The sequence below is a fragment of the Rhodamnia argentea genome, chromosome 3 (genome assembly GCF_020921035.1).
Source record: "Rhodamnia argentea isolate NSW1041297 chromosome 3, ASM2092103v1, whole genome shotgun sequence".
NCBI lineage: Eukaryota > Viridiplantae > Streptophyta > Magnoliopsida > Myrtales > Myrtaceae > Rhodamnia > Rhodamnia argentea.
Genome location: NC_063152.1, coordinates 17,519,771 through 17,591,859, shown reverse-complemented (window position 1 = coordinate 17,591,859; position 72,089 = coordinate 17,519,771). Strand labels below are relative to the sequence as shown.

Genomic DNA, 72,089 nt, shown 5'->3' with positions numbered 1-72,089 from the left:
GAGCGAGTCCGGGAAGGGTTTAGCAAAGAAGTGGAAGAAGGCTTTGAGAGAGGTTGCCAGAATTAGAGGAAGGAACCTAAAAGATCACGGGTATTGTCTACTTCTCCATTGACTTTATTTTCTTATTGACGGTTTCGATTGCTTGTTACTTTAAAGAATGAAAATTTCAAACCCAACTGCGTGCAGCCGTAATTAGGTGAAAATATGCAGGAGCGACTTCTAGTCGAAGGCCAATTAGACCCTCTGTCATGATAACAGTAGTTTTCAATCGTGAAAATAAAAAAATGATTTTCTGCTATTTGGGTTTTCAAACAGCTCACAGCTTGATGATCACTTTTTTTATGTTGGTTGCTTTCAAAGCAAATTACTTTGAATATGTTGATAACCTTCTAGTGCCACGTAATGCGTGTGCGATTTCCATATATGTGGTTTTTCAATGTTAGGTGATTGTATCTTATGTATTTGGCAGCCTGCATAAACTTACGAAGCTCATGGTGGAAGAGGTTTTTAGTTTGTTACGGACAAGACCCCCGGACGTGCCTAATCATTTGGTGGGAATCAAGGATCGGATGGATGAGATTATGAAGCGGTTAGATCTAGGAGCTGTTGATGTACGGTATATCGTGATTCATGGTATGGGTGGCATCGGAAAGACGACACTGGCCGAGGCTATCTTCAGGAAAATCTCCCCTGAATTTCAGGATGGTTGCTGCTTTCTTAAAGATGTTCGGACTCAAAATATAATAGATTTGCAAATGAAATTGTTGTCCGATGTTCTCAACCACAGTTGCCCAAACATCTCCTTCGTTGATGACGGGGCTAATATGATCAAGATGAAGTTACATAGGGGGAAAGTTTTGATTGTTCTTGATGACGTCGACAACCGGTACCAAATCATGAGACTTGCTGGCGAGCCTGACTGGTTTGGTGGGGGTAGTAGAATCATCGTGACAACAAGGAATGTTGAATCCTTGGTAAAGAAAGGCGAAGATGACAATGACCCAGCCTCAGATGATGGACATTTTTCATTCTACCCTATGCCGGAGATGAATCGGGTTGATGCTCTTCAACTTTTTTGTGAACGTGCCTTGGGACGTGCCAAGCCTCCACCTGATTACTTGGACATTACCGATAAGCTAATCGATGCACTTGGAGGACTTCCGTTGGCTCTTGATGTGGTAGGTTCCGGACTCCGTGGAGACAACCCAAGTACATGGGAAAAAGTTTTACACAAGTTAAAGAAGGTGATGAATCTAGAAGTCAAGAACAAGTTGATGATAAGTTACGAAGCATTGGAGCCCAATCAACAACAAATTTATCTTGATATAGCATGTCTCTTCATTAATCAAGAGAAAACAACAGCAATTAAATATTGGGACGCGGTTTATGAGTATGCTTCCGAAATCGATGTCAAGATGCTCACATATAAGTCTCTGATAAAGATCGACCATAATAAATTATGCATGCACGACCAACTTAGAGATCTTGGAAGGGATATCGTCCAACTAGAAAGCCGCAAAACCCATCTAATGGATAGCAGATTGTGGCGTCCCAGGGATGCCTTCCGTGCAGTGCGAAGAAAAAGGGTAATCTTTTTCTCTTTTAATTTTTTCCAGTCCATCCATTAGTGTCACTACCTTTTAAATCTAATTTCAAGTCAAATTGACACGGGCACTCATTGGTTGTTGCTTTTATCTTCCAGGGAAATGAAAACGTAGTAGCACTCAATCTTGGCACACCTGAACCTCATGCGGCGCACATATTTAAACACGAGGAATTTGAGACGATGGTCAACCTTACGTTCCTTCAATTGGACCATGGAAACTTCGAAGGAGACTTTAAAAATATTTTCTCAGAGTTAAGATGGCTCTCTTGGAGCAATTGCCCTTTCGAATTTCAAGCTACAAACTTTGGGTTGGAGAACCTAGCGGTTCTCAAGCTTTCAAGGAGTAACATTACTGAAGACTGGGGAGGATGGCGTCAAATCATGGTATGATCTCACGACGCACTTTTGCTTTACTTTTTTACTCTTTCTTTTTTCTGAGTTTCAACTCAATTGCTATATAGGTATCAGAACAGTTGAAAGTCCTACAACTCATGGATTGTCCATCCCTTACAAAGACACCCGAGTTCTCCGCAATCTTGGGACTGGAGAGATTGATTCTTAGATGCTCTCAGCTAAGAGAGATTGATGAGTCCATCGGCAATCTACAACATCTTGATTACCTAGAAATAGAGTGTGAAGCTATTGAGTCAATACCAGAGTCCATCGGCGGTCTAAAATCTTTGACGGAGCTGAGAATAGATTCTCGGAGACTCTCAGTGTTGCCTTACTCGATTGGTAATTTGGTGAAGCTGAAGCATCTAATCTTGCAATGCAAACAACTTGGAGAGCTTCCCGACTCTATTGGACAATTGAAGTCACTACTTAAACTGGATGTCTTTAATACGAGAATTAGAGAATTACCCAATTCCATTGGAAACCTAGAAAGGTTGAGAATTTTTGTGCTTCCATGTGACAGTTTAGAAAAGCTACCAGACTCGATTGGGAGGCTCCAATCATTGGTCGAGTTGGATTTGAGGCATTCAATAATCAGGAAATTACCCGATTGTATTGGAAATCTGAAAAAGTTGAAGTTACTATGTCTGACTTTTAGCCGCATAAGAGAACTTCCGAAAACCATAGGAATGTTGGAAAATCTGGTAGAGTTGCGGGCTCCGTTTGCTCTGGAGAGGGAAATTCCAAGTGAGATTGGGGCACTATCCTCGTTGAAAATTCTAGACTTATCGGGTGGCAAATTTAGTGGATTGCCGGGAACCATCAATCAACTTACAAATCTAGACACACTTTCTTTATGGGAGTGTCGTTCAATTCAACAGCTGCCAGAACTTCCTAAGAGTCTTACGTCGTTGTCCATTTCATCAAACTCGCTGACCACAATCCCCGACTTCTCAAACCTAACCAATTTGGTTCATCTCCATATAGATGGAACACCAGTTCAAGAACCCAACAACATAGATTGGCTTGTGAGACTACAAGCTCTGAGGTCTTTGACCCTGCGCGTTGGAAATATCACCTTGCCTCCAACCGATTTCAGTTCCCTCTCTCAGATACAATTCCTCCACGTACGTTATGCTTACTTTCGACCTCTTACTAGGCTTCCATCCAGCCTTCGAACTTTGACGTTAGAAGATGTCCAGTCAGCGATAGATTGGTCACTCTTTTCCAACTTGAAGAATTTGTCATCGCTGTCTATTGGTGGATATTGGCTCAGAGAGGTGTCGCTTGGAAAGCAACGGCAATTCAACGAATTGAGGATGCTCGATCGTCCATTGCTCAAGACGCTGACCGTTCTGCCTTGTCTGAAGGAGATCCAGCGTTTGACCATGCAACGATTGCCTCAGCTGGCTGAGATTCAGGATTTGGGAGAACTGAAATCATTGCAGGTGTTGCGTATCAAGGACTGCAATTCCATCAAAAGCTTAGATCTGTCTAATTTAAGAAATCTGAAACGATTGAAACTCTTCAGTTGTGAATCACTGGAGCGCGTGTTGGGTGTGCCAGAATCTTGTAAACTCGTGGTATTGCACTGCCCGAGGTTCAACAAAGATGGATAAGGTATGTATCATCTAATTGGCAAAGATAGTCAAAGATGTGAGTTGTGTCTTGTTCCTAAAATTAGGAGATTTAGGTGACTGACTTGTGTCTTGTTCCTAGAATTGTCAAAACCGAAACTTGTTATGGGTTGTCATGGAGAGAAAATGACTGAATATACCTTTTCCCTTTGATCCGGAAAATATTTTGGGCTGATAAGAGCTATTTTCAGCAATCAATTCGCCTCTACATCAATTCTTCTTAAGATTGACAATCGTTGGTGCTGCAGCAAGCTGTAAGACCCTTCTTTTCAACTAAACTGATGTTGATTGAATTCCATTGTGCAATCTTGTACTAAACTTTGACTCACTAATGGTATGTTATTCATTGGTGCAGTTTTTTAACCGTTGTGTTTGTGTTTGCGGAAACAAGGTGATAATTTCGTCTTTCATGGTAACAGAAAGTTCTCTCTCTTCCAATAGGATACTAACTGTAAACTGCTATTAAAAATTGAATGGCCGTTATGAATGCTTCGACAAACATATTCTACCAAGCATTTAGTATGAAAACTATATAATGACCTTTAAGGTAGACTATATGTGACATTCCGAATTTCGACTCTCTTCAAGGCTAATGATGGAATGAGATCTCGAAATCGGATATCCGACAATGAAGAATGCCAACAATTGAAATGAATTGGACGTCACCTCATCGAGGGTAATTTCTATTGGAAAGGCAAAAAATTTGGACTGTCAATGCGAAATTACCATTTTGCCCCACGGAAGTATAATTTGATATTAAGGAAGGATGAAGGGCAATTTGGTCATTTACAATTTCAGCACGTGGTGGCGAAATTATGGGGGGTGTTATGGTCGTTTTGCATGGATAATCATGGAGAAATGCCAAGTGTCATCATAAGAAATATTCTTTGGCACCAATTATTAGTGTATTCACCTTTTGACCAATTGACCATTGACCAAGAGGGATTAAGGAAGACCACTCTCTCTCTCTCCTCTCTTCATTTCTTCAGCCATCTTCTCCTTCTACCTCCCATTTTCATTGTTTTTCCCTTCAAACCCTTTCTTCTCTCTTGCCCAGCTTGCTGCCCTGTTCCGACAGCCTTACTGTTTCGGCCATATCTTCTTCGTCCAACTTCAGATTGAGGTAAGACCACATCCATTTGAAAGCTTATCGTCTTATCTTTCCAGGGACATATTATAAGATCGATTTGGCCCAGTAGTTTTTCCTGTAGGTCTGTTTGAATGGACAAAGGTCCGGACGAGGCAGAATCTGACTCGGTTTGAGAGAGAGCCTTCTTGCATCGGTTTTCAGAGCTCATTTGGCTTCCAAATTGCGGTGAGACCTTCTAGACATGTTGTACTTGAGTTGGCTGAGTTAGGATTGGAAGTTTAGTTGAGATTTAAAGAACTTTCATGGCTGATTCGTCTTGGTTTTTGGAAGACAGTTTCTGATCCTCTGCTGACCGTGTGAAAACAGAACTGATAGAGGTTTTTTGGACAATTGTTTGGCTTCAAAATTTTTGTTAAGACCTCTAATTTCATAGATTGATATGTTGGCAAGGAGATTATGTGGTAAATTAAAGTTTAGAGGAGGTTTAATTGGCTGTTTGATATGGTTATGCTAGGATCGGTTCTGCCCTGTTACCACCTTGTTGAACAGAAGCTGTTGGAGGCTAAATAAGGTGTCATTTGGCTTTGAAATTCTTGGTAAGACACCTTAGGACATAAAGTGAGGTGTTAACAAGGAGAACATGATTTGGATTGGAGTTTAGAAGTGGTTTCATGGCTGATTTATGCAATTGAACTCAAATTATATGCTGCCCTGTTTTTGGACAGAATTGAAGTTGGACCTTGAGGCTTCATTGGTGGATTGAGCTAGTCCAATTTACTTTGTAAGTGACCCCCAACCCTTTATTAGGACATTAGGATACTAAGGGATGAATTTGTGACTTAATTGATGAGTTCATGAGGTGAATTGTGCTTGAATTGATAGAGGCCGAATATGGCCTAATATAGCCGAATCTTGTGTGATTCCTTAGGGTGAACTTGTGATCTTTTCATGGTTGAATTGGCAATATGTGTACTTGGTGCTCATGTGTTTGCATGGCCGTATGGCATTTGGCCTTGAATAGCATTTGTGTGAGGAAGTATGCTTGAAATGGCAAGAAAATGAGTTGTGTGATTGATTTCCTATATATATGAGATTGTGCCATGCAATGAAAGTATACGGCCATGATTAATCCTCTTGGTAAAAGAAGAATCGGTTTCTCATATCTAAAGCATTGTTATTTGGTTGATTGAAATATACTTGACCCATGAGGTCTATTGAAAGACAAGATTGGCTTGTGAGCCTTATGCAATGAGAAACATAACATGAAATGGCAAGTTGAGGTAAATAAGATATTAGCCTAAGGGCCTATCTACCCTAGGTCTTGATCATGTGGGGATATGTGATACCCCGGGTCTTGATCATGCGGGGATAAGTGAATTGAAATTGTGATACCCTGGGTCTTGATCATGTGAGGATATGTGATACCCCGGGTCTTGATCATGCGGGGATATGTGATACCCTGAGTTTTGATCATGCGGGGATAAGTGAATTGAAATGGTAATACCCTAGGTCTTGATCATGCGGGGATATGTGATACCCTGGGTCTTGATCATGCGGGAATAAGTGAATTGAAATTGTGATACCCTGGGTCTTGATCATGTGGGGATATGTGATACTTCGGGTCTTGATCATGCGGGGATAAGCGAATTGAAATTATGATACCCCGAGTCTTGTGCCATGCGAGGATATGTGATTCCCTAGGTCTTGCGCCATGCGGGATTAAGAATTGTAATATCCCGAGTCTTGTGTCATGCGGGGATATGTGATTCCTTGGGTCTTGTGCCTTGCGGAGTTGTAATTAAAATTATCTTGAAATGTCAGAATGAGGGCCAAATTATTGAGTTGAGAAATGAGAAATGAAGGTGAAATGTGAATTGATTCCTAGAATACGGATTTGATATTTTGCTAGTAGGTTAAGCTTGGCCATTGGTATCAAAAGCATGAAGAGCCTGATGCATATTGACATGGGCATAGCCGCTGAAAAGAGAATTGTGATGAAATTGAGAAGAAATCCTTGCATATGAACTTGTTATGGTGCTGGCACGAGGAACATGATTTTTATAAAATGGATGCCTTGGAATTGTATTTGTTATATGCCATTCATGATGACTTGTTGTGATGCATTGACTGCCATACGTTAAATTGCTTGATGAACTATTATCTACTATTTTAAAAGATGTCTGGAGGTACTAATGGCCTAGTTTAGGTTTAGGGCTAGCTTACTGAGATTTATAGCTCATTCCGTCGTGGGATTAACATTTTTAGGTTACAGATGATGGAAACCGAGCTTGACAAGGGTGAATATTCGAGGAAATAATTGTAGAAAATGGATTTACCTTGGTGACCCTAAGGATTTCATTTTGTCTGGAAGTTAGAATTGAAACCTTTAGACCTGTAATTGGTGTTGTGAACAAACGTACCTTATTGTCTTGAGTCATCTTGTATTAAACTTGCTTGAAGATGTTTTATTGCTTCCGTATGCTTATATCCTTTGGAAGTTTTTAAGTTGTGGGCCGAAGAATCCTGGGAGATCATTCATTGAAGAACAACCTAGTGGTATGTTCACGTGCTCGTCGGGTTTGGGGCGTGACACTATAAAATGCTGGATATGACTTTTTCTTGATTTAGAACTGTTTGACTTCTAATACACAGTATTGGATAAACTACGTGTGTATCGAAGGAGGTAACAAAACTTGGGATTTGTATGAATTACTTTTTAGTTGCTGAAGTAGCTTACAAGAAGTGTATTAAGCTGGTCCTGAGCCTCTACAACAGCATCAATGGATGCTGATCATTTCAGTCTTTCGAAATCAAGCGTAGTGCGAATATCATGACATCTTTGCTGCATGAGGTGGTCTTTTGTTTTCCTCAGGGGGCATTGGTTCATCTATCTCCAAATAACTCTAATTCGCTTTTCTTTCTTGGGATCCTTTTTCCGTATTTTATGTTTGCCTAGTCATTTGCTTTCAGTTCTAATGAAGTTGCGTTTGATGTGAAGCAGTATTCTGGACTTACTTGATGCAGCACTTCCGAGACCTGATATTCTTGAAGACTTCTGTTGTGTTGTGTTTCTTCTAACTGGAGAGGCTGGATATCGTTAAAGTTGATACAAGAAAGGTAGAAACTTACCTTCCATCCATTTACCAGTGCTTGCTTTAAGCATTCAATTTCTAACATGGTCCGTAACAGGTTGTACAGATCAAAATATATGAGATTACTCGTTAAAGAACTATATATCCGTCATCTTACTTTTCGATAAGATGCCTAAAAAGATTTCATATGAACATAATTGTTAAGAGAGAGAAAGAGAGTTACAAATAGAGTCAATATGAGCAGCTGAAGATCCTGTTTATAACTTACGGCATCTGATACAGTACATTTAATATTGAGGCATTGTGGTTTGGATCTACAACCTGCTCAGTGGAGGCTCAGGTAAGTTTAGATGTCCAATTGTCAATGACTTTCGACCTCGGACCTTGAGACTGGTAGATTTAACACCTACTAATGTTGCCTATAAGGAAATGAAGAAGCCTACAGCTGATTCCATGAAACTAGACTAAGACTTACCTTTGTGTATCATTTAGCATAATTGTCAGCCCTCTCCTTTTCTTTTCTTGGGACTAATTAGGAAGATATTGGGTGAATTCATTAAATTATCAAGCTGTTCTAATTCAGTATAATCAGGCTGTTCAAATGGCAACAACTAGGCGTCGCAGGCACTTTGCTGAGTTTCTGCTTCAATGCCCTTATGTAGTTTCCATTGGCCTGTGATGGGGACTTGGACGCTATAGCTCACAATCTAATCTATCTAATCACAATCACAGGTTCTTCAAGCTCTGCTATCAGAAGTATGGCTGCAAGCGGAGAGAGTGATCAGAATGGAAAGAGCCAGTTATAACACTCTTTTCTCAAGTTCGTTGCTTCAAAGGCGAGCACATCAATCTCAGATGCCGAGAAAATTCAACTGGGGATTCTGATAGTTGTTTACTAAATGTTATGCATCTTTGTACATCGGTAGATCATTGATTAGCATACCTCCTCTGAATAGTCTACCTGGCCTCATAGTTTATACGACGTGTATAGGATGTTCATCTTGGCGAGCAACTCAATAAGATGGCATGCTCAGTTTGGTTTTTCAATTTCTAGTCACGGATTTGGAGCAGTTGCTGGGGCGATAGTGTCTGATTATAATTAACTTCTGCCCCTACCCACCAAATGTACGTGGAACAATCTCTCCAGCAAGTCAACAGTACGATTCACCATCTATTTTCCAGAAACTCCATATTAATGAAATTCTCATGAAATCGCTGACATTATTTGTTATCATTGGATGAAATCGTTCAATGAACTGTCCTCAGAAGCGCAACTCATCAGTTATTGTGATAGTGAGTCTTTCTCGAGTCTTTTCTTTTCTTTTGTTCACTTTCTGTTCTTAGCTTGCGAGAGTCGTTCTGTAAGGCTTGTCTAATCGGAGTAACTCAAATAATCATGAGTATGTTGAGGCATAAGAATACAGTTTATAAATTACATAATAACATTGCACAGGCTTGTCTAATCGGAGTAATACTGGATCCGAAACTTGGTGTCCACCTTGAAAATTACATAATAACAAATTCATGGTGCTATTTAGACCCGACCCAATGGAGCTAGAGATGTGTCAACTTCTAGAGGAAGAAAATTTAAGATGTGTATTTACCTCCCTAAATGTAGTGAATCTCAATTCCTTATCATTTTCCACTATAGTCTATCTCATTTTATTCGGTCTAATATTTTGGGCAACCAACCACAGTTATAGTACAATGGTATCAAAGGCTCAAAACCATCGATCCATTAGAGCCGTTATCGCTAGGATTAAATTCCTTTTATTGGCGAAAAATGGTCGATTTTCCCATAATTAAGTTAAGGATTGGGCTTGGCATTAATAAGAAAGAAAATTATGCTAACGAAAATTAGAAAATATACGAAAGAAGAAATTGAGAACTCTTTGTTCGTTACACGGATGCTTCTACAATCTTACCAAAAAGCATTCTAATAGGGGCCCAGTAACTATCAAATCACAAAATAATGGATCTCAATCACAACTTCAAAACTTTTCGACTTTTTCGTATAACTGTAGTTGGCGTTATAAAATATGATAACTTGCGCATACTTACAAGGTGCCATGACAAAGATTGACCGATCGAGGAATCATAGATGGGAAATAGTTGCATGGATCATGGTCTATGGACAACATGCATGGATCATGGTCTATGGACAACATGCAATCACATCCATTGATTTTTATGAGATCTACGTGAAATATACACGATTAACAGTTTTGATAGATGCAAATTATGTGGACCTGCTTACAGGCAAGTCCAACCCAGACGACCCCGTTTGAGTTTGGAGAGAGAATGAACTTCTTTGAGAAACGAAGATGGGATTGCCTTAGTCTCTTATATTATTATATTATACACGAGTCTTTGTCTGACCCTTTTGTGAAGGCAAAGGAGAAAGCACGGAAGCATGTTTCCATTCGTGTCTTCACACACACAGCGTGTTTTGAAATTTCGGCTCTTGGAAACTCAGGTTGATATTATCAAAAGAATCATAAAATTCTCACCTTCGAGAATAAAATGTTTGAAAAATCTCAACTTTGTTGGAATCGCAGTTTCCATATTAAGTAATGGCATGCTGTCTTTAAGAACTTGAATTAGTGTTGTCGACATCATGACAAAGTAATGGCATGCTGTCTCAAGATGTGCAATTATACAGTGCTTGTTGCTCTATGCATGACTAGTCCGGTCTGCTCGGTGAACAACCCCTTTTACTTTCCATTTGCTATTGAAGGTATTGGGCAGCATGCATTTTCCTTTGAAGAGCTCGTGGAGAATTGATGGACAAAGCTGGATTAAGTTAGAAGTCTGATGTTCTAAGGCAGTTAATGTGGTGTCGCGGAGCTCGATTTGCATTATGTCATTTGGCTTTTTCAACGGTACCTCATTTCATAGCAAGGGGAATATTGGCGATATTTGCGGGATATTTTGAGATTTGCGTTTTTCCTATTCAAAGGAAAGGAGATATTGTAGGCAAATCTATTGCAAATCTGTATATTTGGTAGTTTTCCTATTTTTTCGGGTTTGCTTGTTTCCTTTGTTGTAGCAACCCTTGTGTACAAATTGCAGAACAATAGTGGCTGATCTCTCATGAAAAAATAAGAGAGTTTTTTCGCCCGAGGACGTAGGCACATCGCCGAACCTCGTAATTCTTGTGTTCTTCTTTGTGATTGCTTTACCAAAATTCAACATGGTATCGGAGCGGTTTTCAGATCGGCGATTCCCGTGAGTATTGTACCGATTTTCCTTGGCTCGTCTTTTGTCGTCTCTACAATTTCTCTTTTTGTCTACTTTGCGTTATGGGTGATAAAGAGAAGGCTGTTGCGGGGACGGGGTCATCGAAGACCGTTGTGCGGGAGGCACACGATCGGCGACTCACATCCTTGTTGCTGAATGGGAGGAACTTTTTGCCGTGGTCCCGAGCCGTCACAATTGCTCTTGGTGGGCGATCTCGGTTGGGCCACATCACTGGTCGAACAAAAATTCCTCAAGAGTCTGATCCCTCTTTTGAGGAATGGCAAGCCAATGACCACAGTGTGATGTCTTGGATATTCAATTCCATGGAACCGGAGATCTACGAGATATTTACATATTCGAGTCAAGCAAAGGCATTGTGGGATTCGATATACGAGATGTACGGTCAAGCCAGAAATGCATCTCAGATCTTTGAGCTACAACAAGGACTTGCTTGTTCTAAGCAAGGCGCAACACAATCTTTCATTGAACACCTGGGAAAAATGAAGAAGCAATGGGATGAGCTTCGTCAATATAGACCTGCGACTCAAAATGCGATGGATTATGTCAATCGAGAAGAGCAAGATAAAATCTTTCAATTGTTAGCAAGCATCGGACCCGAATTTGAGGACACCAAACGTCAAATTCTTATGAGTCCTCAATTACCTACTTTTAATGAAGTTTGTGCCATAATCCAAAGTGAGGAAACAAGGAGACGTGTCATGCCTTCAGCCCCAATTGCATCGGGAGAGCTCGGTGAACAATCGGCCCACAGTGCTATCAACATGAAGCAAGGAGACCCCACTGCTCGGTTTGCTAAAGGAAAATTCAAGAAACCAGCACGGTTTCATTGTGGCCATTGCAATCGTGATGGCCATTCCAAAGAGAGGTGTTGGGTCCTTCATCCGCATATGCGTCTTTCCAAAGACAAGGGTGCGGAAGCTAAGGTGGTAGTCCAAGACAATCCGAATAATTTTCAATCCAAGTTGGAGGCTTTGTCTCAACAAGTTCAGCAATTACTTCGGATACATGGCAATGGAACAAACGCTTGAGGCACCGAAACTGGAAATTTGGCTATGACATCCGGCAATGTTCATGCTTACTTAGCTTTATCCAAAACTCAATTTATTGTTGACTTGGGGCTACAGACCACATGTGTAGTTCTCCAAACTTGCTATCCAATATTACTTCAGGTGTGTCATATCCACCTATTACTATTGATAATGGTGGGCGGGTTCCAACTAGAGGTGTTGGACAAATTGAATTCTTCTCTCATAACTCTGAAGCTTTATTGGTACCCGAATTATCCTCAAATTTATTGTCAATTAGCAAATGCACTAATCGGTGGAATTGCAATGCTATTTTTACTCCTCAGAAGGTTTTCTTCCAAGATCGAACCACCGGGAGGATGATTGGTGAAGGGCGGTTGCAGAATGGGCTGTATATGGTGAATTTCAACAGCAAAGTGTTGATGGCGCAAAGGAAGACTGTTGACACATCCCGATTGTGGCATTGGCGTTTAGGTCATCCCTCTGACCGGGTGTTACATGCTCTTGATATGACTTTAAGTTATGATTCCAATTGCTGTGATCCTTGTCATTATGCTAAGCAGCATAGGTTACCATTTCCACATAGCACACATAAATCGAAACGGTTATTTTATTTAGTTCACTCGGATGTTTGGAGGGCTTCTCCTATTGATTCTAAGGAGGGGTTCAAGTATTTTGTTACATTTATTGATGATAAATCCCGACCCACGTGGCTTTATTTGCTTAAATCCAAAAGTGAAGTTTTGATCGTATTTCAAGATTTTTGCAATATGGTGAAAAATCAATTTAACACTACAAGAAAGGTTCTTCGTACAGACAATGGAACCGAATATACCAATCGGGCTTTTCAAGTGTTCTTGCGTGACCAGGGAATCATTCATCGGACCTCTTGCGTGGGAACTTCACAGCAGAATAGAGTCGCAGAAAGGAAAAATAGGCATCTACTTGAAGTTACCCGAGCGTTATTATTCTCGGGAAATTTACCCAAGATATATTGGGCGGATGCGGTTCTTACTAGCTGCTACTTAATCAACCGTTTGCCTAGTAAGGTGTTGGAATATAAGGTTCCAATTGAAAGTCCGTATGGCCGAAAATTTGGTATCTCCCACCTAAGAATTTTCGGATGCGTGTGTTATGTGCATTCTCAATCTAGTGACAAGCTAGATCCGCGAGCTCGAAAGTGTGTGTTTTTGGGATACTCGAATGTCAAGAAGGGATATAAATGCTATGAACCAAGTACTAGGCGCGTTTATATTTCTCGTGATGTTGTTTTTGATGAGACTAACATGTTTTTTGCCAAGAATCAAATTCAGGGGGAGCAAGATAACTATTCTGAATTTTTGCTTCCTATCCTACCTATCGAACCTTCAATGTTCGATCAAGAGGAAATTCCAACAGCGGCTATTCAAGGGAATCAATCTATGAATATAGAAAATGTCGGCACTGCTCCTGTTCAAGTTGCGGCCGATTTGGAAGTTGGCGCCGACGATGCAGCAGAGGGAGTTCCAACGGATGCGGTACCTATTATCTCGGCCCCAATCCGCGGATCATCGCGCATTCCAAGGCCTTCAACGCGGCTCCGTGATTTTTCCACATATTATACTGCTCAGCATCCTATTCAAGATTTTATTGGGTATGATAGAATTTCCCATAAGTATTTAAGTTTCTTGTCCGCCGTTGAAAATCAACAGGAGCCCAATACCTTCTTGGAAGCATGTAAAAACAGTGTGTGGGTGAATGCCATGAAAGATGAGCTTCAGCCATTGGACCGTAATCGTACTTGGGAACTTGTTAAATTGCCAAGTGGGAAAAAGACAGTTGGATGTCGGTGGATTTATAAGATCAAATATAATAGTGATGGGTCGGTTGAGAGGTACAAAGCTCGACTTGTCGCAAAAGGGTATACTCAAACCTATGGGATAGACTACAAGGAAACATTTGCTCTTGTAGTGAAAATGAATACTGTTCGTGTCCTTCTATCCGTGGCGATTAACGGTGGCTGGCCGTTGTTTCAGATGGATGTGAAGAATGCCTTCCTCCAAGGAGACTTGGAGGAAGAGGTCTATATGGATGTACCTCCAGGACATTTCTTAGAGAATGATAAGGGAATGGTTTGCAAATTAAAGAAGGCAATATATGGTCTCAAACAGTCACCTAGAGCATGGTATGGCAAACCGAGTTCTGCACTCATTAGATTTGGTTTCAAAAGGAGCATAGCTGGTTCTTCAATGTTTACTAAAGCGATCGGTGAAGGTATTGTTGTCATTCTCATTTATGTTGATGATCATTACTGCAGTAACTTAACGGGTATTGCGGAACTTAAGCAATTGTTGAGCATGGAATTTGACATTAAAGACCTTGGAAAATTGAGGTACTTTTTGGGCATAGAGGTAGCAAGTTCTGACAAAGGTCTATTCTTGACTCAAAGAAAATATGTCCTAGATCTATTGAAAGAGACTGGTAAGTTGGGAGTTAAACCCGCTAGCACTCTTATGGATTATAATAGTAAGATTGTGTCTAATGAAACACCATTTGAGGATATTGGGCAATTTCAACGTATGGTAGGGAGATTGATTTACCTAACCATTACTAGGCCCGACATTGCTTATTCAGTCGCCTATGTAAGCCGGTTTATGCGAAAACCTACACAAGGGCACATGGAATTGACAAACCAGCTCCTTCGATATCTGAAAGCTTCCCCCGGAAGAGGAATATTGTTGAAGAATAATGGGAATACAAAGATTGTAGGTTTCACCGATGCTTGATTAGGTGGCAACCTTGTGGATAGAAAGTCTACCACGGGTTTTTGTACTTTTGTTGGTGGAAATATTGTTACTTGGAAAAGTAAGAAGCAAATAGTTGTGGGAAGATCTAGTGTAGAAGCTACTCACCGAGCCATGGCTGCTGCCACTAGTGAGATCGTATGGCTCCGTCTATTGCTTCAAGAATTGGGCTGTGATGCCATGTCTAAACCTACGAAGTTATTACGTGATAATCGGGCGGCAACACATATTGCTTCAAATCCAGTCTTCCATGAGAGGACCAAACACATAGAGGTCGATTGTCACTTTGTAAGGGAAAAGGTTCAAGACAAGACAATAGAGACGCCATATATTCGTAGTAAGGATCAACTTGCTGATGTCTTCACCAAAGCTTTATCCAAGGGAGTATTTCAGGATATGGTGAACAAGTTGACCTCCGACGATGTCTTCGCTCCAACTTGAGGGGGAGTATTGGCGATATTTGCGGGATATTGTGAGATTTGCGTTTTTCCTATTCAAAGGAAAGGAGATATTGTAGGCAAATCTGTTGCAAATCTGTATATTTGGTAGTTTTCCTATTTTTTCGGGTTTGCTTGTTTCCTTTGTTGTAGCAACCCTTGTGTACAAATTGCAGAACAATAGCGGCTGATCTCTCATGAAAAAATAAGAGAGTTTTTTCACCCGAGTACGTAGGCACATCGTCGAACCTCGTAATTCTTGTGTTCTTCTTTGTGATTGCTTTACCAAAATTCAACAGGGAACAAAGGCAAGAATCAATTGATCATGCCAATTAGCCCGAATCTAGAATGGAAACAAGAAGATCTGCTTTGTTTGGCTTAGCAAAAGCAGAATAGATGTTCGTAATCAAGAAAAAGTAAGCAATTACAATCAATAACACTACAAAAAAAAAACAAGATTTTAGCAACGGCATTTGCCACAAAAACTTCCACAAAATTCGTCGCTAAATCAAGTTGTGACGAAAATTGCAACGAAAAAATTTTCTTTTAAGGCAGACCATAATTTTCTAATAGCACACTAACTGTAAACTTCTGTTGAAAAGTGCATAGCCATTATTAATGCTTTGACAAAAATTTTCTACCAAGCATTTAGTATGGAGGATAACCTTTAAGGCAGACCATAAATTGCTAGACATGACTTTTCCTTGATTTAGAACTTCGGATGCACAGTATTGGAGAAACTACGTATATATTAAAGAAGGTAACAAAACTTGGGATTGCATGAATTACTTTTTAGTTGCTGAAGTAGCTTAGAAGAAGTGTATTAAGCTGGTCTTTAGCTTCTACAACCGCGTTAATGGATACTGATGATTTCAGTCCTGTGTCATCGAGCATAGTCGGATTTCTCATTTATATCATGACATCTTTGCTGCATGAGGAGGTCTTTTGTTTTCTTCCGGGGTCATGGGTTCATATTTGTCCAGTTATGTGCTTTTAGTTCTAATCGAGTTACATTTGATGTGAAGCAGTAGCCCAAACTTACTTGATGTTCCACTACGGAGAACTAGCAGGCCTGAAGACTTCGATTCTGCAATTTTTATCAATACAGGAGAGGTTGGATATCCTTGAAGTTTTATCAAGGTAGAAACTTAGCTTCCATCCATCTGCCTATGCTTGCTTTCAGCATTTCATCTCTGACATGGTTCGAAACAGGTTGTACTGATCGATATTCATGAGATTACTCATTAAAGAGCTATATATCGATAATCTTATTTTTTGAGAAGATGTATCAGAAAGATTTCATATGAACACAGAATTTTTTAAAGCAAAAAAGAGTTAGAAACAGAGTCAATTTGAGCAGCTGGAGGTCCTATTTAAAAATTACGGCATCTAACACAGTACATTTAGAAGAGAACATTGTAAAAGGGCCTCTATACCTCAGGAATAATCATTTAGTATGACCTTTCTAAAACATTGCCAGGAAGATATTGGGCGAATTCATGTGATTTAGTATAATAAGATAGTTAAAATGGCAACATTTGGCCGTCACTGAAGTTTTGCCATGTGTATGCCTCAATGCCCTGATGCAGCTTCTGTTTGCTAATGATGTGGACTTTGGACGCCACAACTCATGATCTGATCTGTCTAATCATAATCAGCGATTCTTCAAGCTCTGCTTTCAGATGCACAGCTGCAGGCGGAGAGAGTGATCAGCATGGGAAAAAGCCAGGTATAACAGACTCTCTTCTGAAGTTCGCCACATCATAGGCGATGCCAGTCAGTCTCAGATGCTATGTGTATGCCTCAATTGTACTTTTCCCTCAAAACTACAATTGGGCATCTCCAATTAGAAAATTCTGCTGGGGATTCTGGTAGTTGCTTATTATGCATCTTTGTACATCAATAGATCATTGATTAGCATGCCTCCTCTAAATAGTCTACCCTGCCTCAATAGTTTATTTGACTATTATTTTTTGTGATCCAATAGTGTCAGACAGCTTAATCCTTATAGTAACATTTTAGCAAGGGGCATGCGATATGTATATGATGTTCATCTTAGGGCGCAAGTTAATAGAATGGCATGCTCAGGTTGCTGTGCTGGGGCAATTTTACCCCTATGCAAAGATCGACCAAAGTTGTGGAAAGTTGGAACTCATCTTTAAAACGTTTCATCTCTGATTATAATTAACTTTTTCCCCTACCAAAATGTGGGACCAGATTTCAAATTTGGTGCCCACCTTGAAAAATTTCGTAATAACTTGTTTAGGACATGACAACATCATAAATTTATAGATGTGCGCGCGCATGCGAACAATCTAAACAAATGAGAAATATATTTAGACCCAACCCAATGGAGCTAGAGATGTGTCAACTTCTAGAGGACGAAAATTCAAGATGTAAATTTACCTCCCTAATTGTAGTGAATCTCAATCTCTTAAGATCTACCGTTATATTCCATCAAATATTTTGGACAACCAATCGAAGATATAGTACTATGGTACCAAAGGCTCAAACCCATCGATCCATTAGAGGCGTTGTGGATTAAATTCCTTACATTGGCAAAAATAGTCGATTCCACCCTAATTAGTTAAGGTTTGGGCTTGGCATCAATGAATAAGTATATTTGCTAACGAAATGAAGAAAAAAAATTGAGGGAGAGAAATTGAGAAGTTTTTGGTCCTTATACAGATCTTTCTACAATCTTTTAAAAAAGCATTTTTAAGAGGGCCAAGAATCGTCGAATCACAAAATAATAGATTTTAACAGGGACTTCAAAAGTTTTCAACTTTTACATATAACTACAGTTGGCATTAGAAAATATGATACTTTGCACATACTTACAAAGTATTACAATAGGAATTGATCTGTCAAATAATCATAAAGGAGAAATAGCCGTATTGATCACGATATATGATTATATGCATATGCAATCACATTCATTGATTTTTTTGCGATATTCGCATGTTATGTGAACCGGAGTGTTGGCAAGTCTAACCCAATTGAGTCAATCTGAGTTAGGAGGAGAGAAAATGAACTGCCTTTAGAAACAACGATGGACATCCTTTTTCTCTTTGCTTATAACATATACAAGTCCATCCTCAAGTCCTTGTCCGACCCTGAAGGCAAAGGAGAAAGCACGGAAGTATGTTTTGTCTTCCCGCAACAGGGTTTTGCAAAGGAGGAACTACATATTCTCCGCAACTTTCGTAAAGAATCAGCTGAGTTCTCTGTGAGGACTCTTTAGCTCTATGAGAGCGACCCATCTGGAATTTGTGTCGCCCCGAAAAATTTTCAAATTTGGAGAAAAGTCGATTTTCGATGGAATTTTATAAAATTGATAATGTCAAAGTGAAATTAAACATAAAAATGAGTTGATTGGGAGTTTTTATTTCTCTGGAGAAGGTTGATTAGGAGTTGACTTCATTCGTCTGACCAAAAAGTCAACTCTAAAGACTTCCTTGGATTTTTGGCTAAATTGATATCTTGGTATACCTGAAACGCTACGAAACTTGAAATTCTTCAAGAAATACTAAAAAAGGAACATTTTGGCCAGGAAAAGTGCCCTGTTGCCATCAGAAACTCCAATGAAGTTTTTACGTTAATGACTTGTCGGATAATATCCAGTGTCAAATGAGGAAAGCATTCTATCATGTTTGGTAATATTGCACCGACCTTCGGTGGTAAGCTGGCTTTTAGTTGCTGTTTCACGAAAGTTGTTTCTACTGAACACTCCAAATCAACAGCTCAGATGTTTTCCCATCTGTTACTCCATATGATGTTATACAGAGATGTTTAGCTGGTTAGTTTGTGTTCTAAAGTTGAACATGGCATAGGATTCTCCAACTATGCATGTGCAGCATAGCTCAATATCAGTACTTCAGTGAAATTTACAACTTAGCCGTGCTCAGTCCACACCAAAATCAGATTGACCCTCAACATTAATGTAGAAACAAAACAGGATTTAGTGCAAAACGTTAATGGCATGCAAATCTGGGTGCATGTCAGCCATAACTTGCTTGTAACTCAAGGTTCGGCTTGAAGATCAGGAAGAACTCATTCTCTATGTCATGCAGTTCAAGCTAAACTAGTCAATAGACAGCCTGATATATTCTTGCTGGTTTAAAAGATTGACTAAGAATGATCCATAGATGCAGTAACTACTGTCTAGCATAGCCTCATCTAGTATCACATGAAACTATCAAAATCACGGAGGACCCCCAGCAACAGAAGCCAACTACCATGTCAATGACAGGCTTAAAAAATCAGTCTGACGCAGTGTGTGAAAACTTTGAGATTTCTTGCAAACAGAGAGCTGAGAGAGGGGAAAGAGAGCATTAAACCAATGATGTACGTATCCCCCGGTTCTTTTGTGCAAAGCCAATCATTGATCTCAAGATCCTCATTCGGAGGTCTCCCAGCAACATTCCAGGTGCCTATAGTCACCCTTCATAAAGCAAAAATACGGCAAAAATACGTTAGACAAAGAGAGTCACATAGATGGAAGTCTAATGCAATGGTACAGATTTAGCATTTTTGCAAATCTCACATCCTCTGCATTAATGTACTGAGTGTGGCAAAGTCTCCGACTTCCCTCTTCGGTGTCTGAACTTAGAGCATTTCACATGTGATTCTACAACACAGTCATCACAAAAGCATACATGATACTTGATGAGATGAGAAGGGACAGAAACTCAAGAAGATGGTTGACATAATGCGAAACTTCTTGGATTAAACAGTCTTGTGACCACAAGATGCTTCAACAATAAGCAACAAGAGAAACTTGAAATGGCAGAACAATCTTTTCTTGCCAGTCCTAGTCTTCAGCAAAAGAGAGACAGAGAGACGCTAATGGCAATATCCATGTGTATCCAAGACCTCATGCTATGCTATTCTCCGCAAAATGAGAAGCATCTTGAGGGAAAATCAAGCGAAAGAGAGAAGGTGTAGTGCCTGAAGTTGGATTCGGACATTCGGGTTGGTTCCTCCGCACAGTGAGGATAACTGCCGCTTCGATGAACTCTTTTTTCTTTAACGGAGGAAGTTGGATGATCATTGAAAGGAGGTATGAATCAAGCATAGAGCAATGATCAACATTCATATAGACACGAAACAGCTGGATTGCGAAATACTATCATCTTCGCTCTCGGTTTCGGTGTCGGCCTCATCTTCGCTGAAATCATACACCTTCGGCTTGATGTTGAGCCTTTTCTTGATAACAATGGAAGGCCAAAATGCCTGCAACCAATGCAACAGCATTAACACACTAAAACCAGCATCACTAAACATAGGACAAAGAGAAGCAGTGCCTGCACAGCTTAATTGTCCTCTAAATTTGTAGTATCTTGTATGTCCTAGTTTGATCATCAAGACGAAGTCACCTGATCCTAAAGATCCAAAAGAGTTTCTACACTTTGTATACTCTGCATAGACCTCTCCTTCTGGAAATTATGATAGTCCAACCTTGCAATAGATCAGAAGAAGCCAGTGAATATTTTGGTCTATTGATAAGGGCACGATGAGGCTTTTAAGCCTGCTGCCTCAAGAAAAGGGCGGCTTTTGCTCAGCAGTGAAAAGCTATCCAATCTGCTCCCGCACATGACATCCTTTTCCATTGCTTTGTGCATTGTACGCCGATCTTGCAATGGATTACTACCAGTGACTATCCCCTTTGAATTCAGATTACAGTTGGGAATGTCAAGCTTAGCCGTTGCAGCAATTCAGCTATGGTGATTCTTTGTTCTGTCTTGGCACCATTGTAAATGATAGGTTCTGATCAATGTGTCTCTGTTGGATATTTATTTCTGTTACATACACAGGTCTCCTGCAAATAGATTTGGCAGTTTGTATTTGCTTCTGATCTTAGAGTTGAATTTTGTAATGGCAGCCGTATTACTGTGTATGTCTATGTATAAGTTGGCCTGCTTTCCAGCACTTGTCAATACATGAGCATGCAGATTGCAACGCTACTGACAGTTCAATACAAGCCCACGTAATAAGCTGGTTGTTAGTTGATGTTTCATGAAGGATGTTTCTACTGAACCCTCCGAATAAACCGCACGGATGTTTTCCCATCTGTGACCCCATATGATGTTATACAGAGATGTTCAGCTGGTTAGCTTGTGTTCTAAATTTGAACATAGCATAAGGCTTTCCAACTATGTATATGCAGCATAGCTCAGTATCAGTAGTTCATTGAAATTTACAACTTAGCCGTGCTCAGTCCAAACCAAAATTAGATTGACCCTCAACGTGAATTTAATTACACCACCCAAAGACAGAGAAACGAAACAGAGTTCCTCTGTTCAGTGGAAAAGTAAATTTCTGAATTCTGGTTTCGAGTATACTGGAATTAGAGTAATTACACCATCCTCCGTTAACATGATGCAGATAGGGGCGAACGACTACTTTAGGAGCATCTTCTTTCCCTTATCTTTTCTTTCAGTCCGGTTGACGGGTGAACGACTACCCAAGTAATAGGCATGGCAAGTTTTTGTTCAGCTATTTTCGAGGTGGCATGGAATTAAAACATTTATTCTTTGTTTAAAACAGGTGAACATGGCTTCATGTTAACCAAGTTTTTTATACCCAAAATTCGAAGTGAATTTCACTGTTATTTGCAGCAGCATTCACCATGGTTCTAAACCTAGCATGTATAGAACAACTGGCATTGGTTTGAGTATACAGAGGAGAGCATTAAGACATGATCCTGGAATGTGTGAGCTGTGTTGGGAGGTACCTCTGCAGATGTGCTCAATGTGTTCCATTCTTGAAGACTAATTGGCTGCAGAATTTGCTCCTGACCTGGATATGAATTCATTGTCTGTTTGAAATTCGTTTTCTGCATATGGTAACACAGTCACTTTTGAATTCAAAGCTGGTGCTGGAAACAAATGCTTTGTCATTGGCCTAGGCCTTTTGCTCTCATTTTTAGAAAAATGTTTTCCAAATTATTCATTTTCTGTAAAACAAACTCACACTTAAAACACTCATTTAGATTTTCGCTCGTGATTTAGCCTATGTGATTAACAGAGCGTTTTGTTAATTCAGAATTCATGTACTTATGCACGTGAGTTGAATTGCTTACATGTATCTTAGCCGTGTCAACGGTTCGATCCGGGTTTCCATGATACCGGAACCGAACCGAACAATGTGGGATGTGTGCATGCTTTGACCCAAATCGAAACCGAACAATGTGGGATGTGTGCATGCTTTGACCCAAATCGAAAACACGGTTCAGCTCGGGCCGGTGTTTTGAGTTTCCTCTTTTTATTTTATTTTATTGTTATAATTTGTTCTTCTTCTTGCCTTCGCGCCCTCTATCGTAGCAACAACTCCAGAAAATGGATCACCATGGACGGATCTTAGGATCGCCTACAACAAGGATGGATCTCGAGAACGCCATGAACGCTTGAGCTTCACAATGCCGTTGACGTTCACTGGAGACAAAGTTCCTCCAGATCGGGAGGTGATGAGGCTCCATGGCCGTTCAGATATCGACGCGCAAAACCGTTGTCACCACCCCCGTGGAGTGACTCGCAGTCGCTGCCACCAGCATGAAGGCACCTCATCTCTCATAAAAATAGCTCTTTTTTACAACCGGCTCGCTGGGTCTGATGCAATCCTCCTTCTTTACTCTGGCTTAGGACAGGCTATGTAAACATACATAGCATGAAGAAACCTAAGACGGAAAATCCTTGTTTTCCTCTCTCTCCCTCCCCCTCTCTCTATTTAAGAAGAGACGGGTCACGAGAATTATAAACGTGTTTCTCTATTACTTTATATAGTTTAAAATGTTCATGTATGGTACCTAACCCATGACAATTTCAATGGAGATTATCAGCCTCCATGTGGGAACATTGTCCGTTCAGTCCTAAATTTGTTGCCGCATTGACCATGCCAGCACTTACGGCGAAAATTAGCCGGAAGAACTATATTGGGATTATGCAAAAAACTTCAAGACTATATTGGTACAATTGAAAAGTTTATGATTGAATTGCTATCCGTATAATAGGTTTAGGACCGGTTGGCTAAATTTCCCGCCTTCATGCCATATGACACTTTTCTGAAATTTATATGCATTCCCATTTTTTCATTTTTATGTCGTTGCAAAATAAAATTCTGATGATCAATTAGCCCGTAATTTGTACACTAGATCCCTCGTAGAAATTTGCCTACTTCGCCGTCCTTTTTTAGAACAAAATTCTTTATTTCGTAGTTTGTACGGTTTTTCGTATTATGTATTTTTGTCAACATTTAAGTTTATTTAAATGATTTCGAAATATAGTAAATTTGTATTATTTAAGTGATGCATTTTGCCCAATATTTGATATGTCAATTGTTTGCGTACACGCGTGGACACACGTGTGAGTAGAACTAATGGACGACTGTGGCTTCCTCCCTCTGCTGCCTGTCATCGAGGTCCTCTGCTACTCACCGGAGGACTCAGCCTCCGAACGCCGGAGGAGCCGACGCCGCCCTCTGCCACGACGTGGCCGCGGGTCCTGCTCTGACCCCACTTCCTCTTTTCCGGTTCGTCTCCTTCGGGCTCATCGTTTTCCTCGGGATCCTCCAGCTCTGGCCGGCGACACACTTTCGACACCCCTACGATCATCACAGAAACTGGTTCCCCTACGATCCTTTCTTTCTCTCTTTGACTATATGTGTGTCTGCTCATGTTTGTTTTTACTTAAGAGTGGACATTGCAATGTTTTTTTTTTCTTAACTTGCTCTGTTTTTTATGTCGACTCATAATCTGGTTCCATTCAAACTGTGTCTGGCGAGTTTATAACCTGTTTATGATTCTTCAGTGGCTGAAAATGGTCTTTTTTTTCTGGGATTTCTAGTGAATATTTGGGTTGGATACTTCCTTTTCCTTCTGTTAAACTTGAGTTTGATCGGTCATTGCATTTTCCTTTACGATTTGATTACTGTATACCAAGTGCTCGTTCTAATGTTACAAAGGTTGAAAAAGGAGTTTTGGGTGGCCAAAACGGCAAGATCATGACTCCGAATTGCCAGTAATAAGTAATCCACAATGCTCTTCAGAATCCAGGAAAAATGATCACTGAATGTGCTAGACAGATAATGATATAGCACAATGAGTTAACGGCGACAAGTAGAGTAACTACCACATTCGCCTAGCCATGATAAAATTTTATAGTTACTGATGTTCAAGGTTGTAATTTTAGGAGAGATTGGGGTGTCGGCACATGAATTTGGATGGCTGGTGCTTAAGTCGTCCATGCTCTAGTTTGTGAATAGCAGACAAATACAGGTGTATTCCCTGGTTATTTCTTGAGATTACTGCTGTTTCAAGATGGTAGTGTCTGTTGTATCCTGTTTTACCCATCATTCAAACGAATCAAATAAATTTCTTGAAACTGCTCTTTTATCACATTGACAAGTTCCAAAGCAGTTACATCGTAAATGCAGTCATTACTTTCATTTGCATCGGGTTTTCGCATATATAAATCAGAGAAGTGCCAAGCAGGATGGATTTTGGAGTGCTGATTATTGTTTTTTCAAAGTCTCGTTCCATCTGAATTGTTCAAATAAGGCCAACTGATCGGCTTCTGTAGTTGGGCAAGTTTGGGGCTTCTGGTAGAGAAAACGCCGAAGTGGTAACATCAAACTATGAAGAGGATGGAATGGTGCATGTTGTTTCTTGGATGGAGTGTCTGGACCTTTCGGCTGCTTGCAGTGCTCGCCAATTCAACTTTGACTAGCTCAAGGTATGCGGGGTTTCGTAGAAGCTGATGTTCAAGTAACCTGGCATCTTATTGGACGTTCATGTATCCCGTCTTTTGTCTTACCCCGAGCTGGCACTGGGGTCTTGGTTCTTTGAGTGCTTGCCTAAATCATCTGAACATGCTACTTATACGTATCTTGACTAATTTACACTTCTCACCACACTTACACTTTTTTCATACAAATAATGAGATTGGCTCAACCAAATTGAGCAACTAAGAGAGCACTGCCGGCTTGACTGGAGCTTTTTTATTTTCTCTGTACATTAGCATCTCCTTTTAGCCAGTCAAGTTTTACGGTACTACTGTTCTGCATGTCCACATGTTCTGATCTGGCATGTATTTTGTTGATTTGCAGCGCTGGCGAGAGCAACCCCGCCTTTTTTTTGACACTCTACCACAATTACTCGAAGCTTTCCTCTTCTTGGTTGTCAGTCGGCAATGAAGCGTTACCCGAAAGCACAGCAAAGGAGATGGTCATCCCTTATGATGGTCCCAAGAAACTTTGCTCGGCACCTGGAGCTGGATCCACTCTGCAGCACTAAAGAGGCAATCTATGGAAACGGTACCTTCCTCTGTTGTCGTCTCAAATGCTAGGACGGTAGGCTTTTCCACAGAGATATGTAGTTCAGGCCTATTGTAGAGAAGTTGGGTTTCTGTGCTTAATTTTTGAAGCACCATACACATGCCTCTACACGAATGCCTAGTATGGCTGATGTAAGTAAGAACTCAAGAAGATAATTTTTGTATTGCAAAACTTAGATTCGAGTCACTAAAGAGTCTCAGTGGCGAGTTCGTCTAGACAGAAGGGACTGGGAGTAGCGCGCTTTGAAGAGATTCTTCTTTGTTCCTTGAGGAAGCAAGCTGGACATCTATCTTGACCATTGACAGCATCTAATTAACGTAGGTTATGACATAAATTCGTCGAGACTCTTGTATTGATTCTACATGCTTTCACACATTAAAAAGAAAGTAAAACTTGTGATATTTCCTTTTCCTAATTATCGATCCATACCCAAAAAAAAAAAAAAAAACAACAACATTAGCAACTTGAGTTAGCAAAGGAGAATGCTTCATCTGTCGCAGTGGCATGACCTATTAGCACTGTGCGTTGAACCTCTACCACGCGGTAATGTCGCGTTACTACGCTGACGAAGCACTAATAAAATGGTTTGATTACCAAAACAAAACAAAACAAAAACAGTGATGTATGTCAAGGATTTTAATTGCATAAATAGATTTGATCACACATTAGCAGCCTGAGTTATTTTAGGTCAGACAGAAACCTCAATTAGCAACATGGGAAAAAATGGAATTGTTTTGTCACATGTGAGGGCTTGGCTCTCGCCTCTTTATAAAAAACGAGGGATTTATTTAGGAAGCTGCTAACCTAACATTCTAATATAATTGCCATTATTTCTGATCTCACGATTTTATAATTAAAGAGTGCTTTATGCAAAATACGAGGTGATGGTGAGTGGATCTATGGTCAGAAATAACTAACAAGACTATTAGATTGTCATGAGAGCATTTCCCGATTTATTTATTTACTTTTTCAAGAAAATGTACATTCTTATAGAAAAAAATAATACTTGTGATATTTCCTTTTCCGATCCATACACAAAATAAAAAAAAAATGAAAAGACGATTTTATTTAGAAATCTCTTTCTTATAAAAAAAAATTAAAAGATTTCACATTTTTCCAAGGTTCTATCAATTTACATAGTGAGATTAATTTAACAAAAAATGAGAAGCTCCTTCGTAGCATAGCAATAGCAATCCTGAGAGAAGATCATCTTCATTTTCAACTCATTATTTACGCGTAGGAGATCAGTACAGAATCGGGAAATTATCTCTACCCACAACAGAAAACCAATCTCAAATCAGGAAAGGTCAGAGTCAAAACTTGACTGCGAAGATTGATGACGTCACTCACTCGCCTTCCCCATTCCAAATTTCCAACGGTAAACTATATATTCTCCCTCCCTCTCTGTCTAACCTCCGACTCTCTTCTGTCCTAATCGCTTCTCTCCAACCTTGTCTTTCTCTCTTCACCTCTCTCTCTCTCTCTCTCTCTGAATCTCTCCCAAACCGTTGGTTGCCCTCTGTTGTTCTTGCAAAGGTAGTTTCTCTATTTCTTCCATCAAAACCCCATGAAGCTTTTCGATTTCTTCAGCCCCAAATCGCCTCCTCTCCGCGACGTCCTGATCGGTGAGGTCCACTCGCCGCCGCCGTTGATGGACTCTTCCGCCTTGTGCATGTCTTATCTGCACGGCCACGAGAAGGAACCCATTGGTGATGGTGACCGCCTGAGAGGCTCAGGCGAGGCCCACTCGCCGCCATTGATGGACTCTTCTTCCTCGTGCGTTTCTTATCTGCATGATCAGGAGAAGAATCACGATGAAGGGGCCAGCGATATTTCATCTCCAACAGTGGTGGTCGCTCGCGACTTCTTCCCCCTCACGCCTGATCTGAAGCGTCTCTTGGGCACCAAGGAAGTCGGCCATCCTGAAATCGTTCCCACCCAACTGAAGCGAAAATCCATGGCCTCACTCACTGAAGCTGAAACATCACTTGTGGGGAAGAAGGCCAAGTACAACAGAAAGCAGAAGGCAGAGAAAGTGGCCTCAGGATGTGATACAGAGGAAGATAGACGCAATGGAGTTTCTACGGAGTTGGTGCTGCTCTTGGACCCATATAAGATCAAGAAGAAGCTTACCCAGAGCGATCTCGGAAACCTGTCGAGGCTCTTGATTGGGCGGGACTTTGCGAAGAGCCACTTGCTCCGATGGATGAGCAAGGACACAGTGAGTCAAGTCGAGAGCGACAAGGGGGCCACCGTCATCGTGAGGGATGCAGATACGTGCTCTGAGCATAGACTGGTGTTCATGTACTGGGTATCGTCTAAGTCCTATGTCCTCAAGGGGGGTTGGAACAAGGAGTTCGTGAAACGTAGAGGCTTGGAGGCTGGCGATGAAGTGGGATTATACTGGGATACCCTTGCTAGCAAGTTCCTCTTTAGCCGTCTTCACAAGGCAAATTAGACTTAATCTTGAATTAGTATCGCTCTTGTTCGGTGATGAATGGGAAAAGTTTTGATCTTTTAGGAAAGCATATTACTGATCGAACTTTATTGTATGCAGTCAAACTTTCTCTGTTTTCCCCAGAAATTCAATTCCTGATGAATACTTCTTTTGAGGCCTGGTTCTATGTCTTTAATTTTGTATCGTGAGTTCTCACTGTGGTGATATCTTTGAATGGGCAAGGTTGACTGTGGTACATTGGCAACATCTGACTTTCCTAGTTCTATCTTGGCGCAAACTGTGAATAATAGGTACTGATCAATGTGTCCCAGTTGGATATTTGTTTCTGTTATACACATAGGTCTCCTGCAAATAGAATTGGAAATTCATATTTGCTTCTGATCTTAGAGTTGAATTTTGTAATGCCGGCGGTATTACTGGGTATATCTATGTATAAGTTGGCCTGGTTTCCAGCACATTCCTGTAGATGAGTGTGCGGATCGCAATTCTATTGACAGTTCAATACGTGCCCACATAATAAGCTGGTTTTTAGTTACTGTTTCACGAAAGATGTTTCCACTGAACACTCCAAATCAACAGCTCAGATGATTCTCCAAAGTGAATTTAATTACACCATCCAAAGACAGAGAAACAAAACAGGGTTCCTCTGTTCAGAGGAAGAGTAAACTTCTGAATTCGGTTTTGAGTATACCAGAATTATTGTAATTACATCATCCTTCGCAACATGATGCAGAGAGGGGCGAACGACTACTTTAGGAGCATCTTCTTTCCTTCTTCTTTTCTTTTATTCTAGTTTTGGGTTGGTTCACTTTCAAGTAATCGGCATGGCAAGTTTTTGTTCAGCAATTTTCGTGGTGGCATGGAGTTAAAACATTTATTCTTTGTTTAAAACAGGTGAATTTGTCTTCACGTTAACCAAAGTTTTTTATACCTAAAATTGGAATTGAATTGCACTATTATTTGCAGCAGCATTCACTATGGTTCTAAACCCAGCATATATAGAACATCTGGCATAAGTTTGAGTATATAGAGGAGAGCATTAAGATACGATCCTGGAATATGTGAGCTGTGCTCGGAGGTACCTCTGCAGATGTGCTCAGTGTGTTCCATTCCTGAATATCAATTGGCTGCAGAAATTGCCCCTGACCAGGCTATGAATTCACTGTCATGTGGGCATTCTCCACAATGAGAGATGACTTTGCCACACATTCCTAACGTGCAGCTGTATGTATCAACCTGAAACCGGGTTCTCGTCTCAAGAACACTCTTCCCATGCTTGACTAAGCAACTGGCTCTGTTGTAGATCTGACCTGTGTCAGCTTAATGAGAAACATCTTGCTAGTGTACGAGTTTTGCCATGCACTGGCAAAGGCTAACTACTCAAGGGCGTCGATCATGGCAATAACACAGTGTCCTCCTCGCGCTGCGCGACTCATATTCACATATTCTGCTTAAGTACAAGTGCAATAGAAGTATCCACAATAAGTTGTTGGGAGTGAAAAGGAGGAAACAATCAATTCAGTTGACCCAAAATTGTGCATCTGCATAACTGTGTTCATTTTACAACGGCGTTTCTTCAAGAATTTCACGAAAAAAGTTAATAATTTTCTTAAAACAACCAATTCGTCCTCGTTGATTGTTGTGTTAGTCATTTCATAGGAGAACACAAGCAATTTTTTTTTTCCCTTGGGAGGAATCGCTTGTTGTCAATCCGAACAAACTCTAGGGAATAATCTAGAATATGAAATTTGTTACCATTAAAAAGTGTATCCAAATCCTATGTTCTCGTAATTCTAACGTTTTATAAGTTGGAGTGCTCGAACTTACATAACATTATGTTAAAAACATGGGTTCAAATGTCATGCTCATTCATTGTTGGACTCTGAAGACATAATCGGAAGAAGAAAAGAACGTAGAGGACAGTACAAAAGAGAAGAACAAAAACGAATGTTGCATTGAGGTTACACCAAGGGAAGAAATGCTATCTTAGAATTTCAATTTTACTTGGGTAAATTTGTCTTGCGGGATCTAGACAAAAAAATTTCTTTAAGGAAGTACTTTTCTAGGAAAAATGAAGCAATCTAGGTTGGCCTTTCCAACCTTTTTTTTTTTTTTCCATTTTAGATAGTAGAAAACTTTGAATATATTTTTGAGCAATAGGCCCTATTAAAGTGCACACTGACTAGACCCTTGGACTCGGACCGGTACTTGGACTTGGGAAACCGGGGGTCGGGCTTAGGACCCAAAGGATGGATCCAAGGGCCTAACCCTGGACCTTGGAAGTTTAACCGAGGATTTACGAGGGCTCGATGCGTCGGGGGCAGCAATTCAATCCGGACACCTAGATTCAGAGCCCCGAGGCTAGGACCTGAGTGTGGCACTTAGGCACCTGGAGTCAGAACTAGGACCTTGATGCCAAACTGTCATCTTGGACACTTGATGGAGGACATTGGTCCCTTACAAAATTCACGTTCTTGGGGCTAGAATCCCTTTGACTATCCTTATTGTCTCTAGTCAAGTGTCAAAGTCTAGAACTTGGCCACTATTAGGTTTCGGCGCACAAACCACATACGAAGGTAAGTATAAAAGCGAGAAAGGAATATCGAGACATAAGGTTTGTCATGGTTCATACTTAAATTGAAATTACATCCAATTGATGATTCTGCTATAATTAACGGCTTGCACTCCTCTGTCACATTCCTTAATTACAAGAAAAATAGCTAATATCTAACGGTAGGTATTCATGGGCCCAAGCCCAAATTACTAATGGAAAAATATTGGCTCAAACTCTAAAAGCTTTTTGGCCGCTCGAGGGTGCAGCCCCCATGACCCCCACCGGGGTGGACTTTCGGACCCCCTGTCTCTCATCGAGGAGCATGACCCCTATGTCTTTCTGTCGATGGGAATATGAATCACAACCCAACATCCATAGGATCATAGATCCCACAATTTAGAATTTGGGCTCAATCGTTGAGATCAAGCCTTGGGCCTAGGTCTCGAGTCATGCCCCGAGGGCCAAAGTGTATGGGTCATGTCCTAGGTTTGATACTTGGTTTCGGAGTCAAAGTGTTGAGGTCTCGTCTTTGGGCACCAAGATTTGCGTCCTAGCTTGTGGGCCACTATTCAAACTCTCGAGGTCCTGATTTTGGTCTTGGAGTCTTAGATGAAAGCACTAGGGTGCTAGGTAACCCACCAAGGTTCCGTGAGGCGAGGTCGAGGTTGAGGTTGAGGTCCTCATCGAGAATAAAGTTGCAGCCATTTTTTTTTTATTGCACATAGCTCTTCGACACTCGCTCGCAATTATATGAAATATAGTAACGCAAAAATAAAAAAAAATTCCGTATATTTGAACACGGAACAATACAATCCTCCAACTCAGAAGGGATAGGAAAAAATATGTCAATTTATGTCTTTCGTGATTAAAATAGTCTTAAGTGAGCATTTGAAACATGTGTTGAGAATCTTATGAGTCATCCTTCATTACCAAACGCTCTTTCTCAGAAGCTCCATCCAAAATCATCCCTTCAATCTTCCACCAGTGAACCAGTCAAGCTCTTCGACCAAAAAAAAAAAAAAAAGAGAGTCAAGCTCAAGCTATATGTTGCGAAATCGGTACCACAGCGAAAGCAGATCATGACCTTTGCAATTATATCAGGAGCTATAAAAATCGACAAAGAAATAAAACGAGGAACAATAAAGGATACAAAATATACGTGGTTCAATCCGAATGTCAGAACCTATGTCCACGGGAGAGCCAACAACAAAATAATCCACTAATAAATCGGAGAATTACATAATTACAATCACTTGCGCTCAAATGTTTTCCAATCCTAGATTATACACCCGATACTCACAGTGTTTAATAACTCAACTCGATGGACTCGACGCGACGAACAAACCTCTCCGAGCTCTAGACTCTCATTGTCTCTTGAGCTCTTGTCCTCTTGCCTCTCTCTTCACAGAGGTCTTTGCTCCTTCTTATGGATAGGTGAAGGAGACAAGAAAACATCAATATTAGATTTCTTCTTTAAAAAATCCATGAAAATATCTTACCTTTTGGTTCCCACGTTCATCATAATCCATGGGGAATCTAATGATGATGGATGGTGGATGGTGGATGGTGGATGGGCACCCACAAGCAATAAGGAAAAGAAATGGATGTACACTCTTCTGACCTCGCTTTCCTCTTGTCGGCCAAGTGATGAAAAGCTAGCAAAGAGACAAGAGCATAAAGGCAAGAAGACAAATGGAGCCCTATTTTTATTGAGCATGCACTTCTTTAATGCTAGGATTTTCATATCCTTCATTCTTTCTGTCTGAAAACAAATATTCTGATTTTGCTTGTCATCCTACATGAAGAGAAAGGATGCGCATGGATTGAGCAGTAAATACTCCACGTGTGTCTAGTCTCGTAAACGGGCTCAGCCTCGAGACACAATTTTAACAATTCTCCATCTTGGCTCGACTTTTAGAGCCAAGTCATTGTGCTTAATTATTCATGCTACCTTTCCCAGCACCTCGATGGGTGCTTACACTCTACAGACGCCGATTGAGTTCAAGCAGAGCTCGAGCTTTGCCAAAGGAACCGGCTTCGTTATCATATTTGTCGGGTTCTCCGTTGTTGCTATTTTCATAACAACAATAATGGCCTTCGCTATGACATCTCGGATAAATGGGTACATGATGTCGATATGCTTTGTTCACTCATGATATATCATATTATAAGCCAGATATATCGTACCTGGTTGTTACAATGTATAGTGACGTTTTTTTGCTCCGGTTTAAGGTTTGAGAGCAAACCTCTTAGCCATATTGCCTCTTTTGCTACAAAGGTCGGTGCCATGTACTCTGCTTGCCTTGAGGACAAAGCAACATGAACCTGTAAGGATGTCTTCCAACTTACTGTACTACTTGCTAGCGTAAACACGTACCCTACTAATGATCTGCGGCCATCCAAGTCACCTGCATAATTCGAACCACATATATTATGGTCTCATTGCCATTCCCGTCTCTTCAGTATATGATACCAATATCCGATGTCCCCTTCAAATATCCGAGGATCTATTTCACAGCTTCCCAATGTGTCTTACCTGGGCATTTCATGTAACGGTCGACAACGCTTATAGCTTGTGAAATATCAGGCCTATTGTATACCATGGCGTACATAATACTACCCACTGCACTAGAATATGGAACATGGGACATATGCTCTCCCTCCTCCCGAGTCTGCGATGATAACTTATCAGAAAGTTTAAAATGTACAACTAAAGGTATACTTACAGATTTTGCTGATTGGATGTTAAATCGTGCCACGATCTTCTCAATATATTCTTTTACGATAGACGCAAAATCCCTACAGCTTTGTCACGCAAAGTCTCCATACCCAATATATTCTTAGCTGCACATAAATCTTTCATTTCAAACTCAGCACTCAACTACGGCTTCAACATATCAATATCGGACATTTGTTTAATTGCTATTAACATGTCATCAACATATAATAACAGATAAATCAAAGATCCATCCTCCAATCTCCCGAAATAAACACAGTTATCCATTTGACTTTTCGAATAATCCCGATTAGCCCCGAAAGCATCAAAACGCTTATAACACTGTCTAGGAGGTTGTTTTAGCCCATGCAAAGATTTCTTGAATAAGCAAACATGGTCTCTTTACCTAGAATAGCAAATCTCTCTAGTTGCCTCATATAAATTTGTTCCTCCAACTCACCATGAAAAAACAACGTTTTCACATCTAGTTGCTCCAGCTCGAGATCCCGTGCAGCAACTAAGGCAAGTAATGCACAAATACAAATATGTCTTACTATAGGAGAGAATACATCATTATAGTCGATGCATTCTCGCCGAGTATACCCCTTCACAATGAGTTTTGCCTTGTACCTTGTTGCCTCGTTATCGGGAGTGCCCTCCTTCCACTTGTAGATCCATTTGCACATAACAATCTTTTGACTTTTTGGTACTTTAATTAGCTCCCATATCCGATTCTGATAGAGTGATTCTATTTCTTCATTCATAACTTCTAGCCACTGCGATAACTTAGCATTAGCTGTCACCTCGGAGTATGATGAAGGCACATCTGTCTCCACTTCATCACCTATAGTCAATGCATACGCAATATTAGAATAACCATAACGTACCGGTGGTTTGATTTGCCTTTTAAATACGCTCGTGGCTATATTACGTTGCGGCTTCGTTGGTTCATCCGTATCACCGTCTTCGGAGAGCGTGGCCTCATCCATAGTGTCTTCCTCTGTTACCCTTGAAGTCTCCGGAAGCTCCACCCGAAGCTGCACCTCACTTCTAACACCATGATCTGTTTGCTCTGCAGGTTGAGTCTCAAGACTTCTCCTTTGAAGCATTGCGGTCTCGTTGAAGATCACGTTTCTGCAGATTATAAAATGGGGCGATATGGGATCGGCGCACCACAACCGGTAACCTTTCATCCCTTATGCATAAACCACAATTATGCACTTCTTTGCCTTTGGCTCAAGTCTACCATCCCTCACATGAGCATACGCAGGATATACGAATATCCACAATTCGGAGTAATCAACGGGTTTCCCCAACCATACTTCTTCAGGAGTCTTCCACTTGATAGCAGAAGGTGGAGATCGATTAATCAAGTAACAGGCCATGTTCACTTATTCAGCCCAAAATTCCTTGCCTAGTCTTGCATGCAAAAGCATGCACCGAGCTAGCTCAAGTAGGGTTCTGTTCTTCCGTTCTATAATGCCATTCTATTGTGGTGTCCCGGGAACCGTGCGGTACCTCGGGATCCCTTCTTTTTGCGAGAACTAGGTAAAATCCTTACCACGTAACTCCATCCCGTTATCTGTTCTTAGGCACTTGATTTGTTTTCCTATCTGCTTCTCAATCAATAACTTAAAATTTTTTAATCGATCAAATGCCTCGAGTTTGTGCTTCAAGAAGTATAGCCATACCTTTATCGAATAGTTGTTAATAAATGTCAGCATATATCTCACACCTCCTTTCAAAGGAACTGGAGACGGTCCCTAGAGGTCTGAATGAATGTATTCGACCGGTTGCTTGGTCGAATGCACAGCTGTTCCGAATTTAACTCGTAGTTGCTTCCCAAAGATGAAATGCTCACATAGATCTAATTTTTCTATCTTCTGACCTTTCGGTAACCCTTTTTAACTCAGCATTGTCATCCTACCTCACTTATGTGCCCTAACCGCATATGCCATAACCGAGTTAAGTTTGAATTTGATTAACCGGATGAAACCGTAGCAGCTCCTATCACGGTCTCTCCTAGTATATAATAGACAGAATTCGTCTTCTTCCATTTCATCACCGTCATGGCACCCCGAGAGATCTTCAGTACTTTACCTTCAATGGTGTACTTGCACCCAATGTCATCGAGTGTCCCCGGAGAAATAGGGTTCTTCTTGAGTTCTAGTACATGTCTCATGTCCGTCGGCGTCCACTCTACGCCATCCGAACTGTCCTTGTCTCTACAACCTTGCAGGCTGCGTTATTCCCCAATAGAACTCTACCACCATCTGCAGTTTGGTATGTAGTGAACAAGTTCCTATAAGGGGTCATGTGATAGTAACATTCGGAATCTAGCACTCATTCGTCTCCGAATGAACTTGTTGATGCACATAAGACGGCTTCAGCATCACCGGTACTCTGCTCGGCAACATTCACCACATTACTTGTGGCATTTTGCCCATTGCCTTTATTTCTCAATTTTCGACAATCTCTTCGTGTGTGCCCTTCCTTGTGTCATTCAAAGCATTTCACCCGACCTTTGAATTTTCTATGTCGCGATTTTGACCTGCTTTTGCCTCTATTGCTGCTAGGCTACCGATGTTCATCTCTGCCTCGAATCACAAGTTCTCACGCTCCATCTTGAGCAAGACTGTCATCTCGCAACCTCCGCTGCCACTCCTTTGAAAACATAGCAGATTTTACCTCTTCCGAGGTAATCGTAGCATGCCCTTATAACAAGGAGTAGGTGAAGTGCTCCCATGATTTTGGTAGAGATGCCAACAACATCATGCCTTGTTCTTCATCGTTTAGAATCTTTCCGACATTCTTCAAGCCCATCACGAGTTTATTAAACTCATCTAGGTGAGATCTAACAGATGTACCTTTAGTGTATCGAAACTAGGGTTGAGTAAATTGGACCACTCCGATCGAGATCGATGGTTCGATTCCCGGTTCTAGAGGGAGCAATCCAGCTGTCGGTTCTAAGGTCCTAGGACCGGATCGCCTGGATCGGACCGATCGAATTTTTTGTTTTTTTTTTTAAAGTTACACTCTCTTTACTTGTTAAGGATGTCCAAGAAATTTTACCAAATTGAGAAGCTATTCGCACTCTCTATTTTTTATTCTCCTATGCAGAAGTCTTTTTAGTTACATTTTAAAATTTTTTTTTTTAAGTAACCAAGCTCATGTGCTCCATATTAGGGATGATGCCTTTTTTTTTTTGCATGTGTTCGGTCCAATCGAACCCGCCGAGAACGGGACAAGACGAGACCGGACCGGTGGTCCGATTCCCAATTCCGAAAAATTGAGAACCGAGACTATCGGTCCAGTTATCCGTTCTTGAGAGGAATTGGACCAGACCGAAAACCAATTACCCCTAATTGAAACTAAAACATCCTCTTTAGCATGTATAATCAATTATTCAAATCCTTTGTAACATAGAGGGCCCGAAGTTTTGCCCACATCGTTGCGACATCTTTTTCATTAGCTACCTCTATTAACACCTCATCCAATAGGTTCAATAGGATTATGCTCCGAGCTTTTCTCATTAGCTCATCCTTGTCGGCATCTTTCATTGTTTCGGGCAATTTGTCCTTGTCCTCCAATACTTCGGCCAAACTTTGAGTTGTTAATAGTGCTTCCATCTTGACGATCCATAGTCCAAAGTTATTATTCCCGTTAAATTTCTCAACTTCTACTCTAGCTCTAGACATAATTGCAAAGTCTTAACTACGATACCAATTGTTGCGAAATCGGTACCGCAGTGGAAGTGAATCGTGACCTTGCAATTATATCGGGAGCTATGAAAATCAACAGAGAAATAAAATGAGGAACAATAAAGGACACAAGATATACGTGGTTCGATCCGAATGTCATAACCTACATCCACAGGAGAACCAATAACAAAATAATTCCCTAATAAATTGGAGAATTACAGGATTACAATCACTTGCGCTTAAGTGTTTTCCAATCCTAGATTATACATCCGATACCTACAATGTTTAATAACTCAACTCAATGGATTTGATGCGACGAACATACCTCTTCGAGCTCTAGACTCTCGTCATCTCTTGAGCTCTTGTTCTCTTGCCTCTCTCTTCACAGAGGTCTTTGCTCCTTCTTATGGGATAGGTGAAGGAGACAAGAAAACATCATCATTACATTTCTTCTTGAAAAAAAGTCCATGAAGATATCTTAACTTTCGGTTCCCACGCTCATCATAATCCATGGGGAATCTAATGATGATGGATGGTGGATGGTGTATGGGCACCCACAAGCAATAATGAAAAGAAATGGACGTGCATTCTTTTGACCTTCACTTTCCTCTTGTCGGCCAAGTGATGAAAAGCTAGCAAAGAGACAAGAGCATAAAGGCAAAAAGACAAATGGAGCCTCATCTTCATTGAGCATGCACTTCTTTAATGCTAGGATTTCCATATCCTTCATTCTTTATGTTTGAAAATAAATCTTCTGATTTTGCTTGTCATCTCGCATGAAGAGAAAGGATGCTCCTGGATTGAGCAGTAAATACTCCATGTGTGTTAGATCTCGTAAACAGGCTCAAACTTGAGACACAATTTTAACACTATAAATGTAGCTCCCACTTTCATGGTCTTTTCAACTCTCCACTCTTGCTTCAGAAACCAAATCATCCCTTCAATCTTTTTTTCACATTCAGTGATCTCAAAGCTGCAAAATTTCTAGCCAAAACTGGAAATGCTTCAGCAAAATCATCAGTCCTTTCGACACCGATCGATTAGATGTTTTGAAATCCATTTGCGACCATCTTTTTTAAGATGATGATAATGGTGTCAACGCAACGCTTTTGGCATCAACTACTGCAGACATGTACCTGAGGAGTTCAAGTTTCGGCAGTCTTTTACTGACGGAGAGTAGGAGCGAACCGCCCCTCAAAGTGGACGACTCGAAGGACACGTTGGTGTACGGCGCTCTGTGCGATGCGATCAATTCTGGGTGGATGATCATGATGCCTTCGGTTTTGAGTCAACATTTTGATTTGGAAGTGACAGTCGTCGATATCAACAGCATTGATGTGGCGAGGGAGAAAAAGGAGATGGTGGAGCGTGAGATACAAGCGCCGGTCGAGAAGACGCATTACAGAGGGGTGAGGAGGCGGCCGTGGGGAAAATACGAGGCGGAAATAAGGGACCCGAAGAAGAACGGGGCAAGGATTTGGCTCGGGACATACGAGGCACCCGAGGACACGGCATTAGCCTACGACCGGGGCTGCTTTTAGGATAAAGGGGTCCAAGGCCAAGCTCAACTTTCCTTACTTCTTCAGCTCGGCCAAGCACGAGCCCGTTAGGGTCAGACCCAAGTTGCGGACTGCCGAGCCTAGCGCGCCATCCACGTCCAGCGATGATGATGAGAATGAAGAGGAGAAAGAGAGTTGTCAATGTGGATGCTGAGGAGGATTTTGGATGTCCAATACCGTTTCCCATGCTGGATATGGGTTTGTTGAGTGGGGATGAACAGTTTTCGTTTTGATCGTGCAAACTCCAAGGCCACTGTCTTGATCAATCAGGCAATTTGTCTTCTGGAAACTATCAGTTAACCACTTGCTTTCGGTGCCTCGTTAAATCTCAGACATGAATTGATCTATGGAAAAGGAATCTCCATGGAAAAGAGAGAATGAATTGTATTTGTGCATCCTTTGTCACATGGTGATTCGTTCACGTGAACACTCATCTCGTGTTTTAAGAGTACTTAAAAATCGCTCCGATTTGACAAGAAAAGAAGAATTGGTGCACCACTTCCATTTGTGAATTCCCAATTGCCTCAAGACATTACAAAGGGAAATTGCTTCTAATTACGTAGGGTAAATGCTATTACCTTTCGATTACAAAAAATAAATAATTGACAAGATTGTCAGATTAGTAATTTTCAATTACATATTCTCTGTAACAATTCCAACAAACTTGATCTTAATCAAGCATTGCTATCCTAAAAAAAGTCGATATAAATCAAGGTGTTGGTTCGTCATACTTACTTTCTAAATTTGCAAAATTGACCCAGAAAAGGAAAGAGTGGAATTCCAAGAACGGAGTCGTTAGCAAGATAGAAAGAAAGAAGCGAGTCAAATTATTTATCATGGAAAACACGTGTTTAAAATAATTAAAGGTTTTACTCCTTGCAATATCTACGTTGGCAAATTTGACCGCGCCAATGTATTCACTCCTCGGGATATTATTCAAGTATTGTTGCGTCGGTCCATGAAAACACGTGCTAATTTACGTTTTGGATGCATATTTCTCATTCAATTACTTTCGTTGGCTCCACGTTCCACATTTTGTCCCCACACTGACCAAAATTGTCCATTTTGTCCTCACATTTTATTTGTGACATACATTATTGTGTATACGTACAAAAAGCCTTGGTATAATTTAGTCATTGCCTTTGAAAAATTAAGAAAAAAAGTCCTAAGACTATTGTAATTGTACCAATTTAGTCCTTTTTTTTTTGCCGATTCAATCCTAAATATTTTGCAATAATATCAATTCATTTCATCCAGCTAATTTTTGCCGGCCGACGTTAACATGGACGGCGGCCAGCGCCAGCCATCCAACGACATAATATTTTATAAATTATTTTATTTTATTTTCCCTTTTTTCATTTCTATTACTTTCTTCTTTTTCTCCTTCCGTCTTCTTTCTCTACCCGGTCACCGGCAAGCCAAGATATCCTCACACTGCCTTACAACATTTTGTATATTAGAGATTCCTTTTTTTTTCTTTTTTGGTCGAAGCATTACAGATTCTTTTAAATAGTTCACACTTCATCATGTTTTTATATATTCAAAGATGTCCTCAGTCATGCAACATTTTGTTTTGCTTGTAATAACTAATATGAAAATGTTCAGCTACATAGACAAAATTAAACATGTGATTCGACTTTGTGATGGTTAATTATCTGTATTCCTTAAATTGTTTATTCCGAACATTCATTTAACATTGGCTTTCCTGTCATTCCTTTTAGATGTTTAGCGAACTATATGTTTTTTTTTTATCCATAACAAGTGACTGTGTTTTTACAAATTTTTAGTCAATTATAACTTTTAAAAGCAAATTATGATGTTTACAAGATTACTCGAGGAAATTAAGAGATAGGAGTAACGGTGGCTTTGGATAAAAGTGGCTTTCAATCAGTGAAGTCCTCCAATAATATCATGCCACGCGGTACAATTTGTACCGTAATTATCAAGATTCAAGATAACAATCCATCAAACAAGGGAGTATGATCTCCTTCCCGTGTACACATCCTGATCTTCTGTTCACGTGTTTTATATGTGTATACAATATATGTAGATGTGTATATGAATTTATAAGGGATAATTATCTTTATTTTTCGAGAAAGTTGAGAAGATATTTGCACCTTACACGAAACAGTTTTATGCTAAATTGGTGTAATCGTGCCACAATTAGCCCAAATTAATTTTTATGTCCCGAGAACTCTCAAATTGGTACAACCAAGCCAAGTTTGCTTCTGAGCAAGGGCACCTGTGCCACATTTATCTAAAAAAAAAAATCAGATTTAAAACAGTTTAAGGTAAATGTGACACTATTATAAATGCGGCACGGGTGTAGCAATTTGAGATTTTTTGTGGCACAAAATTAGTTTGGGGTAAACATGATACGGGTGTATAAGTTAAGGATAAATGTGGCACAAATGTATCCATTTGGGGTTCTTGTTAGTATGAGCCCTTGATCTTATGCTATACTAATATTATATTGAAATTTACTATGCATATAAAAAACATGCTATATGGTAGGTCTTATCCTATGAAAGGAAGATTGGTCATTCCTATATAAGTAATATTATTATTTCAAAGATTATTTATTGATTCTTGTTGGAGGCACCTCTTAAACATACTAGTCATTTACATCTACCCACATGCAATAAGATATTTAACCAAGAACAAGTTTGTGAGCTCAGTGCCTTGCCCAGTTCAATTTATTGGTCTCGAATCTAACCATGCAAAAAATATTTTCTCAAATGTATTCATCAATAGTATCTTCAAATAGACACTCCTAAATCTTATTATGATCTTTCGTTTATGAAAATGCTCTAAAGTTATTTGTTAAGCAACAAACTAAGTAAAATATTTTCATTTTCAATACACTAAATGTTCTCATGATATGCACAGCCAACTCATTAAAGATCGAAAATTTCTTCAGTAAACATATTTAACAAGTACCGCAAGAACGGTGAATGGCAAGACCCCTTTTAGTAATATGTAACCAACTTACTTGGCATTTATTAACTCATTTCAGAAACTACTATCATTTGTTGAATTCTAGCAATCTTAGACACTTAATCCCCGATTGGAGTAACATATCTAACAAATGTTTCAATTTGAAGGGGTTGAATGTTAATTAGTGATTTAGTGGGTTCATAGTCATTGAAATATTCTAGGTCTTTTACATCTTAACTTTTGCTCAATCAAGACCAAAGGGCCCCTACACTTTAGCCCCATAAAATAAGATTATCGCATACAATCTTGTGAAGGGGTTGTATTTCAAACCGATTCAAAACGATCACACAGATAAAAGAAGAAAATTAGACGACGTACGGTTTACCTAGGTTCACCCAGAATAGGACTACGTCCCGCAAAGAGATTTCACTATGATTTAGGTTTACAACCACACAATTCGTTACAATAATCAGCGAAAAACGAGTAAATATATATGCTATAAACGGGCCCAAAACCTAAACTTATCCGAAACCCCTTTAATCCCTCAACAAATGGGCCAACTTAAACAAAAACTCAAAACCATTGTTGTTTTGGGGGCGCCGCCCCTGAACCCTCGACCGCTCATCGAGGAGCGGAACCCCGGCCTGCTGGCCGGGCAGCGGGACACCTATGTCGGGGGTGCAGTTCCCGAACCCCCGCATTCCATGCGCACGTGTCACATGTCGTCGAATCATACTTTAGTTTTTCTAAGCTCACGTGGGCATGCCCGATATAAGAAACAACGGTTCCCGAAGTATTCGTCAACTCCAACATTCTCCTCTTGGTGGTTAAATAAAAGGTTTTGCGTGACTTTCATTCCCGAGGTCCACTCAATCAATGAATCTGACCCTTGAATCTGCCCTTGATGATCTACCTTTTCGGTCCGTGCCTTACCCCGCTCTTATACCTGGAATGGAAATACCCGAGTTTAGCTCGCAGGCTGGTCCCCAAGAGCTCTCTTACTTGCTAACTGACTAGCTCCGCAAAGGTAGAAATAGAAACTTCGCTGACTTTCTCATAAACCTTGATTTCGTGACGCTCAATAAGAACCCGGAATAGCGGAAATCGGTTCGTGTTCCGCTTCCAAAGTAAGTCGTCTTTGCCCAAGTTTGAACTGCAGATGACTCTCCAGTGGTTCCATTCCTTCTTACTTGACTTCTAGGTCAACCCAACCCAAATGGGAAGAAGAGGGTTAGCCAAACAACGGGTAGCTCCACTTTGTACATTTGTTGAGGTAGACCAATCGGGCATTTTAGAAAAGGGAAGGACTTCCTGCAAATGAGAGCCATCCCAATATCATTCCTCTTCAATCCAATCGCAACAAAGCACCATTCAAATTTCGTACCCTTGGCGGCTTTAGTAAGGAAGTCCGAACTATTTTCCACTGTGTCGACCTTTACCAGCCTAATCACTTTCTTCTCCACTTTCTCTCGGATAAAATGATATTATATATTGATGTGCTTTGTGCGTGAGTGAAATGCTGGATTCTTAGTTAAATAAATAGCTCCTTGATTGTCACATCTCACCTCTATGGCACTTTGCTCAAAATCGAGTTCCAAGCACAACTGTCGTAACCATATGGCCTCTTTTCCGGCATGAATAAGAGCATGTACTCAACCTCCGTAGAAGAGAGTGCTACCACGCTTTGCCTTCTACTCATCCAACTCAACGCAGCACCAAACAATGTGAAAACAAACCCGCTAGTGGACTGTCTACTATCAATATCTCTACCCCAATCTGCATCTACATGGCCTACAATATCAAGCATGTTTCCATTCCTTGTACCTTCAAAACATAAAGAAAAATTTGAAGTTCCACAAAGATACCTGAAAACTCTTTTGATCGCATTCCAGTGTTCTCTACCCGGGTTAGACATATATCTGCTCAAGACTCCTACTGCTTGGGCTATATTTGAACGTGTGCACACTATAACATACATCAAGCTACCCACTATACTCGTGCATGGAACTCGGGCCATCTCCTCGGCTTTCTTATCCATTTTAGGATAGTGTTCCGCATATAGCTTGTTTCTTAAAGATATAGGGGTTCCAACAAGCTTTGCGATCTGTCATATTGAATTTCTTCAACACTTCTTTGATATATTTCTCTTGCCCTAGCCACAATTTTCGTTTCTCACGATCCCTCGTAATCTGCATGCCCAAAATAAAATTTGCAGGCCCCAAATCTTTCATTTCGAACTTCTTAGCCAACAAATTCTTCACGAATTTCACCATCTTCACGCTATTTCTGATTAACATATCATCCACGTATAACGCGAGAATGACAAACCGATTGCCCGCCCTCTTCACATAAACATAGTGGTCAGAATTTAAATGTACAAAATCCAGCTGGAGCATGTACGTATCAAACTTCTAGTACCACATCCTCGGTGACTTCTTTAGCCCATATAATGACTTTTTTAGTTTACACACCAGATTCTCCTTCCCTTTTACTTCAAAGCCTTCTGGTTGCCTCATATATATCTCCTCCTCTAAGTCCCCACAAAAGAAAACCGTTTTTACATCCATCTATTCCACCTCAAGATCGTATGCAGCTGCAATGGATAGAACAAATCATATCGAGGTCAATTTCGCCACCGAAGAAAAAATCTCGTCATAGTCAACTCCCTTGATTTGAGAATACCCCTTGGCTATAAGCCTGGCCTTGTACTTCTCCACAATTCCATCCGGCTTCAGTTTTTGTTTGAACATCCATTTGCACCCAATTGCCTTTCTATCCTTACGCAATTTATACAGGCTCCATGTCTCGTTATGATCAAGCGATTGCATCTCATCTATCATTGTAAGCTCCTACTGATTTGTGTCATCTCTGGATATTGCTTCTTTCACGTAACTAAGATCACCTCCAAGAATGCTTAAAGCATGAAACGAACTTAATGCACTAAGCGAATACCAAAGTAGTACACGCCTTTCCCGCGTTGATCTCCCGAAAGTCGGCATGCTATCTGTGTCCGGGTCTTCATCCAAATCTACATCCTCGATTTCATTAACCAAATCTCCTTGCTCCGAATCAGAATCGGACTCCATTAGCATACCTTGTGGAACTATCTTCATAGTTTCAACTTCGGAACTTTCTTCAAGTACTATCACTTGCTTGGGCTCATCACTTTTCTGTGTACTTGCTTGGGATTGTGTTTCACGGAAGATAACATCCCCGCTGTATACAATGGTTTTCGATTCTGGATTCCACGACTTATAACCCTTAACCCCTTCCTTGTATCCGATTAATATATTCTTCTCGGACTTATTGTCAAGCTTACTTCTTTTTTCCTTCAGTATATGAACATACGCGTCACACTTGAACACCCGAACATGTGACAAATTTGGCTTCTTCCCAAACACTGCCTCATATGGTATACGGTCCTTCACCGATGAGGTCGGTGACCGGTTCCTCAAATAACTAGCCGTGGCTACAGCTTCCGCCCAAAATTCAATCTCCAAACCTACCTAACTCGGCATGCATCTCGTCTTTTCTATGGTGACCGATTTAATATTTCGGCTACCCCATTCTGTTGAGGCGTGTATGGAGTTGTCTTCTACCTCACAATACCATTATCTACATAGAATCGCTTGAACTCCAAACAGAATTCACCTCCGTTATCTGTTTGAAGTACCTTGATTTTCCTGCCCAATTGGTTTTCAACCAAAACCTTAAATTCTCGAAATTTTTCGAATACATCCGATTTACTTTTAATAAAATAAATTCAACTATATCTCAAAAAATCATTTATGAATGATACATAGTACATGGATCCTCCAATGGATGGAGTCAGAGTAGGCTCGAAAACGTCACCGTGAATCGGCTTGAGAATGTTTGTTGCTCTCGTATCGGTGTGTTGAAAGCTCACTCGATTCTTTTTTCCATGAAGGCAGTGTTCACGGAACCCGAAACCCATAGAGTAATCCGGTACTCCCTCTATCATTTGACTTGAAGCTAAGGTAGACAGTCCCTTTTCATCGATATGTCGTAGCCTATGATGCCACAACATGGACGTATTATCTCATCTTCCTTGGTCTTTTTAGAGACAAGCCCGCTACCAATAGCTACTGTTTCCCCTATATCCTATAACGGACTCCTCATGCAATCATAATAGAACCCCGAGTCATCTTGCACGAATTCTTATCACGGTTGAAAGTAACTCCTAAATCAGCCATCGCACAACCTTGATAACGGGTTTCGCTCATCAAGGGTATGTGCATCACGTTTGAAAGAGTTTTCACCGTATCATTACTCATCCTCATCTTCACCCCGCCACGCCCGACAATTTGAATTGTAGTATCATCTCCCCATTATATTTCTCATATTCACAAAATCAATGTCTATGAGGCGTCATGTGGTATGAAGTGCCGATGTTGACGAACCAAATGTCATTGTCTAACCGCACTATACATGCAGCAGCTACATATATATTTTTTGTCTCGAGCTCCTTCTTCCCGAGGATGATTCAGCTTCTTTCTTAGATACATACTTGTTTTTACTATCTTGCTTCACATGGCCCCACTCTTCACATCTCCAACACTGTACCCTCCTCTCCCTACTCTTTGATCGCCTACAAAATTTGGATCTGGTCCCTCTCGGATTTAGAGCAATCTCTGTTGGCCTACCCCTAGCCGCTAATGCCTCTCTATAAAAATTTTTTGATCCCTTTCTTCGTGTCTCCTCCGATAACAAGGCCGAACACACACTCTCACATGATAATTCCTTGTCCCCACCACCAATTACCACAATTAGGTTATCCCATGAATCCAGTAGTGAACAGAGTAGTGTTATCGCCTTATCGTCATCCTCGAACTTAACACCGATTGTTTTGGGTTGGCTTATCAATGTGTTAAAGTCATTTAGGTGCGCAGAAAATGAGTCACCCTCATGCATCCGAAGATTATACAGCTTTTTTTCTTAAGAACAACTTATTAACCAAGGACTTACTTTGTTACAAAGACTCCAGTTTCCGCTATAAATCCCCAGCTGTAGGTTTGCTCATCACGTTCATCAGAATTGAGTTTGTAAGACAAAGCCGGATCAAGCCATTTACTTTCCGATCGATCCGATCCCAGTCTTCAACCTCCTTTGGATTTGGCCGTTTAGAAGTTGAATCCCCTTCCTTGCCTGTTTCACTGCCTATCACGATACCAGCGGCTGTAAGAAATGGTCTTTCCCTTACGATTGTTGACCAAAGATCTCGATCACAAAGAAGATCCTCCATCTTCATCTTCCACAGATCGAACCGCGTCCTATCAAATTTTTCTATCTCAATCCGTGACTCTCCCGACATCTCGGATAAACCATAATTCCTTGAACACAAAGCTTTGATACCAATTAAAGGGGTTGTATCGCAAATCGATTCAGAACTATCACACAAATAATAGAAGAAACTTAGATGACGCACGGTTTACCCAGGTTCAGCCTAGAATAGGGCTACGTCCAATAAAGAGATTTCACTATGATTTAGGTTTACGACCGCACAACTCATTACGATAACCGGCCAAAAACTAGTAAATATATATGCTCTAAATAGGCCCAAAATCTAATATTCAAAACCCCTTTAATCCCTCAGCAAATGAATCAACTTAAACAAAAGTCCAAAACCATTATTGTTTTGGGGGAGCTGCCCCCAAACCTCGCCCGCTCACCGGGGAGCGAAACCCCCGCCCGCTTACTTGGTAGCGGAACACCCGTGTTGGGGGGGTCATATGTCGTCAGATCATACTTTAGTTTCTCTAAGCTTACGTAGGCGTGCCCGGTGTGAGAAATAAGGGTCCCCGAAGTATTCGTCAACTCCAACATCTTGAAGGTTTAAAAAAAGAAATGTAAGAAAGTATGAAGACAATTGGGATTTGCATGTATGACTTAAGTAGACATATAAAGATTTACATGTAGTCATCCTTACTTGTAATTTGTTAGTTATGCAGATACGTGTGATAGTCATATTACTCCCACTTTACATGGGTTGATCTCCTATTAATCAAGATCTTTCACTCGCTCTTTTCTCTGTATTTTGACAAGATTTTCAAAATAATCAACGAAATTTAAATATTATGATTTTGGATTCTTGCTAGCAAAGGAAATACGTTTTTTGTTAACCAATCTAAGAATCTATTCACTTGAGGATAAAGTTTCAAAACTTGGTTGACTTTAAGCCGATGAGATGTTTGAAGTCGGTCAATGCTTATAAAAGCACGTGAGAGCAAAAATATCTCTTTCGAAAACAAAAAATCCAGAGAAGAAGAACAAATTCTGAGTTCATTACGATGGTGGTTTGGTGTAGCGGGTTTCGCTTTCTTCCCACCGACAATGAACTCTTGTCTAATTACTTGATGCGGAGGTTGAATGGAGAATCGCTTCCCGAACTGGACATCATTCGTAATTACGATGTTTATGGCAGTGGCGATCCCTAGAAGATTTTTGGAAAGGATCGGGACGAGAAGTTCTATGTTTTCACCATGTTGAAGAAGAAGAACAAATCAAGAGTGGACAGGACTGCCGGCCCCGGCACCGATTGTTATGGGTTGGCTTATCAATGTGTTAAAGTCATTTAGGTGCGCAGAAAATGAGTCACCCTCATGCATCCGAAAATTATAAAGCTTTTTTCCTTAAGAACAACTTATCGACCAAGGACTTACTTTGATACAACGACTCCAGTTTATGCCATAAATCCCCGGCTGTAGGTTTGCTCATCATGTTCGTCAGAATTGAGTCTGTAAGACAAAGTCGGATCGAGCCCTTTACTTTCCGATCGATCCGATCCCAGTCTTCAACCTCCTTTGGATCCGGCTATTTGGAAGTTGAATCCTCTACCTTGCCCATTTCCCTACCTATGACGACACCAGCGGCTGCAAGAAATGGCTTTTCCCTTACGATTGCTGACCAAAGATCTCGATCACAAAGAAGATCTTCCATCTTCATCTTCCTCAGATCGAACCGCGTACTATCAAATTTTTCTATCTCAATCCGTGACCCTCCCGACATCTCGGATAAACCATAATTCCTTGAACACAAAGCTCTAATACCAATTGAAAGGGTTGTATCGTAAATCGATTCAGAACTATCACACGGATAATAGAAGAAACTTAGATGGCGCACGGTTTGCTCGGGTTCAGCCTAGAATAGGGCTACGTCCTATAAAGAGATTTCACTATGATTTGGGTTTACGACCGCACAACTCATTATGATAACCAGCCAAAAACTAGTAAATATATATGTCCTAAACGGGCCCAAAATCTAATATCCAAAACCCCTTTAATCCCTCAACAAATGAGCCAACTTAAACAAAAGTCCTAAACCATTATTGTTTTGGGGGCGTTGCCCCCGAACCCCGCCCGCTCACTAGGGAGCGAAACCCTTGCTCGCTGACTTGGCGGTGGAACACCCGTATCGAGAGGGTCATATGTCGTCGGATCATACTTTAGTTTCTCTAAGCTTACGTAGGCGTGCCCGGTGTGAGAAATAAGGGTCCATGAAGTATTCGTCAACTCCAACATCTTGAAGGTTTAAAAAATGAAACGTAAGAAACTACGAAGACAATTGGGATTTGCATGTATGACTTAAGTAGATATATAAAGATTTACATGTAGTCATCCTTACTTGCAATTTGTTAGTTATGCAGATACGTGTGATAGTCATATTACTCCCACTTTGCATGGGTTGATCTCCTATTAATCAAGATCTTTCACTCGCTCTTTTCTCTGTATTTTGACAAGATTTTCAAAATAATCAACGAAATTTAAATATTATGATTTTGGATTCTTGCTAGCAAAGGAAAGACATTTTTTGTTAACCAATCTAAGAATCTATTCACTTGAGGATAAAGTTTCAAAACTTGGTTGACTTTAAGCCGATGAGATGTTTGAAGTCGGTCAACGCTTATAAAAGCACGTGAGAGCAAAAATATCTCTTTCGAAAACAAAAAATCCAGAGAAGAAGAACAAATTCTGAGTTCATTACGATGGTGGTTTGGTGTAGCGGGCTTCGCTTTCTTCCCACCGACAATGAACTCTTGTCCGATTACTTGATACGGAGGTTGAATGGAGAATCGCTTCCCAAACTGGACATCATTCGCAATTACAATGTTTATGGCGGTGGCGATCCCTAGAAGATTTTTGGAAAGGATCGGGACGAGAAGTTCTATGTTTTCACCATGTTGAAGAAGAAGAACAAATCAAGAGTGGACGGGATTGCCGGCCCCGGACCGATTGTTATGGGTTGGCTTATCAATGTGTTAAAGTCATTTAGGTGCGCAGAAAATGAGTCACCATCATGCATCCGAAGATTATAAAGCTTTTTTCCTTAAGAACGACTTATTGACCAAGGACTTACTTTGATAGAGCGACTCCGGTTTACTGCCATAAATCCCCATTGTAGGTTTGCTCATCACGTTCGTCGAATTGAGTCCGTAAGACACAAGTCGGATCGAGCCCTTTACTTTTCGATCGATCCGGTCCCGAGTCTTCAACCTCTTTTGGATCCGGCTGTTTGGAAGTTGAATCCCCTTCCTTGCCCGTTTCCCCACCTATCACAACACCGGTGTTGTAAGAAATGGCCTTTCCTTTATGATTGCTGACCAAAGATCTCGATCACAAAGAAGATCCTCCATCTTCATCTTCCACGGATCGAACCGCATCCTATCAAATTTTTCTATCTCAATCCGTGATCCTACTAACATCTCGAGATAAAGCCTAATTCCTTGAACACAAAGCTCTAATACCAATTGAAGGAGTTGTATCGCAAATCGATTCGTAACTATCACATAGATAATAGAAGTAACTTAGATGACGTACGGTTTACCCAGGTTCACCTCATAATAATGCTACGTCCTATAAAGAGATTTCACTATGATTTGGGTTTACAACCGCACAACTCATTAGGATAACCAGCCAAAAACTAGTAAATATATATGTCTTAAATGGGCCCAAAATCTAATATCCAAAACCCCTTTAACCCCTCAACAAATGAGCCAACTTAAACAAAAGTCCAAAACCATTATTATTTTGGGGACGTTGCCGCGAACCCCTCCCGGTCATCGGGGAGCGAAACCCCGCCCGTTGACTTGGCAGCGAATCACCCATGTCGAGGGGGTCATATGTCATCGATTATACTTTAGTTTCTCTAAGCTTACGTAGGCGTGCCCGGTGTGAAAAATAAGGGTCCCCGAAGTATTCGTCAACTCCAACATCTTGAAGGTTTAAAAAATGAAACGTAAGAAAGTACGAAGACAATTGGGATTTGCATGTATGACTTAAGTAGACATATAAAGATTTACATGTAGTCATCCTTACTTGCAATTTGTTAGTTATGCGGGATACGTGTGATAGTCATATTACTCCCACTTTGCATGGGTTGATCTACTATTAATCAAGATCTTTCACTCGCTCTTTTCTCCGTATTTTGACAATATTTTCAAAATAATCAACGAAATTTAAATATTATGATTTTGGATTCTTGCTAGCAAAGGAAAGACGTTTTTTGTTAACCAATCTAAGAATCTGTTCACTTGAGGATAAAGTTTCAAAACTTGGTTGACTTTAAGCCGATGAGATGTTTGAAGTCGGTCAACGCTTATAAAAGCACGTGAGAGCAAAAATATCTCTTTCGAAAACAAAAAATCCAGAGAAGAAGAACAAATTCTGAGTTCATTACGATGGTGGTTTGGTGTAGCGGGCTTCGCTTTCTTCCCACCGACAATGAACTCTTGTCCGATTACTTGATACGGAGGTTGAATGGAGAATCGCTTCCCAAACTGGACATCATTAGCAATTACAATGTTTATGGCAGTGGCGATCCCTAGAAGATTTTTGGAAAGGATCGGGACGAGAAGTTCTATGTTTTCACCATGTTGAAGAAGAAGAACAAATCAAGAGTGGACAGGATTGCCGGCCCCGGCACCGATTGTTATGGGTTGGCTTATCAATGTGTTAAAGTCATTTAGGTGCGCAGAAAATGAGTCACCCTCATGCATCCGAAGATTATAAAGCTTTTTTCCTTAAGAACGACTTATTGACCAAGGACTTACTTTGATAGAGCGACTCCGGTTTCCGCCATAAATCCCCGGCTGTAGGTTTGCTCATCACGTTCGTCAGAATTGAGTCCGTAAGACACGATCGGATCGAGCCCTTTACTTTTCGATCGATCCGGTCCCGAGTCTTCAACCTCTTTTGGATCCGGCTGTTTGGAAGTTGAATCCCCTTCCTTGCCCGTTTCCCGACCTATCACAACACCAGCGGCTGTAAGAAATGGCCTTTCCTTTATGATTGCTGACCAAAGATCTCGATCACAAAGAAGATCCTCCATCTTCATCTTCCACGGATCGAACCGCATCCTATCAAATTTTTCTATCTCAATCCGTGATCCTACTAACATCTCGGATAAAGCCTAATTCCTTGAACACAAAGCTCTAATACCAATTGAAGGGGTTGTATCGCAAATCGATTCAGAACTATCACATAGATAATAGAAGTAACTTAGATGACGTACGGTTTACCCAGGTTCACCTCATAATAATGCTACGTCCTATAAAGAGATTTCACTATGATTTGGGTTTACAACCGCACAACTCATTAGGATAACCAGCCAAAAACTAGTAAATATATATGTCTTAAATGGGCCCAAAATCTAATATCCAAAACCCCTTTAACCCCTCAACAAATGAGCCAACTTAAACAAAAGTCCAAAACCATTATTATTTTGGGGACGTTGCCGCCGAACCCCTCCCGGTCATCGGGGAGCGAAACCCCCGCCCGTTGACTTGGCAACGAATCACCCATGTCGAGGGGGTCATATGTCATCAGATTATACTTTAGTTTCTCTAAGCTTACGTAGGCGTGCCCGGTGTGAAAAATAAGGGTCCCTGAAGTATTCGTCAACTCCAACATCTTGAAGGTTTAAAAAATGAAACGTAAGAAAGTACGAAGACAATTGGGATTTGCATGTATGACTTAAGTAGACATATAAAGATTTACATGTAGTCATCCTTACTTGCAATTTGTTAGTTATGCGGATACGTGTGATAGTCATATTACTCCCACTTTGCATGGGTTGATCTACTATTAATCAAGATCTTTCACTCGCTCTTTTCTCTCGTATTTTGACAATATTTTCAAAATAATCAACGAAATTTAAATATTATGATTTTGGATTCTTGCTAGCAAAGGAAAGACGTTTTTGTTAACCAATCTAAGAATCTGTTCACTTGAGGATAAAGTTTCAAAACTTGGTTGACTTTAAGCCGATGAGATGTTTGAAGTCGGTCAACGCTTATAAAAGCACGTGAGAGCAAAAATATCTCTTTCGAAAACAAAAAATCCAGAGAAGAAGAACAAATTCTGAGTTCATTACGATGGTGGTTTGGTGTAGCGGGCTTCGCTTTCTTCCCACCGACAATGAACTCTTGTCCGATTACTTGATACGGAGGTTGAATGGAGAATCGCTTCCCAAACTGGACATCATTAGCAATTACAATGTTTATGGCGGTGGCGATCCCTAGAAGATTTTTGGAAAGGATCGGGACGAGAAGTTCTATGTTTTCACCATGTTGAAGAAGAAGAACAAATCAAGAGTGGACGGGATTGCCGGCCCCCGACCGATTGTTATGGGTTGGCTTATCAATGTGTTAAAGTCATTTAGGTGCGCAGAAAATGAGTCACCCTCATGCATCCGAAGATTATAAAGCTTTTTTCCTTAAGAACGACTTATTGACCAAGGACTTACTTTGATAGAGCGACTCCGGTTTACGCCATAAATCCCCGGCTGTAGGTTTGCTCATCACGTTCGTCAGAATTGAGTCCGTAAGACACGATCGGATCGAGCCCTTTACTTTTCGATCGATCCGGTCCCGGTCTTCAACCTCTTTTGGATCCGGCTGTTTGGAAGTTGAATCCCCTTCCTTGCCCGTTTCCCAATCCTATCACAACACCGGCTGTAAGAAATGGCCTTTCCTTTATGATTGCTTGACCAAAGATCTCGATCACAAAGAAGATCCTCCATCTTCATCTTCCACGGATCGAACCGCATCCTATCAAATTTTTCTATCTCAATCCGTGATCCTACTAACATCTCGAGATAAAGCCTAATTCCTTGAACACAAAGCTCTAATACCAATTGAAGGGGTTGTATCGCAAATCGATTCGAACTATCACATAGATAATAGAAGTAACTTAGATGACGTACGGTTTACCCAGGTTCACCTCATAATAATGCTACGTCCTATAAAGAGATTTCACTATGATTTGGGTTTACAACCGCACAACTCATTAGGATAACCAGCCAAAAACTAGTAAATATATATGTCTTAAATGGGCCCAAAATCTAATATCCAAAACCCCTTTAACCCCTCAACAAATGAGCCAACTTAAACAAAAGTCCAAAACCATTATTATTTTGGGGACGTTGCCGCGAACCCCTCCCGGTCATCGGGGAGCGAAACCCCCGCCCGTTGACTTGGCAGCGAATCACCCATGTCGAGGGGGTCATATGTCATCGATTATACTTTAGTTTCTCTAAGCTTACGTAGGCGTGCCCGGTGTGAAAAATAAGGGTCCCCTGAAGTATTCGTCAACTCCAACATCTTGAAGGTTTAAAAAATGAAACGTAAGAAAGTACGAAGACAATTGGGATTTGCATGTATGACTTAAGTAGACATATAAAGATTTACATGTAGTCATCCTTACTTGCAATTTGTTAGTTATGCGGATACGTGTGATAGTCATATTACTCCCACTTTGCATGGGTTGATCTACTATTAATCAAGATCTTTCACTCGCTCTTTTCTCTCGTATTTTGACAATATTTTCAAAATAATCAACGAAATTTAAATATTATGATTTTGGATTCTTGCTAGCAAAGGAAAGACGTTTTTTGTTAACCAATCTAAGAATCTGTTCACTTGAGGATAAAGTTTCAAAACTTGGTTGACTTTAAGCCGATGAGATGTTTGAAGTCGGTCAACGCTTATAAAAGCACGTGAGAGCAAAAATATCTCTTTCGAAAACAAAAAATCCAGAGAAGAAGAACAAATTCTGAGTTCATTACGATGGTGGTTTGGTGTAGCGGGCTTCGCTTTCTTCCCACCGACAATGAACTCTTGTCCGATTACTTGATACGGAGGTTGAATGGAGAATCGCTTCCCAAACTGGACATCATTAGCAATTACAATGTTTATGGCGGTGGCGATCCCTAGAAGATTTTTGGAAAGGATCGGGACGAGAAGTTCTATGTTTTCACCATGTTGAAGAAGAAGAACAAATCAAGAGTGGACGGGGACTGCCGGCCCGGCACCTGATTGTTATGGGTTGGCTTATCAATGTGTTAAAGTCATTTAGGTGCGCAGAAAATGAGTCACCCTCATGCATCCGAAGATTATAAAGCTTTTTTCCTTAAGAACGACTTATTGACCAAGGACTTACTTTGATAGAGCGACTCCGGTTTACGCCATAAATCCCAGTTGTAGGTTTGCTCATCACGTTCGTCGAATTGAGTCCGCAAAGACACGATCGGATCGAGCCCTTTACTTTTCGATCGATCCGGTCCCGAGTCTTCAACCTCTTTTGGATCCGGCTGTTTGGAAGTTGAATCCCCTTCCTTGCCCGTTTCCCAACCTATCACAACACCAGGCCGTAAGAAATGGCCTTTCCTTTATGATTGCTGACCAAAGATCTCGATCACAAAGAAGATCCTCCATCTTCATCTTCCATGGATCGAACCGCATCCTATCAAATTTTTCTATCTCAATCCGTGATCCTACTAACATCTCAGATAAAGCCTAATTCCTTGAACACAAAGCTCTAATACCAATTGAAGGGGTTGTATCGCAAATCGATTCGAACTATCACATAGATAATAGAAGTAACTTAGATGACGTACGGTTTACCCAGGTTCACCTCATAATAATGCTACGTCCTATAAAGAGATTTCACTATGATTTGGGTTTACAACCGCACAACTCATTAGGATAACCAGCCAAAAACTAGTAAATATATATGTCTTAAATGGGCCCAAAATCTAATATCCAAAACCCCTTTAACCCCTCAACAAATGAGCCAACTTAAACAAAAGTCCAAAACCATTATTATTTTGGGGACGTTGCCGCGAACCCCTCCCGGTCATCGGGGAGCGAAACCCCCGCCCGTTGACTTGGCAGCGAATCACCCATGTCGAGGGGGTCATATGTCATCAGATTATACTTTAGTTTCTCTAAGCTTACGTAGGCGTGCCCGGTGTGAAAAATAAGGGTCCTCGAAGTATTCGTCAACTCCAACATCTTGAAGGTTTAAAAAATGAAACGTAAGAAAGTACGAAGACAATTGGGATTTGCATGTATGACTTAAGTAGACATATAAAGATTTACATGTAGTCATCCTTACTTGCAATTTGTTAGTTATGCAGATACGTGTGATAGTCATATTACTCCCACTTTGCATGGGTTGATCTACTATTAATCAAGATCTTTCACTCGCTCTTTTCTCCGTATTTTGACAATATTTTCAAAATAATCAACGAAATTTAAATATTATGATTTTGGATTCTTGCTAGCAAAGGAAAGACGTTTTTTGTTAACCAATCTAAGAATCTGTTCACTTGAGGATAAAGTTTCAAAACTTGGTTGACTTTAAGCCGATGAGATGTTTGAAGTCGGTCAACGCTTATAAAAGCACGTGAGAGCAAAAATATCTCTTTCGAAAACAAAAAATCCAGAGAAGAAGAACAAATTCTGAGTTCATTACGATGGTGGTTTGGTGTAGCGGGCTTCGCTTTCTTCCCACCGACAATGAACTCTTGTCCGATTACTTGATACGGAGGTTGAATGGAGAATCGCTTCCCAAACTGGACATCATTAGCAATTACAATGTTTATGGCAAAGGCGATCCCTAGAAGATTTTTGGAAAGGATCGGGACGAGAAGTTCTATGTTTTCACCATGTTGAAGAAGAAGAACAAATCAAGAGTGGACAGGATCGCCGGCCCCGGCACTGATTGTTATGGGTTGGCTTATCAATGTGTTAAAGTCATTTAGGTGCGCAGAAAATGAGTCACCCTCATGCATCCGAAGATTATAAAGCTTTTTTCCTTAAGAACAGCTTATTGACCAAGGACTTACTTTGATAGAGCGACTCCGGTTTCTGCCATAAATCCCCGGCCGTAGGTTTGCTCATCACGTTCGTCAGAATTGAGTCCGTAAGACACGGTCGGATCGAGCCCTTTACTTTTCGATCGATCCGGTCCCAGTCTTCAACCTCTTTTGGATCTGGCTGTTTGGAAGTTGAATCCCCTTCCTTGCCCGTTTCCCACCCTATCACAACACCGGCGGCTGTAAGAAATGGCCTTTCCTTTATGATTGCTGACCAAAGATCTCGATCACAAAGAAGATCCTCCATCTTCATCTTCCACGGATCGAACCGCATCCTATCAAATTTTTCTATCTCAATCCGTGATCCTACTAACATCTCGGATAAAGCCTAATTCCTTGAACACAAAGCTCTAATACCAATTGAAGGGGTTGTATCGCAAATCGATTCGGAACTATCACATAGATAATAGAAGTAACTTAGATGACGTACGGTTTACCCAGGTTCACCTCATAATAATGCTACGTCCTATAAAGAGATTTCACTATGATTTGGGTTTACAACCGCACAACTCATTAGGATAACCAGCCAAAAACTAGTAAATATATATGTCTTAAATGGGCCCAAAATCTAATATCCAAAACCCCTTTAACCCCTCAACAAATGAGCCAACTTAAACAAAAGTCCAAAACCATTATTATTTTGGGGACGTTGCCGCCGAACCCCTCCCGGTCATCGGGGAGCGAAACCCCCCGCCCGTTGACTTGGCAGCGAATCACCCATGTCGAGGGGGTCATATGTCATCGATTATACTTTAGTTTCTCTAAGCTTACGTAGGCGTGCCCGGTGTGAAAAATAAGGGTCCCCGAAGTATTCGTCAACTCCAACATCTTGAAGGTTTAAAAAATGAAACGTAAGAAAGTACGAAGACAATTGGGATTTGCATGTATGACTTAAGTAGACATATAAAGATTTACATGTAGTCATCCTTACTTGCAATTTGTTAGTTATGCGGATACGTGTGATAGTCATATTACTCCCACTTTGCATGGGTTGATCTACTATTAATCAAGATCTTTCACTCGCTCTTTTCTCTGTATTTTGACAATATTTTCAAAATAATCAACGAAATTTAAATATTATGATTTTGGATTCTTGCTAGCAAAGGAAAGACGTTTTTTGTTAACCAATCTAAGAATCTGTTCACTTGAGGATAAAGTTTCAAAACTTGGTTGACTTTAAGCCGATGAGATGTTTGAAGTCGGTCAACGCTTATAAAAGCACGTGAGAGCAAAAATATCTCTTTCGAAAACAAAAAATCCAGAGAAGAAGAACAAATTCTGAGTTCATTACGATGGTGGTTTGGTGTAGCGGGCTTCGCTTTCTTCCCACCGACAATGAACTCTTGTCCGATTACTTGATACGGAGGTTGAATGGAGAATCGCTTCCCAAACTGGACATCATTAGCAATTACAATGTTTATGGCGGTGGCGATCCCTAGAAGATTTTTGGAAAGGATCGGGACGAGAAGTTCTATGTTTTCACCATGTTGAAGAAGAAGAACAAATCAAGAGTGGACAGGATCGCCGGCCCCGACCGATTGTTATGGGTTGGCTTATCAATGTGTTAAAGTCATTTAGGTGCGCAGAAAATGAGTCACCCTCATGCATCCGAAGATTATAAAGCTTTTTTCCTTAAGAACAGACTTATTGACCAAGGACTTACTTTGATAGAGCGACTCAGGTTTCGCCATAAATCCCATTTGTAGGTTTGCTCATCACGTTCGTCGAATTGAGTCCCGTAAGACACGGTCGGATCGAGCCCTTTACTTTTCGATCGATCCGGTCCCAGTCTTCAACCTCTTTTGGATCCGGCTGTTTGGAAGTTGAATCCCCTTCCTTGCCCGTTTCCCACCTATCACAACACCGGCGCCGTAAGAAATGGCCTTTCCTTTATGATTGCTGACCAAAGATCTCGATCACAAAGAAGATCCTCCATCTTCATCTTCCACGGATCGAACCGCATCCTATCAAATTTTTCTATCTCAATCCGTGATCCTACTAACATCTCAGATAAAGCCTAATTCCTTGAACACAAAGCTCTAATACCAATTGAAGGGGTTGTATCGCAAATCGATTCAGAACTATCACATAGATAATAGAAGTAACTTAGATGACGTACGGTTTACCCAGGTTCACCTCATAATAATGCTACGTCCTATAAAGAGATTTCACTATGATTTGGGTTTACAACCGCACAACTCATTAGGATAACCAGCCAAAAACTAGTAAATATATATGTCTTAAATGGGCCCAAAATCTAATATCCAAAACCCCTTTAACCCCTCAACAAATGAGCCAACTTAAACAAAAGTCCAAAACCATTATTATTTTGGGGACGTTGCCGCCGAACCCCTCCCGGTCATCGGGGAGCGAAACCCCCGCCCGTTGACTTGGCAGCGAATCACCCATGTCGAGGGGGTCATATGTCATCAGATTATACTTTAGTTTCTCTAAGCTTACGTAGGCGTGCCCGGTGTGAAAAATAAGGGTCCCCGAAGTATTCGTCAACTCCAACATCTTGAAGGTTTAAAAAATGAAACGTAAGAAAGTACGAAGACAATTGGGATTTGCATGTATGACTTAAGTAGACATATAAAGATTTACATGTAGTCATCCTTACTTGCAATTTGTTAGTTATGCGGATACGTGTGATAGTCATATTACTCCCACTTTGCATGGGTTGATCTACTATTAATCAAGATCTTTCACTCGCTCTTTTCTCGTATTTTGACAATATTTTCAAAATAATCAACGAAATTTAAATATTATGATTTTGGATTCTTGCTAGCAAAGGAAAGACGTTTTTTGTTAACCAATCTAAGAATCTGTTCACTTGAGGATAAAGTTTCAAAACTTGGTTGACTTTAAGCCGATGAGATGTTTGAAGTCGGTCAACGCTTATAAAAGCACGTGAGAGCAAAAATATCTCTTTCGAAAACAAAAAATCCAGAGAAGAAGAACAAATTCTGAGTTCATTACGATGGTGGTTTGGTGTAGCGGGCTTCGCTTTCTTCCCACCGACAATGAACTCTTGTCCGATTACTTGATACGGAGGTTGAATGGAGAATCGCTTCCCAAACTGGACATCATTAGCAATTACAATGTTTATGGCGGTGGCGATCCCTAGAAGATTTTTGGAAAGGATCGGGACGAGAAGTTCTATGTTTTCACCATGTTGAAGAAGAAGAACAAATCAAGAGTGGACGGGATTGCCGGCCCCGGCACCGATTGTTATGGGTTGGCTTATCAATGTGTTAAAGTCATTTAGGTGCGCAGAAAATGAGTCACCCTCATGCATCCGAAGATTATAAAGCTTTTTTCCTTAAGAACAACTTATTGACCAAGGACTTACTTTGATAGAGCGACTCCGGTTCTCGCCATAAATCCCTAGCTGTAGGTTTGCTCATCACGTTCGTCAGAATTGAGTCCGTAAGACACAATCGGATCGAGCCCTTTACTTTTCGATCGATCCGGTCCCGAGTCTTCAACCTCTTTTGGATCCGGCTGTTTGGAAGTTGAATCCCCTTCCTTGCCCGTTTCCCACCTATCACAACACCAACCGGTAAGAAAATGGCCTTTCCTTTATGATTGCTGACCAAAGATCTCGATCACAAAGAAGATCCTCCATCTTCATCTTCCACGGATCGAACCGCATCCTATCAAATTTTTCTATCTCAATCCGTGATCCTACTAACATCTCAGATAAAGCCTAATTCCTTGAACACAAAGCTCTAATACCAATTGAAGGGGTTGTATCGCAAATCGATTCGAGAACTATCACATAGATAATAGAAGTAACTTAGATGACGTACGGTTTACCCAGGTTCACCTCATAATAATGCTACGTCCTATAAAGAGATTTCACTATGATTTGGGTTTACAACCGCACAACTCATTAGGATAACCAGCCAAAAACTAGTAAATATATATGTCTTAAATGGGCCCAAAATCTAATATCCAAAACCCCTTTAACCCCTCAACAAATGAGCCAACTTAAACAAAAGTCCAAAACCATTATTATTTTGGGGACGTTGCCGCCGAACCCCTCCCGGTCATCGGGAGCGAAACCCCGCCCGTTGACTTGGCAAGAATCACCCATGTCGAGGGGGTCATATGTCATCAGATTATACTTTAGTTTCTCTAAGCTTACGTAGGCGTGCCCGGTGTGAAAAATAAGGGTCCCCGAAGTATTCGTCAACTCCAACATCTTGAAGGTTTAAAAAATGAAACGTAAGAAAGTACGAAGACAATTGGGATTTGCATGTATGACTTAAGTAGACATATAAAGATTTACATGTAGTCATCCTTACTTGCAATTTGTTAGTTATGCGGATACGTGTGATAGTCATATTACTCCCACTTTGCATGGGTTGATCTACTATTAATCAAGATCTTTCACTCGCTCTTTTCTCTGTATTTTGACAATATTTTCAAAATAATCAACGAAATTTAAATATTATGATTTTGGATTCTTGCTAGCAAAGGAAAGACGTTTTTTGTTAACCAATCTAAGAATCTGTTCACTTGAGGATAAAGTTTCAAAACTTGGTTGACTTTAAGCCGATGAGATGTTTGAAGTCGGTCAACGCTTATAAAAGCACGTGAGAGCAAAAATATCTCTTTCGAAAACAAAAAATCCAGAGAAGAAGAACAAATTCTGAGTTCATTACGATGGTGGTTTGGTGTAGCGGGCTTCGCTTTCTTCCCACCGACAATGAACTCTTGTCCGATTACTTGATACGGAGGTTGAATGGAGAATCGCTTCCCAAACCGGACATCATTAGCAATTACAATGTTTATGGCAGTGGCGATCCCTAGAAGATTTTTGGAAAGGATCGGGACGAGAAGTTCTATGTTTTCACCATGTTGAAGAAGAAGAACAAATCAAGAGTGGACGGATCGCCGGCCCAGACCGATTGTTATGGGTTGGCTTATCAATGTGTTAAAGTCATTTAGGTGCGCAGAAAATGAGTCACCCTCATGCATCCGAAGATTATAAAGCTTTTTTCCTTAAGAACGACTTATTGACCAAGGACTTACTTTGATAGAGCGACTCCGGTTTCTGCCATAAATCCCCGGCTGTAGGTTTGCTCATCACGTTCGTCAGAATTGAGTCACGTAAGACACGATCGGATCGAGCCCTTTACTTTTCGATCGATCCGGTCCCGAGTCTTCAACCTCTTTTGGATCCGGCTGTTTGGAAGTTGAATCCCCTTCCTTGCCCGTTTCCCACCTATATCACAACACCAGCGGCTGTAAGAAATGGCCTTTCCTTTATGATTGCTGACCAAAGATCTCGATCACAAAGAAGATCCTCCATCTTCATCTTCCACGGATCGAACCGCATCCTATCAAATTTTTCTATCTCAATCCGTGATCCTACTAACATCTCGGATAAAGCCTAATTCCTTGAACACAAAGCTCTAATACCAATTGAAGGGGTTGTATCGCAAATCGATTCAGAACTATCACATAGATAATAGAAGTAACTTAGATGACGTACGGTTTACCCAGGTTCACCTCATAATAATGCTACGTCCTATAAAGAGATTTCACTATGATTTGGGTTTACAACCGCACAACTCATTAGGATAACCAGCCAAAAACTAGTAAATATATATGTCTTAAATGGGCCCAAAATCTAATATCCAAAACCCCTTTAACCCCTCAACAAATGAGCCAACTTAAACAAAAGTCCAAAACCATTATTATTTTGGGGACGTTGCCGCCGAACCCCTCCCGGTCATCGGGGAGCGAAACCCCCGCCCGTTGACTTGGCAGTCGAATCACCCATGTCGAGGGGGTCATATGTCATCGATTATACTTTAGTTTCTCTAAGCTTACGTAGGCGTGCCCGGTGTGAAAAATAAGGGTCCCCGAAGTATTCGTCAACTCCAACATCTTGAAGGTTTAAAAAATGAAACGTAAGAAAGTACGAAGACAATTGGGATTTGCATGTATGACTTAAGTAGACATATAAAGATTTACATGTAGTCATCCTTACTTGCAATTTGTTAGTTATGCGGATACGTGTGATAGTCATATTACTCCCACTTTGCATGGGTTGATCTACTATTAATCAAGATCTTTCACTCGCTCTTTTCTCTGTATTTTGACAATATTTTCAAAATAATCAACGAAATTTAAATATTATGATTTTGGATTCTTGCTAGCAAAGGAAAGACGTTTTTTGTTAACCAATCTAAGAATCTGTTCACTTGAGGATAAAGTTTCAAAACTTGGTTGACTTTAAGCCGATGAGATGTTTGAAGTCGGTCAACGCTTATAAAAGCACGTGAGAGCAAAAATATCTCTTTCGAAAACAAAAAATCCAGAGAAGAAGAACAAATTCTGAGTTCATTACGATGGTGGTTTGGTGTAGCGGGCTTCGCTTTCTTCCCACCGACAATGAACTCTTGTCTGATTACTTGATACGGAGGTTGAATGGAGAATCGCTTCCCAAACTGGACATCATTAGCAATTACAATGTTTATGGCAAGGGCGATCCCTAGAAGATTTTTGGAAAGGATCGGGACGAGAAGTTCTATGTTTTCACCATGTTGAAGAAGAAGAACAAATCAAGAGTGGACAGGGATCGCCGGCCCCAGACCGATTGTTATGGGTTGGCTTATCAATGTGTTAAAGTCATTTAGGTGCGCAGAAAATGAGTCACCCTCATGCATCCGAAGATTATAAAGCTTTTTTCCTTAAGAACAGCTTATTGACCAAGGACTTACTTTGATAGAGCGACTCCAGCTTTTGCCATAAATCCCCGGCTGTAGGTTTGCTCATCACGTTCGTCAGAATTGAGTCCGTAAGACACGGTCGGATCGAGCCCTTTACTTTTCGATCGATCCGGTCCCGGTCTTCAACCTCTTTTGGATCCGGCTGTTTGGAAGTTGAATCCCCTTCCTTGCCCGTTTCCCAGCCTATCACAACACCAGCGGCTGTAAGAAATGGCCTTTCCTTTATGATTGCTGACCAAAGATCTCGATCACAAAGAAGATCCTCCATCTTCATCTTCCACGGATCGAACCGCATCCTATCAAATTTTTCTATCTCAATCCGTGATCCTACTAACATCTCAGATAAAGCCTAATTCCTTGAACACAAAGCTCTAATACCAATTGAAGGGGTTGTATCGCAAATCGATTCAGAACTATCACATAGATAATAGAAGTAACTTAGATGACGTACGGTTTACCCAGGTTCACCTCATAATAATGCTACGTCCTATAAAGAGATTTCACTATGATTTGGGTTTACAACCGCACAACTCATTAGGATAACCAGCCAAAAACTAGTAAATATATATGTCTTAAATGGGCCCAAAATCTAATATCCAAAACCCCTTTAACCCCTCAACAAATGAGCCAACTTAAACAAAAGTCCAAAACCATTATTATTTTGGGGACGTTGCCGCCGAACCCCTCCCGGTCATCGGGGAGCGAAACCCCCGCCCGTTGACTTGGCAGCGAATCACCCATGTCGAGGGGGTCATATGTCATCAGATTATACTTTAGTTTCTCTAAGCTTACGTAGGCGTGCCCGGTGTGAAAAATAAGGGTCCCTGAAGTATTCGTCAACTCCAACATCTTGAAGGTTTAAAAAATGAAACGTAAGAAAGTACGAAGACAATTGGGATTTGCATGTATGACTTAAGTAGACATATAAAGATTTACATGTAGTCATCCTTACTTGCAATTTGTTAGTTATGCGGATACGTGTGATAGTCATATTACTCCCACTTTGCATGGGTTGATCTACTATTAATCAAGATCTTTCACTCGCTCTTTTCTCTGTATTTTGACAATATTTTCAAAATAATCAACGAAATTTAAATATTATGATTTTGGATTCTTGCTAGCAAAGGAAAGACGTTTTTTGTTAACCAATCTAAGAATCTGTTCACTTGAGGATAAAGTTTCAAAACTTGGTTGACTTTAAGCCGATGAGATGTTTGAAGTCGGTCAACGCTTATAAAAGCACGTGAGAGCAAAAATATCTCTTTCGAAAACAAAAATCCAGAGAAGAAGAACAAATTCTGAGTTCATTACGATGGTGGTTTGGTGTAGCGGGCTTCGCTTTCTTCCCACCGACAATGAACTCTTGTCCGATTACTTGATACGGAGGTTGAATGGAGAATCGCTTCCCAAACTGGACATCATTAGCAATTACCATGTTTATGGCGGTGGCGATCCCTAGAAGATTTTTGGAAAGGATCGGGACGAGAAGTTCTATGTTTTCACCATGTTGAAGAAGAAGAACAAATCAAGAGTGGACGGGATTGCCGGCCCCGGCACCGATTGTTATGGGTTGGCTTATCAATGTGTTAAAGTCATTTAGGTGCGCAGAAAATGAGTCACCCTCATGCATCCGAAGATTATAAAGCTTTTTTCCTTAAGAACAGCTTATTGACCAAGGACTTACTTTGATAGAGCGACTCCGGTTTCCGCCATAAATCCCATTGTAGGTTTGCTCATCACGTTCGTCGAGTGAGTCGCGTAAGACACGGTCGGATCGAGCCCTTTACTTTTCGATCGATCCGGTCCCGAGTCTTCAACCTCTTTTGGATCCGGCTGTTTGGAAGTTGAATCCCCTTCCTTGCCCGTTTCCCACCCTATCACAACACCAGCGGCCGTAAGAAATGGCCTTTCCTTTATGATTGCTGACCAAAGATCTCGATCACAAAGAAGATCCTCCATCTTCATCTTCCACGGATCGAACCGCATCCTATCAAATTTTTCTATCTCAATCCGTGATCCTACTAACATCTCAGATAAAGCCTAATTCCTTGAACACAAAGCTCTAATACCAATTGAAGGGGTTGTATCGCAAATCGATTCGAACTATCACATAGATAATAGAAGTAACTTAGATGACGTACGGTTTACCCAGGTTCACCTCATAATAATGCTACGTCCTATAAAGAGATTTCACTATGATTTGGGTTTACAACCGCACAACTCATTAGGATAACCAGCCAAAAACTAGTAAATATATATGTCTTAAATGGGCCCAAAATCTAATATCCAAAACCCCTTTAACCCCTCAACAAATGAGCCAACTTAAACAAAAGTCCAAAACCATTATTATTTTGGGGACGTTGCCGCCGAACCCCTCCCGGTCATCGGGGAGCGAAACCCCCGCCCGTTGACTTGGCAGCGAATCACCCATGTCGAGGGGGTCATATGTCATCAGATTATACTTTAGTTTCTCTAAGCTTACGTAGGCGTGCCCGGTGTGAAAAATAAGGGTCCCTGAAGTATTCGTCAACTCCAACATCTTGAAGGTTTAAAAAATGAAACGTAAGAAAGTACGAAGACAATTGGGATTTGCATGTATGACTTAAGTAGACATATAAAGATTTACATGTAGTCATCCTTACTTGCAATTTGTTAGTTATGCGGATACGTGTGATAGTCATATTACTCCCACTTTGCATGGGTTGATCTACTATTAATCAAGATCTTTCACTCGCTCTTTTCTCTGTATTTTGACAATATTTTCAAAATAATCAACGAAATTTAAATATTATGATTTTGGATTCTTGCTAGCAAAGGAAAGACGTTTTTTGTTAACCAATCTAAGAATCTGTTCACTTGAGGATAAAGTTTCAAAACTTGGTTGACTTTAAGCCGATGAGATGTTTGAAGTCGGTCAACGCTTATAAAAGCACGTGAGAGCAAAAATATCTCTTTCGAAAACAAAAAATCCAGAGAAGAAGAACAAATTCTGAGTTCATTACGATGGTGGTTTGGTGTAGCGGGCTTCGCTTTCTTCCCACCGACAATGAACTCTTGTCCGATTACTTGATGCGGAGGTTGAATGGAGAATCGCTTCCCGAACTGGACATCATTCGCAATTACGATGTTTATGGCAGTGGCGATCCCTAGAAGGATTTTGGAAAGGATCGGGACGAGAAGTTCTATGTTTTCACCATGTTGAAGAAGAAAAGCAAATCAAGAGTGGACAGGACTGTCGGCCCCGGCACTTGGAAGAGCAAACCGAGTTACAAAATCAAGGGTTCGCGGGGTGAGGTAGTTGGTTACAAGAAACTCTTCACTTTCAAATCGAAAACCAGCTTAGAGTGCGGAAGCCAACAAGGCCAATAATGGGCATTGGATCATATACAAGTACCCGAAGCATCTCTACTATGTATGTATTTCTTTCCCTTTTCTGTTAGGTTATTAATTATCCCAAATACATGTTTGGTTGGTATATCTTCCTCAATGCTTTTGTTAGTATGAATACCTTAGACATGATACTTGTTCCACGTTAAGTTTGTCAACATTTGACAATCTTATATGTTTGAATGTGAAAGGCGCTAAATTACTTAATTCAAGTGCTTTTTTTTATGGATCCTAACTAGTTCTATCCAATTTAAAAGCAGTATTTAGGTTTTCTCTATGATCCAAATGCGCTTATGATCCACTCACAATAAACTGAAAATAAGATTAGGGTATAACAGGAATTCTTCGATCATCGGTAAATTGGAAAAAAGCCACAAATAACTATTTTCGTCATGATGTGGTTGATTAAAAAAGTGTGCTTTTGTCGTAACATCAATTTGGCCCTCCCCCTATAGGTTCCATATACAATGCTAAGGCATACATATCTCGATTTTTCATATATGTATTATCGTTGTTTAATTTCTTGTTTTCCCCCTTTTTTTCATCAAAAGGAAAGGATAATTTAGTTTGTTTATAAATAATGCAGGACACAATGTGTAATATGTATGATCCGCAACAAATACGCTAAGGAAGCAAGCAAGAAGGTGTGCCCGAATCTACACGGCCAAATGCAACTAGAGGAAGAGAATCGACGAGCACGGAAGGCACACCCGCTCTACGATGATCACATAAACATCTTCGACGTTTCTTTCGGCACATTGCCACCGTCAACTACCGCTACCACTCAAGCTCAACCAGCCACGCCCTAGGCTTTCAAAGATGAAGTTGTCATTCCACGAAACATTTGTAGTCCAATTTTCCTGGATTTGGATGGCGACACCCACTTCAACTCTCATCGCGTGGCAATGACAATGGTTATGACAATGGACATTCGGTACACCGCTCATTTCCCAGCTTTTGGTGTGCGAATGCTGATCCACTTTCCATGATGAACACGGCAGCACCCATGCTCGAGCGCGGCACCCATACACATATCCAGCTGCAATCGAAGCGGCTACGGCTTACAATGAAGCTACGATGGTAATATCTTGTCACGCCCCGATCCCCAAGCCTGCAACAATCTTACCAAATCGCCTCAGGTCATAAAAGGATGACGTCTTAGGCACATCATCTATCCATTATCCTTTATCTTTTAATTAACGCAGGCGGAACATGCTACTTCCAAACAATAATAAAAATAACAAGAATAGAAAAGTAGGATATCAATATCATCAAACACCTTAGTAACAAACTTTTATTTATTTTATAGATATTTCTTAACCCTCGGGATACACAGGTAAATATAGGCCCGTTCTCTAAGGCTGTTCCACATGACCATAAAAAATACGGGGGTTGTCAAGGTTAACTCGTATCTACGTCAACTAGAGAAGCCATCCTCACCATCTCCGATCATAACTAAAAGGTCACAATCAAAAGTCTCTAAAAGCACATCTCAAGGGCGAAAATTCCCGAGAAGTCCGGGGCCAGAGTTCTCAGAATCCATATTGCTATCCGAATCCTCAACCTCCCCATCCAGAGTGTCTAAATCCGTGGGGTTCCACGTCCGACTTGGGGCCACAGAAGGAGGTCTATCAAATGCTCGGATTGGTCCACATAAGATATCACCATCTCGGACGAATCGGGCTTTGAAAATACGAGGTACCAAGAAACCTAGTCCTTCCTCGACCCGGATGGTCATACTATGGTGCTCCTATATTTGGTCGGATCCGGGAATAGGGAGATGAGTAACGTCATAAAAATAGTCTACGAGGACTCCGAACCTCACCGAATGTACTATAGGCATCATGGATCCGAAAATATTTAACAATAATGGGTGAGATATAAAATCTCCGCGAGTTAACTCTTAAGTCCGGATATGACATTCATTCGCTCAAGGCGTCCTATGCATGTAAGACAATGTCGATGGAAGATCGATAACGTGCAACTCGTATCACATTATAATTACCGCATGATCAAGCATAATATCACACCGAACCATCAATCACATGTAATCTTACCCCACCTTGGTCTATACATGAACAGTTTATATATACACGCAATCAATTGCATACAACCAAGGCAAACAACTAGAAAACTCATCACAATTCACATACACAATGCACCATACGTGTTCTAGTTATTAATGACTGTTCCCGGTCTAGCAAAACCATGCTCTTCCAACATAACCGTGCTTTATCCCATTCCTTTGGCGACGGTAACCAATAAGCCATGTGGTTCCAAGTACCCTCGACATGGACTAACAGTTAGGCATTCCCATAAGAAGCGTCGGTCCGTCACAAGTGGCAAACAACATCCGAAAAATCGTGTGGTTCCAAGTACCTTCAGCACAAATTTACCAGGCTCAAACCCTTGTACTAGGGGTCGCCTTCGTCTTTACATACTCGAGAAGACGGTATTCATTATATGACCACACAAGCACAGCAAACAAACCAGCCAATTTATATATTTGCCTTTAATTCAATGAATCCACAAATAGTCGTTCTCAAAACTTGGCTCGAGGCCATTTTTAAGCTCAAAACTCTGATTCACATGCGATCACATATGCACGTATATTATCCACTAAACTTTGCATTTCTATTCAGGATAATTAACCATCAAATGCACATCAATTATGACGTTCCATAGTCGTCAAATAATCACCTAGTAATAATGCAGTAATTACCCAATAATAATTATCTAGTAAATAAATTAATAATTATTTATTTATCCATGCCATATTTAATTAAGCCGAATGGATTAATTAATCCAGATTCTAGTTAATATTACCAAAATATTTAGTGAACTCGATTTCGGATAAATAATTCGATTGTAGATAATTACATTATTCGGCCCAACTAAACATTTCAATTAACAAGTAACAATAATAAAACTAATCCTTAAATATAGTTAACACCCTATTTAGAGTTTAGGGGTTAACTCACTACTCCTTGTAGATAATGTTGGGTCGGATTACGACGAGGATCCTCGGTCCGATCCGCGAGCTCAATTCTAGTCTATGGCAACCACAACAACCATGGAAGTTATGAATGTTACGTACAAGTTGAGCTTGGTATCGGGTCGACTAATGCTAGCGGCGAACAATGGGGGCAAGGGTCGCAGGTCCGCTAAAGCTTGGGATTAAAGGCTTGTGGCTGGGTAACGGCTTCGGACAACAAAATAGCAACGAGTCGACATCGTGGTAGCAAAACAAGGGCGTCCAAGAATGAGCAAAAACGTTAGGGGAGGTGGGACAGCTTCGGGTGGCACCGAGTAGGAGGTGAGGAAATTGGATAGGGTGTCGAGTGGTCTCGGGTTCACTGGACAGCAGCCATCTTGAGATGTATGGGCTATAGGTGGTCTCAAGCGACATCGAGACGAGTTGGAGGGGTCAATTTCGGGGTGTGAGGAGACGTGGCAAAGGCTGGAGTGGTTCGAACAGGGGTCGAGTGGTGCGTGCAAAGCCTGGTGGTGGCTTCGGAACCGTCGGACAAAGGTCGGGAAGTGGGGGAAGAGTCGAGGTGGTAGGACATGGCGGTGTGAACCACATTAGCTCCCGGCTTCGTGAGCTTCGCGAGTCGGGGTGGCGCCACAGCAAAACAGGAAGTTACGGAGAGGCGCGATGGCATCGAGGTGAGGCGAAGGTGCGATAGTGCGATGGTGAGCGAAGGCGAAAGTTGACGGGTGGCGATATATCATCAAGTGAGGGTGATGGAGGCCTTGGGTTGAGTAGTGGAATAAAAAGAAGGTGAAGAAGGAGTTGAAGCTTGAAGACGAAGATGAAGACGTGGGAAAGGCGTTTGTGTGGTCAATAGGAAAAGAAAGAGAGAAACAGGGTGAAAAGACTGAAACTTGGGGAGTGGGTTAGGATGATGTCATGAGAGAATGAGGTTCGCTAGGATAAAGTAAGGGGAATGTTCGGTTGAAATTCAAAAAGAAGAGAAAATCTAGTTGAAATAGAAAGGGAAGTGGGGCCCGCAAATTTTCTTCAAAGATGCACTACTAATTTTCGGCTGAATAAAACTAGAGGGAAAAGAATTCGTTTGGTTCATGACAAAAAATTGAATGTCCCTTAATGAACTTGTCTCTTGCGAATAAAAGTCAAGGGCATATTAGTAAACCGACAAAAAGGGTGCTGGACGGTCGTTTAACTCAATTGACTTATGATAAAAATGGAAATTTTCACATTTAAAATTCGGATAAGATTAAATTTTACGTGCGATGAGTCTTGATACTAAAAGTCAAAGTTTGACGATTCAAACTTGACTTTTCCGACAAACACTTCAGAATGGTCAATCATCGACTTCTAAGTCTTCCAAAACCAAATTTTACTTTTCACGCAGGAATTTATAATTTCCTTACAGTCATCTAAATTTCGAACGTCACATGTACGGTCCGTGTGCGAGGTTGAATCTCCCAAACACGACTAATGCCATGTCTTTCGGTGATTCGGCTGTTGTAGTCACGACATCTGTGGGCGCTACTACTAGTACAGTTGGTACCCCGAGCAATGGTTATTCGGCTGGTGCCCCAAGCACTGTTTGTTCCGCTGGCACCTTGAGCAAGACCACGACATTATTAACTCGGTTTGAATTGACTTGTGGCGCAGAGGTTAAGGACGGCAATCGTGAGGGTGAGTCGAATGCGGATGGTGGAGAGATGGGCCCCGCTTGGTTTAGCATTTGGCCAAGGGACTTTGAGAAAATGCAAATACCTTGGGCTAAATGCCTTTTTCAAAATGCAAGTAGTGTTTCGTAAAATGTATTTTAAAAACACATTTGGAAAGTAACTTTGACGTAAATGTTGTTTGATGAAGAATGAACTTTGTAAAATATTTTTATTTATTGAAAAAAAAGCAGCGATAGCGGCGAACGGTGGCGGTCGGCGGGCGACGGTGGGGGGGTCGGCCATGGGGTCCGGCGGGAGGGCGATGGCGGCCTGCGGCGGTGGTGGCCGAGCGGCGACCGACGACGGAAGCGGAAAGGCGGCGGGCGGGAGGTTGGGATGGCGGGCGAGCAACCATAAGTTGGAGGCGACAGCGGCGATGGCCGGCCGTGGGAGGTAGGCGGGTGACGGCAAGCGAACTTGAAAAATGTAAAATGAAAAAAAATTAGTTGCATTTCGCAAAAGTCCTTTAGCCCAAAGTACTCCTAGGGGTACTTTGG

General features: G+C 40.9%; 2 protein-coding genes, 1 long non-coding RNA gene and 1 pseudogene across 4 annotated transcripts in view; all 4 read left to right on the top strand.

The window, feature by feature from the left end:
- LOC115754375 (disease resistance protein RPV1-like) overlaps positions 1-3,656 on the top strand; it is a 4,112-nt gene extending 456 nt beyond the window's left edge. The window contains exons 1-4 of the mRNA XM_030693373.2: positions 1-90; positions 470-1,586; positions 1,703-1,990; positions 2,068-3,656. The exon at positions 1-90 is cut by the window's left edge and continues 456 nt beyond it. Of these exons, the coding sequence (XP_030549233.2) occupies positions 1-90; positions 470-1,586; positions 1,703-1,990; positions 2,068-3,618 (3,046 nt within the window). The 3' untranslated portion in view covers positions 3,619-3,656. The remainder of the gene's footprint in view (positions 91-469; positions 1,587-1,702; positions 1,991-2,067) is intronic.
- Positions 3,657-23,717: 20,061 nt separating this feature from the next.
- On the top strand, positions 23,718-24,939 carry LOC115754380. 2 transcript variants are annotated; one of them, XR_007197783.1, is made up of 3 exons: positions 23,852-23,984; positions 24,286-24,598; positions 24,800-24,939. It is a non-coding gene; the product is annotated as an uncharacterized LOC115754380 (long non-coding RNA). The 2 variants fall into 2 exon arrangements; XR_004016984.1 differs by lacking the exon at positions 24,800-24,939 and having other exon boundaries at positions 23,718-23,853; positions 24,286-24,578.
- A 2,284-nt stretch (positions 24,940-27,223) lies between these two features.
- LOC115754377 lies at positions 27,224-28,114 on the top strand. Its single transcript, XM_030693375.2, has one exon. It carries the CDS (start codon positions 27,224-27,226, stop codon positions 28,112-28,114), a length of 891 nt encoding a protein of 296 aa, XP_030549235.1.
- A 9,481-nt stretch (positions 28,115-37,595) lies between these two features.
- Positions 37,596-38,877, top strand: LOC115754385 (annotated as a pseudogene).
- The last annotated feature ends 33,212 nt before the right edge of the window (positions 38,878-72,089 follow it).

What these genes read in the sequence shown, in the direction of transcription:
- LOC115754377 (XM_030693375.2), top strand. Translation starts at nt 27,224, where the DNA reads ATGAAGCTTTTCGATTTCTTCAGCCCCAAATCGCCTCCTCTCCGCGAC.